The following is a 72,089-nucleotide window of genomic DNA, read 5'->3' on the forward strand; positions in this document are numbered from 1 at the left end:
AAACTGGGTGGTTCAAGCAGCGAATGCTGATTGGCTGACAGTCGTAGTATATCAGACCGTATACCACAGGTATGACAACAGTTATTTTTAGAGACAGATCGAAACCTACTGGGGTGGAGTGGTGGTCCAAAGTAGAAGAGGGTTGTTAAACTTGTAAAAAAAAAAAAAAAAAAAATGTGGTTGGGGGGTGCACAGAAGGAGGGTGGTGCATAAATATTTGGATAGAAAATGTACAAATTACCCTCTTTCTATACGTCTATCTGTATTGCTGAAGCAGTAGCCATCTGACAAAGAAATGCATGTCGGTGTCGTAGCATGACACCGACAAGTATAAGCTTCTCTTTCTTGGTAAAGACCATATTTTTTACCTATTTGGTAAAAGACCATATTATGGCAAGAAAAGGCTCAAATAAGCAAAGAGAAATGTCAGTCCATCATTACTTTAAGACATGAATGTCAGTCTGGAAAATTAAGAACTTTTAACATTTCTTTAATTGCAGTTGCAAAAAAACTTCACGCGCTATTATGAAACTGGCTCTCATTAGGATCACCACAGGAAACAAATACCCAGAGTTACCTCTGCTGCAGAGGCTAAGTTCATTAGACTTCAGAAATTGCAGCCCAATTAAATGCTTCAGAGTTCAAGTAACAGACACATCAACTGTTCAGAGCAGGCTGCATGAATCAGGCCTTCATTGTCAAATTGCTGCACAGAAATCACTACTAAAGGACACCAATAAGAAGAGACTTGCTTAAGCCAAGAAACACGAGCAATGGACATTAGAACACTGGAAATCTGTCCTTTGGGCTGATGAGTCCAAATTTGAGATGTTTGGTTCCAACTGCTGTGTCTTTGTGAGACACAGAGTAGGTTAAAGGATGATCTCCGCATGTGCAGTTCCCACCGTGAAGCATGGAGGAATGATGTGTGATGGTGTGGGAGTGCTTTGCTGGTGACACTGATTTATTTAGAATTGAAGGCACAGTTAACCAGCATGGCTACCACAGCATTCTGAGTGATACACCATTCCATCTGGTTTGCACTGTTACACACGCCTCTATGAAGAGGGAACGCAACACCCGGCTACAACTCAACTCTCCGTGAAGAGAAATAGGTATGGACTGTAGGTGTGAGTAAGGATGACAAAAGGCAGAGAAGTTACCGTTTACTAGGAATTTATTCCTTCACACGGTAATATGGGGAAAAGGGGCTGGACGGAACCAAAACAAAGAAAGTACATCTCAAAGCCCCCTCCTACCTTACCTGCCTACCCACTACTTACCTAATTTATCACCACCTGGTGCCCCTAACCAAAATACAGGGGGTGGTCCCCCAGTTCGTACCTAGTGTGCCTAGACAGTGAATATACTACGGGTATATGTATGCCTGCGGGCCTCTTGCCTAAGCACTCCCTAGGTGCCTTCCCCTTCCCCACTGGGAACAAATTAAATAGAATATTAAACAATCCACTTCACAACAAAACTGAGAAAACTAACTCAGGCCATTCAAGAAGCTCTGACAAAGCAACAAACAGAACATACCAAAGCTGCTACCAACAACATCTAACACAATACATACCAACGACCAACATGCTATACCCCTCAGCCATCAACCTCCTATCTCAGCAATGATCTATATCACAATCAATCTCTCCCCTGAACAACAGAACACTGGTTTTATAGCTTCAGAAGGCATTGGAAATTGGAGACAGCTGCGTCCTGACGAGGGGGCAGGGTCAGCTCTCCAATTAATTGTGGAGTCGACCAATCAGCTGCTGGGGGATTTCAGGAAGCCATCTCCTGAAACACTCAAATACACAAACTTCAACACAGCAACTGGGGAAAGTGACATGCACTTAGTGGGACTATCATTTGTTTTTCAACAGGACAATGACCCAACACACCTCCAGGCTGTGTAAGGGCTTTTTGACCAAGAAGGAGTGTGATGGAGTGCTGCATCAGATAACCTGGCCTCCACAATCACCTGACCTCAACCCAATTGAGATGGTTTGGGATGAGTTGGACCGCAGAGTGAAGGAAAAGCAGCCAACTGGTGCTCAGCAAATGTGGGAACTCCTTCAAGACTGTTGGAAAAGCATTCCAGGTGAAGCTGGTTGAGAGAATACCAATATATATATATATATATATATATAATTAAAATATGAACATCATACAGTGGACACCTTAGACATTCTAATGTACTTGTCCTCTTGCTCAGTTGTGCACCGGGGCCTCCCACTCCTCTTTCTATTCTGGTTAGAGCCAGTTTGTGCTGTTCTTTGAAGGGAGTAGTACACAGCGTTGTACCTGATCTTCAGTTTCTTGGCAATTTCTCGCATGGAATAGCCTTAATATCTTAGAACAAGAATAGACTGACGTGTTTCAGAAGAAAGTGCTTTGTTTCTGGCCATTTTGAACCTGTAATCGAACACACATGCTGATGCTCCAGATACTCAACTAGTCTAAAGAAGGACAGTTTTATTGCTTCTTTAATTAATAAGCACAACCGTTTTCAGCTGTGCTAATGTAACAGGTTAAAGAAAATATTCATAGCCTGTTATACATTAAAAAGTATTAGTAAGTTCATAGTATGTGAGGATCTTAAAACATCTAAGGTTAAGAAGATGCATTCAGTATTAGTTGATAGAGATTGATAACATTCATATAATTGTGTTAAAGTTAAAATCTGTCAAAGGGTACGAATTGTGAGAGTAATGTGTAAACGTTATATTGATTACTTTATTTTGTGGTGCCTAAAAGTGTTCATCTGTCATCTACGAAATGCTCTTAGTCTTTGAGCCGGAGATTGATTGCTCTGGTCTCCACCCATATTCCTGGGGAAAATCGCGGTCTTTTCTCATTGAACTAAACGTTGAATTGAGAATACAACACCGTATCACTCTCGTGATTATTTCTCCCCTGTTTTCAGGTACTTTATTGATGATAAAAATAGTAATTTAAATGTTATAACTCACTAACATGTCAAGAGTGTTTAAGGTGTGTCTTAGTAACGTCTTTAGGAAGTTAGAGTTAAGTTTGAAGAGAGTAATAATTAGCCCTGCTCGGTTGAAGTGAAGAATAGCATCGTACTGAGAGTAGCTGCCATTTTATGTCGATTGTGAATGAACATGTACGTTGTTAATAAGATATTTTGCTGCGTTAGTTGTATAATGGGTTTTCTGTTGTTTTGTAATGTGTTACTTTTGTGAAATGATTACACTAAACGTTGAATTGAGAATACAAAACTGTATCACTCTCGTGATTATGTATCCCCTGTTTTCAGGGGCGTAACATAATTGCAAAAGGGTTTGCTAATGATCAATTAGCCTTTTGAAATTATAAACTTGGATTAGCTAACACAACACCGATAATGGGCCTCTGTACCCCTATGTAGATATTCCATAAAGAATCTGCTGTTTCCAGCTACAATAGTCATTTACAACATTAACAATGTCTACACTGTATTTCTGATCAATTTTATGTAATTTTAATGGACAAAAAAATGTGCTTTTCTTTCAAAAACAAGGACTTTTCTAAAGTGACCCCAAACTTTTGAATAGTCGTGTGCATGGATGTCCATTAAATTTCTCAAATGTCCAGTAAATTAAAATCTTCCCTGTCGTGGGAAGATTCCCTGAAATGGCATATTTTTTTAAAATGAGGATTTTAGAATATTCACATGAAATTCTGTTGCGAATTTTATGGAAACATAGCTATGAACAACACAAAGACACTGGCAAGTTCCCTAGTCTAGTGTCACTTTGATTATGCCTGCACATCATGGTTCAGCAGCAGCCCCAAACATCTAAATAATAAGCTACCAGCCAAACTCATACTCATCTGGAGGTTTTCATCTCTATCTATGTAATTGTTTATGTACTTCTGTAAAAAAAAAAAAAAAAAAAAAAAAGATAGGGACATCAATGGAAATTTGTCCCCATAAGACAGTCATATCTTCTTTCTTCCCATCCTGACTCTGATTTATATTTGCATTTCAGTAATTTTCCAGATGCACTTATCCAGAGCGACTTAAATGTGCAATTAGGGTTACGTGCCTTGCTCAAGGGCACGTTGACAGATTTTTCACATTGTCAGCTCAGGGTTTCGAACCAGTGACCTTTCAATTACTGGCCCAACTCTCTAACCGCTGATGTAATATACCTGCCTTTTAATATCCTTCCCATCTTCTATAACATAGTAGAGGTTAGGTTAGTCAGATAAATGATTGATGTGACTGAGGGGGAGTAGAGATTATTTACCTTGTCTGAAGTATTTCCCATGAGTAGTAAGAAGGCATGGCAAGAATAAAACGGATTACTAATATATTAATCCAATATTGTTCCTATATCTTCATGTCACTTTCTATTCTTCTCAGGCTAAGCTGAACATGTGATCTTGTATAAAACCACGGTGGCACATTTCCTAATGACACAGATGGCTCTATAACAATATCTCTGAGTCCATATTCATCAACTATTTTTCCAATCTCTGGGCCAAAACCCCTCTTGATATCGTTCATTTTCCCAGCAGTCAGTGTAGGATAATTGACCGTACTACCCTTCAATCTTGCCCTGTATGCCAGCGCTAGCTTAATTCTAAGGGACAGTGGCATTTCCCCAGTATCTACAGTTGAAGTCGGAAGTTTACCTATACCTTAGCCAAGTACATTTCAACTCAGTTTTCACAATTCCTGACATTTAGGTCAGTTAGGGTCACCAATTTATTTTAAGACAGTGAAATGTCAGAATAATAGCAGAGAAAAGTATTTTCTTCATTATTAATGTTCTGAATGTAAACTGACCCACTGGAATTGTGATACAGTGAATTATAAGTGAAATAATCTGTCTGTAAACAATTGTTGGAAAAATTACTTGTGTCATGCACAAAGTAGTTGTCCTAACCAACTTGCCAACACTATAGTTTGTTAACAAGAAATTTATGGAGTGGTTGAAAAACAAGTTAAAGTAATGATGGACTGTCGTTACTCTTTGCTTATTTGAGCTGTTCTTGCCATAATATGGGCTTGGTCTTTTACCAAATAGGGCTATCTTCTGTATACCATGCCTACCTTGTCAGAACACAACTGATTGGCTTAAACTCATTAAGAAGGAAAGAAATTCCACAAATTAACTTTTAACATGGCACACCTGTTAATTGAAATGCATGAATGAGTAGGTGTGTCCAAACTTTTGACTGGTACTGTAAGTACTTTACACAACTGATATTGGTAAATATTTATGGTTATAACATACGGTCAAAAACAGTCTCCAGCTAACATCTATTAGTAAAGGCATAACTGAGTTGAGAAACAAATATTCCACAGATAACATTATTGTTGGAGGTGATTATAATGTTGCTCCTGATGACTGGATGGATAGGTATCCCACCAGGCATTCACCCCATTGTTTTAATAACTTAATTCTACATTTATGCTCCAACTTTCAACTTTCCGATGTTTGGCGTTCTCAGAATCAAACTAAAAACATTTATTTGTTTAACTCTTCATCTAGCGACACACAATTCAAATCTAAAATTGATTATTGGTCGGTATCTTCCAATCTTATGAATCTTGTCAGTGAATGTATTCTTTCCTTTTGTTTTGATAATGACAACAGATTTTCTAAAGCATACTTGAAATGTAACTCTTTTCTTTTAAAGAATGAGTAATTTTGTTTACAGCCTAAAGATCTTATCAGTGAGACCTGTCCTGATTCTGCTCTTTCTTCTACTAACAAATGAGAAATGATTAATGTCAGATTTCCGATGTCTTGCCATCACTACTGGTAAAAAGCAGATGGATATTATTGTTGATATTAACCCCCCCAATTTGTCGAACCTCCTTCTTTGAGACAGAGACTAATATGTCTTATGCCCAAACCAAAGGACTCTCTTTACCTGGACAATTGGCGACCAATCACATTGTTGGCAACTGACTAGAAGTTACTAGCCCATGTCTATGCCAATAGGCTGAAAAAATGCCTTTATGATACAATCCGTGAAACTCAATTAGTATTCATAACCATATATGATTGGTATTAAATATTTTAGATTACAGTGAGTTCATAGAAGATGATGGCTTTATCTTCTTTTTACATGTTTGACACTAGAGCACAACGTTTATTTAGAACTCTCTCTACTTTTGGGTTTGGGGAGAATTTATGTAAAGTGATGAGGATGATATACACTGCTCAAAAAAATAAAGGAAGCACTTAAACAACACAATGTAACTCCAAGTCAATCACACTTCTGTGAAATCAAACTGTCCACTTAGGAAGCAACACTGATTGACAATAAATTTCACATAGTGTTGTGCAAATGTCAAATCAAATCAAATCAAATCAAATTTTATTTGTCACATACACATGGTTAGCAGATGTTAATGCGAGTGTAGCGAAATGCTTGTGCTTCTAGTTCCGACAATGCAGTAATAAAAAGCAAGTAATCTAACAATTCCCCAAAAAAACTACTGTCTTATACACAGTGTAAGGGGATAAAGAATATGTACATAAGGATATATGAATGAGTGATGGTACAGAGCAGCATAGGCAAGATACAGTAGATGATATCGAGTACAGTATATACATATGAGATAAGTATGTAAACCAAGTGGCATAGTTAAAGTGGATAGTGATACATGTATTACATAAGGATGCAGTCGATGATATAGAGTACAGTATCAACGTATGCATATGAGATGAACAATGTAGGGTAAGTAACATTATATAAGGTAGCATTGTTTAAAGTGGCTAGTGATATATTTACATAATTTCCCATCAATTCCCATGATTAAAGTGGCTGGAGTAGAGTCAGTGTCATTGACAGTGTGTTGGCAGTAGCCACTCAATGTTAGTTGTGGCTGTTTAACAGTCTGATGGCCTTGAGATAGAAGCTGTTTTTCAGTCTCTCGGTCCCAGCTTTGATGCACCTGTACTGACCTCGCCTTCTGGATGACAGCGGGGTGAACAGGCAGTGGCTCGGGTGGTTGATGTCCTTGATGATCTTTATGGCCTTCCTGTAGCATCGGGTGGTGTAGGTGTCCTGGAGGGCAGGTAGTTTGCCCCCGGTGATGCGTTGTGCAGACCTCACTACCCTCTGGAGAGCCTTACGGTTGAGGGCGGTGCAGTTGCCATACCAGGCGGTGATACAGCCCGCCAGGATGCTCTCGATTGTGCATCTGTAGAAGTTTGTGAGTGCTTTTGGTGACAAGCCGAATTTCTTCAGCCTCCTGAGGTTGAAGAGGCGCTGCTGCGCCTTCCTCACGATGCTGTCTGTGTGAGTGGACCAATTCAGTTTGTCTGTGATGTGTATGCCGAGGAACTTAAAACTTGCTACCCTCTCCACTACTGTTCCATCGATGTGGATAGGGGGTGTTCCCTCTGCTGTTTCCTGAAGTCCACAATCATCTCCTTAGTTTTGTTGACGTTGAGTGTGAGGTTGTTTTCCTGACACCACACTCCGAGGGCCCTCACCTCCTCCCTGTAGGCCGTCTCGTCGTTGTTGGTAATCAAGCCTACCACTGTTGTATCATCCGCAAACTTGATGATTGAGTTGGAGGCGTGCATGGCCACGCAGTCATGGGTGAACAGGGAGTACAGGAGAGGGCTCAGAACGCACCCTTGTGGGGCCCCAGTGTTGAGGATCAGCGGGGAGGAGATGTTGTTGCCTACCCTCACCACCTGGGGGCGGCCCGTCAGGAAGTCCAGTACCCAGTTGCACAGGGCGGGGTCGAGACCCAGGGTCTCGATCAGCTTGGAGGGTACTATGGTGTTGAATGCCGAGCTGTAGTCGATGAACAGCATTCTCACATAGGTATTCCTCTTGTCCAGATGGGTTAGGGCAGTGTGCAGTGTGGTTGAGATTGCATCGTCTGTGGACCTATTTGGGCGGTAAGCAAATTGGAGTGGGTCAAGGGTGTCAGGTAGGGTGGAGGTGATATGGTCCTTGACTAGTCTCTCAAAGCACTTCATGATGACGGATGTGAGTGCTACGGGCGGTAGTCGTTTAGCTCAGTTACCTTAGCTTTCTTGGGAACAGGAACAATGGTGGCCCTCTTGAAGCATGTGGGAACAGCAGACTGGTATAGGGATTGATTGAATATGTCCGTAAACACACCGGCCAGCTGGTCTGCGCATGCTCTGAGGGCGCGGCTGGGGATGCCGTCTGGGCCTGCAGCCTTGCGAGGGTTAACACGTTTAAATGTCTTACTCACTTCGGCTGCAGTGAAGGAGAGACCGCATGTTTCCGTTGCAAGCCGTGTCAGTGGCACGGCCACAGAGAAATGGAATAGACAACAGGTGGAAATGATAGGCAATTAGCAAGACACCCCCAATAAAGGAGTGGTTCTGCAGGTGATAACCACAGACCACTTCTCAGTTCCTATGCTTCCTGGCTGATGTTTTGGTCACTTTTAAATGCTGGTGGTGCTTTCACTCTAGTGGTAGCATGAGACGGAGTCTACAACCCACACAAGTGGCTCAGGTAGTTCAGCTCAACCAGGATGGCACATCAATGCTTGCTGTGGCAAGAAGGTTTGCTGTGTCTGTCACCGTAGTGTCCAGAGCATGGAGGCACTACCAGGAGACAGGTCAGTACATCAGGAGACGTGGAGAAGGCCGTAGGAGGGCAAAAATCCAGCAGCAGGACCGCTACCTCCGCCTTTGTGCAAGGAGGAGCAGGAGGAGCACTGCCAGAGCCCTGCAAAATGACCTCCAGCAGGCCACAAATGTGCAAATGTGCATGTGCAGCCCAACACCGTGCAGGCGGTTTGGCATTTGCCAGAGAACACCAAGATTGGCAAATTCGCCACTGGCGCCCTGTGCTCTTCACAGATGAAAGCAAGTTCACACTGAGCACATGTGACAGATGTGACAGTGTGGAGACGCCGTGGAGAACGTTCTGCTGCCTGCAACATCCTCCAGCATGACCGGATTGGTGGTGGGTCAGTCATGGTGTGGGGTGGCATTTCTTTGGGGGGCCGCACAGCCCTCCATGTGCTCACCAGAGGTAGCCTGACTGCCATTAGGTACCGAGATGAGATCCTCAGACCCCTTGTGAGACCATATGCTGGTGCGGTTGGCCCTGGGTTCCTCCTAATGCAAGACCATGCTAGACCTCATGTGGCTCGAGTGTGTCAACAGTTCCTGCAAGAGGAAGGCATTGATGCTATGGACTGGCCCGCCCGTTCCCCAGACCTGAATCCAATTGAGCACATCTGGGACATCATGTCTCGCTCCATTCACCAACGCCACGTTGCACCACAGACTGTCCAGGAGTTGGCGGATGCTTTAGTCCAGGTCTGGGAGGAGATCCCTCAGGAGACCATCCGCCACCTCATCAGGAGCATGCCCAGGCGTTGTAGGGAGGTCATACAGGCACTTGGAGGCCACAAACACTACTGAGCCTCATTTTGACTTGTTTTAAGGACATTACATCAAAGTTGGATCAGCCTGTAGTGTGGTTTTCCACTTTAAATTTGAGTGTGACTCCAAATCCAGACCTCCATGGGTTGATAAATTTGATTTCCATTGATATTTTTTGTGTGATTTTGTTGTCAGCATATTCAACTATGTAAAGAAAAAAGTATTTAATAAGAATATTTCATTCATTCAGATCTAGGATGTGTTATTTTAGTGTTCCCTTTATTTTTTTGAGCAGTGTATAATGATATTAGCAGTTCAATGGCTATGAGTAATGGAACATCCCTCGTTTCTTTATTTTTTAGAGGAATTAGAAAGGGTTGTCCAATCTCCCGTCTTTTATTTATTTTAGCCACTAGCCGTATTTCTTATTTCTTAAATCTGAGAATTTAAAAGGGATCTGTATTTTTGGTAAAGATAAATATATAAATGTCAGTCAAAGTTATAAATATCAGTCCATTTGCAGATGATACTGCCCTTTTCCTAAAGGATAGGGTCAACATTACCTCCATATCTGCTAAAAAGAAAGTTAAATATTTTGAAATTGTTATCACTAAAACTAATTCAGATAAAGAATCTTTAAACATTGATAATAGGATTAATTCCATGAGAGTTTTGTTAAATTGGGGTCTGCAACGAGATATCTCAATTTTGGGTTGTAATTCTTTCGTCCAAGACTGATGGTTTATCTAGAATAATTTACCCAAGTCAGTGCCTTTTTTCTTTCAAAAAAGTCCATTATGTTATATTTAGATTTATTTGGAGGAATGAAACGCATTATATTCGGAAATATCAATTAGGGAATGACTATGATCGTGAAGTTTTACAGGCGATTGATTTTGAGGCGTTAGTGGGTATAGTGGAAATTTCCTGTATTAACAAATCATGAGAGAGCAAACCACACACAAGTCAGAGTTATCATAAAGTCCATCTTTAATTATATGAGCTCCATCACAACCCTGTGCCTCTCAGATCAATTCAGTGTCTATAAATGAATTCTCTGAGAGTTCTTACAAAACAGTTCTTAGTATCATCTTTAGCCAAGACACACCCATCTCAACTCACATGACGAATAACAGATCTTAGGAACATTTACAAAGGAAGACTTTACTTGAGAGAGGAGTATCCCATAGCCAGACAGCATTGGCTATAAATTATCGTTCAGCTTTGTCTAAACTATGTTCTTATCTCACTCTTAGTACCACTCAGGACCAAAAACAAAACCTCATTCACTAGCATATATCAAATACACCCCTCCTGGACAAGATCACAGAGACACAGTGACTGGCACACAGACATTGTGGAGCCAAGAGATAATTGGTTCCCCCTCAATCATCCCTTCACATGGTTTGAAAGATATGTTTACATATGAAGACAAGCTTGACCTCTCCCCTCTCTGCGGCCCAAGTAACTGAACCCAGGACAGAGAAAGGATAACTGCAAATGTCCACCACTATAGTACAACAAGATTCTAAACATTCTAAATGAGTAGTAACTCACAAGCATATAATGAAAATAAAACATCTTATCTATGTAACCCAACTATTCTGATTAATCCCCAACATGGGTCATTTTAGAATTAAATGGTTGAAATGTTTATCTTATCCTACCTCTATGTGGTATCATATCCCTAACAGTCTGTTTAATAAACTTGGACTTGAATTCCTAATGAAATGTGATTTAATTACCTGTGAAATTGTCTAAGTTTCACCAGAAAATTGTATTTTTCTGGAAAATGATATTCAAACACATTTTTTTCCCCCATAAAACATTGATTTGGAATAATAGAGTTATCAAAATTAATAAGAAATCCATTTTTAAAAGCCTTTGGTTTGACAAGGGTATTCATTTTGTATGTGATTTGTTAGACAACACTGGGGAGTTTCTGACGTTTAATGAGTTCATTGATACATTTCAGGTTTGCAAAGCAATTCCACTTCCTTTACTTTGACTTAAGAAATTGTCCAGTTATCCCAAAAGTTAAACTCATTTAAAAATATTTTCCTCCATCCGTTAATTTCTTGCACAAAAGGTTCCATTTTGACAAAATGTATTTTTTTGTTCCTCTGATTCAGAATCTATAGAACATCTTTCATGCCGCCATTCTAGTAAACTATGAATTGAAATTCATGACTGGTTGTGTAGAAGATCTCAAAATTTACCAAAGTTTACCTTTGATGTTAAATGGCATTATGCTTATCCTTGTAATTCCGATCATAACTATTTTATTAACGTTATTCTCTTGGCCAAATATTAGATTCACAAATGTAAACGGGGTGGGGAAAATTCCTTTTTAACTTTTCATTGAACTGTTGCAATTTTATAAATCCCTCAAACGTGTGAAACTTAAACGGCCAGTTTATTTTAGCATTGTATTCACAGGAATGTCCCTGTATTAAAGTGTAATATTGGTATTGTCATAAAATAAAAATGTAAAAAATGTGCAAATCTGTTGGGAGCGTAAACGTTAAAAAAAACACCATCTGGTTTGCTTAATGAAGAACTTGAAATTATTTATACTTATTTAAAACCAAATAATTTTACTCAAGTAGAATCTTACTGGACGATTTTCATTTGAGTAATTCTGTTCAAGGCGACTTTACTTTTACCAAAGTAAAATTTACCACCGCACATTGTGCACATTTACATCCATTTGAGCATTTCACCTTTGCCAAGACAAGCCATCCACCTGACAGGTGTGGCATATCAATAAGCTGATTGAATAGCTTGATCATGGCACCTTGTGCTGGGGACAGTAAGGCCACAGATGTCAAATTGAGGGAGCCTGCATTGGCACGCTGACTGATGGAATGTCCATCAGAGCGGTTGCCAGATTATTTGTCAATTTCGCTACCATAACCCACCTGTCGTTTTTACAAAGTGGCAATACGTCCAATTGACCTAACCACCACAGACCAGGTGTTAACGCTCCAGCCCAGGACCGCCAGGCTGGGCCTGGCTCTCTATTGGGTGGACCAGCACCCTCCCATGGCTGCACCCCTTCAGTCATGTGACATCTATAGGGCTTAATTATTTCAATTGACATGTAACTCTAAAATTGTTGCATTTATGCAAGTAAAGTTTTCCTGCTAAATGTAGTTTATAGCCTGCTGTGTTAACTAGTCAAGCATTGTACCTTTGCCACAAGCCTAAATATTGTGAAGGGCTAGGTTAAGAAACAAGGACATAGTGGTCGTTTGAATGGGAATCTGACAAGATCATTCGAGGTCCATTTCATCAACCTCCAGTTTAATGTTAGGAAGAACAAACTAATAGTCCAGACAAATTAGAAAATGTAAGGTCTTAAGTCTTTTAATTTTTGCAAAACAGAAAAGACAATACAGACAGTCTGGATTCAGGCAAAGGAATCTTGCAGTCCACTCTCCAAGCAGCACATCAGAAGAACCACCCCCCAGTGTCAGTCTAATGGAATGTTCCATTTCCCCTACATAGCTACCGGTCCAAAGTTTAAAACTCAGTGCAAAAGGGTACTGTTTTTTTATTATTTTTTTAACAGTACCCACCGTTAACTAGAACAAAATCAACGGCTTTTCTAGAATTTTAACTTAAGGCTCAAGACAAGAGCAACACTGGTCCACTGGCAGCAGGAGTTAAGATAATTATTTTGTTATACCATAAGGACACCGACCAGGTTTCTCCAGTAAAAAAAAGGCAACTGAACAGATTGGGGAAAAAAAGTGAGGCTATACAGGTGTGTAGGTTTGAGACAGCATTTAATCCACTTCCTCCATGCGTGAAGCATCCTCATCTCCCTCTAGAGGTGGGATCTCATCTGGGGCGGGTGCAGAGGTGGGTTCCTCGGGGATCACTTCGTCATCATCGATTCCTGAAAGGGGAAGAGAAATTAGACCTAGCCTACAACCCCATTTTCCATTATAGTCAACCATGTTACCCTTTAGAGCCGTTTCCTTCCCCCTAACAGTTCCGAGTGTGCATCCTTACCCAGACCCAGCTTGATCATCCTGTAGATGCGGTTGGAGTGAGTCTGGGGGTCATCCAGGCTGAAGCCCGAAGAGAGCAATGCAGTCTCGAATAATAGGATAACTAAGTCCTTCACCGCCTTGTCGTTTTTGTCCAGGTCAGCCTTCTGCCTTAGGGTCTCCACAATGGGGTGGTCTGGGTTAATCTCCAGGTGCTTCTTGGCCATCATGTAGCCCATTGTGGAGTTGTCCCTCAGGGCCTGTGCCTTCATGATGCGCTCCATGTTGGCCGTCCAGCCATACGTGCTGGTCACGATGCAGCAGGGCGACGACACCAGCCTGTTTGACACAGTCACCTGAAGGGGCAGAGAGGCGAATGTTATGTCAAACTAACAGCATACAATGTGCAGGTGAGACAAGACTGTGCAGGCAAGTTGACCCTATATTGAATAGTCAAAAGATCAGCGTTAAAATGGGAAGAAAATCCTAAATGAAATATTGTGCAGGAAAGTTGTTAAATTTCACACAAAACACCATCCAAAATGTAATCAGAAACAGGCAAATTCTCAGCTCTGGAAAAGGTTGGTGTCAATGTTAGAATGTCATAATTGCAAGCAATCACCACTAAAAAACGCTGCATCAAACTCACAAGGTCTTCTAGTCTCTAGGTAATGGCATAACCTCCTGGGGACAAAACTACATGGACACACTGGGCATTCCCAGTCAATCCAATGGCAAAGCCGGGAGATAGAGGCACAACAACCACGCGAGCCTAACAGGACACTTCAATCTACATGGTCAGAGGACTCACCAGGGTCAATATTAGCTTATGATGAACTATGGCACCTGTTTGCAACCAGAAATAAAAAAGTCAAATGATCAATCACCAAAATTCAGAGCACAGAAAGAGATTAGTCATGGGCATTTTTTTTTGCAGAAAGCACAGGTTGGTTCCCGTCATTTACCTTCTCTACTTTCTTGTCCAGGATCTCCTTCATGAGCTTGCAGAGGTTCTCAAACCTCGTCTTGTCCTCCTCCATCTTCTTCTTCTCCTCCTCATCCTCAGGCAGCTCCAAGCCCTCCTTGGTTACAGAGACCAGGGTTTTACCGTCAAACTCCTTCAGCTGCTGGACGCAGTATTCATCGATGGGCTCCGTCATGTACAGGACCTCGAAGCCACGCTTACGCACGCGTTCTACAAAGGCTGAGTTGGCCACCTGGTCCTTGCTCTCACCTTAAGAAAAATGTGATGTCAGTCAACTTCTATGTCTAAGTGATTAAAGTCAATGACTGCCATTTGGCTTAGGGCTCAAAGTTATGTTGATTGAATGTGTAACTAGACCCACCGGTTATGTAGTAGATGGATTTTTGGTTGTCCTTCATGCGGGTGAGGTACTCTGTGAGGGAGGTCAGCTCATCTCCAGACTGGGAGCTGTGGTAGCGAAGCAGCTCGGACAGCTTCTTGCGGTTTTGGGAGTCCTCGTGGATCCCCAGCTGCAGAGAAACAATTACCATTAGTATAACCTGGTAGTCAATAGGAGTTACTACACAGTAGCTAAATATAATCATGAAGTTTAAGGTTGGGGCTCTTGAAGCCAGTCTAAATATATAGTCAATAGTTCTTCAAACACTAAATAGGGATAGATACTGGTTTGGAACAGCACAATAACTAGCCCCACTGGGTATGTGGAAAGCGCTTATAATATTTAAGAAATTGGGCAAACTACTAGGGATTACTCGATTAGTCGGGGAACATGTCAGCCGATATTAGCTAAAAATGCCCAGTTTAACACCAACGTGCAAAACCGATGTCAAAGCTGACGCGCATAGACAATGCCACAAATTTATTTTTTAATACAGAAAAAGCAGAAATACAAGCTCACACTTCCAACTAAACAAGTTCAAGTCAAGCAGTCATTTGAAAGAATCTTTACATTCCACTGAAAAACGCCAAGACAATGGAATTCATTGCCCTTGACAAGCAACCGTCCTGTTGTGGATGTTGGCTTTTGTCGACTGGTCGAGCACCTGGTACACAATTTCTCAGATGCTCTCAGAGTTACAGTATTGTCGAAACGTACATCTATGAGCGTCACGACTGATATTTGGCCCAGTGATGTCAACCCCATGAGCATGCCGAGTCTGACAGCAAAGTGGGTCGATGAAGATTTAGTACTGAGGAAGCCGTATTGCATGCTCAAGAATGTGCTGGTTCTCATACCGCTGCTGCCATTTGAGAACAGGAACACGCCTATCACCAGCCGAACTACTGACTAAACAATCGAATCAACTGTCTGCAGCAGACGTCATACCCTCTGACATGGCATTGAAACGCCTGCGCAACACTGCCGACAGACCGTGGGGTTAAAATGTAGTTGAGGCTGTGAACAAGCGAGTAGGTGGCATTCTGAGCCCCTTTACTGTGTCGCCGCTAGGTACAAGGATCACTACGTCAATGCAGACAAGAAACAGGGTTTATGTGAAATGTTGCATACACTGGAAACGGACAGTGACAGTGCGCACCGAGGAAGATGCCACAGAGCTGAAACTTCACTACAAAACATGCATGATGAAATCCTGGTCGAGAATGAAACCACTGAAGGAAACAGCACAGCAAGTGAAAGAAATATGTTTTGATTATGTTTTACTGGTAGTGGGAACATACGGCAATGCCAACAAAATAACTTTGGTCAGTGTGATGTGTGTGTGTGTAACAGTTAGGAACAAATTCTTATTTACAATGAACGCCTACCCCAGCCAAACCCGGACGACGCTGGGCCAACTGTGCATCGCCCTATGGGACTCCCAATCACGGCCAGATGTGATACAGCCTGGATTCGAACCAGGGACTGCAGTGACACCTCTTACACTGAGATGCAGTGTCTTTGACCGCTGCGTCCGTGTGTGTTGACTATTTAACTGTACTAGAATGCTTAAAAAGGCCGCAAAAACATGTTAAGTATAGTTCTTTGGCAAGGAAAATATCAGTATGGACAAATACGTCATATCCGTGCATCCCTACGAACTACATTGCTAGACTTTCCTACAAAAATTAAAAGGCATCTAGGTCCATGATCCACTTTAGGTAAACCTTGGTTTAATCACATTTAAACATTGAAGATTACCAGATGACAGCAAATGTGGCAGAGGACAAGTTTGATTACTAGTAGCAAAACAATCTCTGCTCAAGAAATTCTGATCAAGATCCTACCCATCTCCCAAAGTTACCTTGAGGTTCTTGGAGAAGCCATCGTAGAACTTCTTGTAGTTCTCCTTGTCCTCTGCCAGCTCACCGAACAGCTCCATACACTTCTTGACGATGTTCTTGCGGATGACCTTGAGGATCTTGCTCTGTTGCAGCATCTCTCGGGAGATGTTCAGGGGGAGATCCTCAGAGTCCACCACACCACGCACAAAGTCTGCAGGGGGAGAAGGAAGACATTTAACTTCTTTAGCGATTTCCATTACAGAAATTGCTGGATATAAACACAGTTACAGAGAAGACAAGCAGCCAACCATTTCAGAGGGGCATTATCTGCGCTTGCCATTAGCCTACATGTGAAGAAACAATGCTGTATTTGTAGTCGGTGGCATTGAAATTACACAGCCAGGGGACAAAGTGGTAGCAACTTTGGACCTCCAGACTATCTGGAGACTAGGCTACTTACTCAGGTACTCTGGGATAAGCTCTTCGCAGCTGTCCATGATGAAGACCCTCCTGACATACAGCTTGATGTTATTCTTCTTCTTCTTGTTCTCAAAGAGGTCAAAGGGTGCGCGGCGGGGGATAAAGAGCAGGGCACGGAACTCCAGCTGGCCCTCCACTGAGAAGTGCTGCAAAAGGGAAGAAGCAGGTGAGGGTTACTACACACCCATCTTATCCTGCACTTAGATCCGTTTGTGCTATGTAGCCAAGTCCCACAATCATAGGAGTCACCCAAATACCCCCCCCCCAAAAAAAATTGTCACATGCACCAAATAACCGTTGTAGACTACCATGAAATGCGTACAACAATGGAGTTTAAAATGTAAATAGTAACAAGAGGAATACAATACACAAGAATGAAGTATTATACAGGGAGTACGTGACCAATGTGACCAGAGGTAAGAGGTATTTGAGGTAGATATGTACATGAGGGCAGGGTGAAGTGACTAGGCATCAGGATAGTAAAATAAAACAGTAGCACCAGAAAATGTGTAAAAATGTGAGTGCATATGTAATGTGTATGCATGATTGTTAGGTCAATACGAGTGTTACTCGAGTGCATATGTAGTGAACACGTAAATAGTACATTTCTGGAACCAAGCCACCTAGGAATACCTTCTGGGCATACCATTTTGACATTGTAATTTATGTATATTTTAGTGATAGTACCTTGACTGCAAGGTGGTCCTCCCAGTCATTGGTCAGGCTCTTGTAGAACTCCCCATACTCCTCCATGGTGATGTCATCAGGGTTCCTGGTCCAGATGGGCTTGGTCTTATTCAGCTCCTCCTGGTCAATGTACTTCTCCTTTATCTTCTTAGTCTTCTTCTTGTCCTTGTCTTTGGAATCCTCCTCGTCATCCGAGCCCACATCCTCAATTTTGGGCTTGTCCTCAGCCTCCGCCTTTTCCTCCGCCTTTTCCTCCTTCTCCTCAGCCTCATCATCACTGATCTCCTTTTCACGCTCCTTTTCAACCTGCACACACAAAAAAGCAATTTAGCTTATTTAAAGCCTACAATAAAAAGGGAAAACTTCCCCTTACTTTTAGGGCCCTCAACCAGTCCTACATAAATGTCACTAATCACACTAGTTATAAATACTCCCATAATTCTATACTCACGAAAAGTGTGATGGGATATCCAATGAACTGAGAGTGCTTCTTGACCACCTCCTTGACCCTCTTCTCCTCAACATACTCAGTCTGGTCCTCCTTCATGTGCAGAATTACCTTAGTTCCACGCAACATGGGCTCCCCTGGAAATTAAGTCAACAGAAAAGAAAACACCCACCACTGCCCATTTCAGCATCACTACAATAGACAGTTTAATAGCATCTATTATTAGGGCTGACACAATAACTATAACAGACAAGTATATATTTTTGCATCACTGTCAGATATTTTTGGGGTGGAACAAACAGCTGACTGAAGCCGGGGCGGCCAGGCATTCGTGCGGTTGCGTTAGTTTCTGTTGTAACATGGACTTCACATGATGAAACTTAATCCTTGCTGAAACACAAGGTGATAGAATGGTCCTGGAACCTCTAACCCTGGCAATTTGACACACGGGTACACTCGCAATGGCTGCCTGGTATTTAGAGGCAATCATTTCCATGGTAAATGTAGAACATTTCCTCAAATGATGTTATCTGATGGGGCTCATGCAGCAATGTATTTTGTCATGTCAGTTGAATCAAGTCACAGCACCTATTGATGGGTAAATGTTGTGCTTTTCTCCTATGGGTACACTCACAACGGCAGCCAGTCCACCCATTATGCCATCATTGACTTGCATGGGGAAACCCATTCTATTTCTAGGGAAGCGCATGCATTCTGGAGGAGAAATGTGTGAGACATGTGACTGTGGTCATTTGGATTAGTCAGCCGAAATTACATAACCGTCACAGCCCTACCTGTGATCCAATCGCAAAACAATGCAGAGGCAATTTATGTTTTTCATGGTTTTGTACATTTTACAAACCCACCCGCATAGCCTTCATTGGGCAAGACACATACCACTGTCGACCTTGACTGTGAATGAGCCTCCGGCTGAAGACTCCCAGATGTACTGCTCGTCATCATTGTGCTTAGTGATGACAGTCACTCTTTCTGCCACCAGGTAGGCGGAGTAGAATCCCACACCGAACTGCCCAATCATGGAGATGTCAGCTCCAGCCTAGCAAAGATGGGAAAAAAATTAATCACTCTCAATGTTCAACTGAATAGTATTTGAGGCATATTATTGAATATTGCTGTAATGCCATGGACATACTTGCAGGGCCTCCATGAAGGCCTTGGTGCCAGACTTGGCAATAGTTCCCAGGTTGTTGATGAGGTCAGCTTTGGTCATGCCAATTCCAGTGTCGATGAGGGTCAGGGTGCGTTCCTCCACATTGGGGATGATGTCAATCTTCAATTCCTTGCCATTGTCCAGCTTGGTGGGGTCCGTCAGACTTTCGTAGCGGATTTTGTCCAAAGCCTGAAAGATATTGAACAAAGCAGACAACAGTATCAAAGTAGCTGGAAAAGTCCAAAGGGGTCATTTATTACATACACAACCTCCACACATCCTTTTCAGGTTGTAATCATCCTTATGCACTGAAGTTTGTTTATTGTATAGATGAACATGCTGGATGCTAAAGCATTACAAAGTCACTGTACAGTAGTGCCAACAATTAGACTTTGAACAGCATGATACACCCCTAACAAAAAAAAAAAAAAAACTTACATCAGAGGCATTGGAGATCAACTCCCTGAGGAAGATCTCCTTGTTGGAATAAAAGGTGTTGATGATCAGGGACATGAGCTGAGCAATCTCTGCCTGGAAGGCAAAGGTCTCAGCCTCCTCCTCTTGGCGCATTTCTTCAGGCATCTGGGAGCAAAAGCAGCAATGTTATGAAATTGCCCAAATGACCTGTATATCACAAGTACAGAATTAAATGAAGCACATGCATTCTAGTGATTGCTGTTAGCAACAAGTTGAGTGTTGCTTTAGTTGAAATGTACCCCATAGTTTAGTCATCACAACCCAACAGTTAATTGTCATGCCAATCTGGCCACAATGTACTATAAAATTAGGCATCAACACAAGTAAATCCATTTTGGGTACTTTGAACAAGTGTCCCACAATCAGTTGCATTTCCCCCTGATAAAGACCAACTACCGGATGTTGAGGAAGCATCCAACAACATGGCGACATCCTGGAGACAATGGACGTAGCCAGCACGTGGTTGACAAACTCTGAAAGGTTCTGGAAATCCATAAAGAACTCTCCTCCAAATTGACTTCCAGCACGTTAATTGAATTGAAACGTTATATCCCACGTAGTTATCAAGCCGCTAAATCCATGGAAAGGCGACGACGATTCAGCAATGCAAGACAAGCAGCTAGTTAGCGTGTCGTGGCGCAAAGTCATGCTGCCGACGTCCAGACGGTACAATTAACTTTATTGGAGTCGAAAGGGGACCAGGTCACCCATTGTAGCAGATGTAACGTAATTCGTTACCTACACTGTTGCACAATCAATTGCAAATTCATGTCAGCTCCAATGGCCACTAAAATGACACTTCATCAATTTAAAAGTGTCAGAAGCCATGTAAGTGCAGCAAGAAGTGTTGACGTTAGCTGCATTAGCCAACCGGACAATGAAAGCTAGTAGCATTATGTCGACGAAGTCGTTGACAGTTTAACAGCCAATCCAGCCAATACATTATGTCATCTAAACGTAGTAGTTAACTAATTCACATGAACCTTAATTTGCCTTATTAGAAAGTTAATTAGCCAACGTTAGATTGCCTAGTTAGCTAATACACAGCAAGGCAGAATCAGTTGTCACAGTGGATGTGGTGAATGACATTACCGAGAAAGGCTAACTAGATAATTTAGTGTACAAATAAAATAAACAAAAGCATTCTGTACTTAAAATGTAGCAGACGTTTGTAAACTAGTTAGCGCGCCTGCTAACTACCGAATCGAACATTCTCGAAGACTGATGCTGGACAAACCAGAGATGATAGGCTAAAGTTATCCAACTAGCAAGAGGTGACTTTTGAGCGCTGATTATAAAGGCAACAATATCTGAGTACGCAGACGAGCTTTAGGGTTAAGAGAGTATGTACACACCTTTATTTGTTCCGTTCACGTTTCTTGAATAAAATGCTACCAATATCACCAGTCCCCTCGGATCTATGACGCAGGAAACTAGAAAGGGATTTGCTTTTATAAGACCGATATCTTTCTACCCTCTTGTGTGTTTGACTGTGCGGGGGTATCCATCCGCAGCACTTTGTGGCTGTGTTGCGTCAAGAGTGGGTGCGGCATCTCCTTGACGAATCCCTTACATTCAAGTTAAAATGCATGTAAATTCTTGTCACGTTAAAAATAAATATGAATATCTAATCGAAGTGATTGTCATTTTCCCACGTTCTATCATGGATGATCTTCATCCATTTTCATCAGCAATTTCCTCAATGGGTGCTTTACTCAGGTAAATTATCAGAAACATCTTTGGAAAAGGCTATTGACAGTTGTTTGAACTGCCGACTTTTGATTACATTGCAGGATAGACTACAGATTTATTTAAAGAAAATATTCACATTTAGTAGTGGATAGACTGCATAGAGAAGCATATGATTTAATACCGCAATGTCACATTTTGTATCAATCGGACTGTATAGTCAAATTGCCACATATTACAAAAGATATACACAACTGGAAATTATCGTTTTAATCTCGCGGAAGAATATCAATCAACTCTAGTGGCTGTACTTCGTTTTTTCCAGCACTTTCCATGAAAAACCCGCCTAAAAACTGACGTCACGTGCTTGTCAAACGCAGTCCTAGCTAGTTACCACAGCCACAAAGGGTTCGTAAATTGTCTCCAATGTGTCAGAGAGCGCTCTGGGTAAATTAGTTCGTAAATTCAGAGCCTTTCGCTCTGGGAGCTTACACTGGACGCTCTGGTCAAGGAGAAGGATAGATCCGAGAGTTCTGACATCACAACGGCAATGAAGCACTCAAGCTAACTGGCTAAAGTTGGCAAGCTTGCTAGCTACTTCCAGACACAAACGAGAGAACACCTCACTCTGACCATTTTACTCGCCCAAGCAGAGTTGGTTAGGCTGTTTTCATGTTAAATACAATAAAGCCTGAGGGGGTGTGGTATATGGCCAATATACCACGACTAAGTGGTGTTCTTATGCAACATGGAGTGCCTGGACACAGCTCTTAGCCATGGTATATTGGCCATATATCACATACCCCTGAGGTCCCTTACTGCTATTAACTGGTTACCAACGTAATTAGAGCAATTAAAAGTAATGTTTTGTCATCCCCGTGATATATGGGTACAACAAATCAGTATTCAGGGCTCAAAACACCCAGTTTATAAAGAGTGTTGGTAACTAAATCTGCTGCTGGCAACAATGAACGTTTTTTTTTTTTGCTGAAGTTTACTGATAACAGTCATATTCAACAGGTGTTGCGTGTTTGTAAATTAATCAGTTATTCTGCACTCTGGCACAATCAGATGAGAGTGCTCTGAAATCGGAGTAGATAGAGTGAATTTACAAAGAAAAGTATATCATAAAATTGTATGAAAACAAAAATGAAGGTTAGTTACAGGGTTAGCATTGTGGTTAAAGTTAGGGTTAAAGCCAGACTCAGTAAATCCCAAATAGAATGTTACTTTTTTTTCTGGTTTAATACATCCCGAAATGTATCTATGAAAGATTAATTTGCCATTTGGGTCACTTCAAAGTGATTTAACAAATTATAAGTACAGCAGCTTTGTTTACAAATAGGTTGTTATCAATATGTCTGAAACCTATCATCTTCACTCCTTTGAGTGCAGGGCTCCGGTTGCTTGAATGGGTAGTCACGCTGTGGAGCATGACTATTCTAGATTTCCTCCAGATGGTACCTAAGGGTGGTATTCTGCTGCATTGCAGAGTCCACTTGAGTGCTTAGAGTACTGATTTTGGACTATTTTCTTTCAAAGTTTGGGTTTGGAGTTCATCGGAAACTGCAAAGACAAGTTTAATCAACTTATAGATGTTGACGAACCATCAGTACTGTACCAGTAATGTGGAAGTTGGACGTGAATGAATTTGCAAATTGAATTAATTAATCAATGCCAATGATTAATCCTACCTGGGTAGGCTTTCTGGGTATTAAACTTTAACCAGAGAAGTTGCTTCATCTAATATGAGAAGTTTAAAAGTGTCTCATTTGATTGGAAGAACAGTTATGTTCAACAATTAAATTGAATGAGACGATAATCCATACAATCTCCATTGATTGGATATCATAAATGTAAACAGTTGATCAAATGTTGGGCACATTCAACACTGTGGCACTTCTCCCTAAGGCCAAAACCACATGGGATTCCCGCTGGGCGGGGCTTCTGTCAGTACTGGATTACTGAATGGTTTTACAAAAAACAAATTTGACTGATTTATCAATTTAATGATAAATCAGACCTGTATAGGCTCTTTGGGAATTAAACTTTAATTAACCTGAGAAGTTGCTTCATCTAGGTTAGTTTGGAAAAAGTTTACAATCTTATTTAGAAAACTCATCAATTTGGATATTATTTAAAATATCTATTTCAGAATGTAAACTGCCAGATTTACACTTATTAGTTCAATTGGATAAGACATTGATATCCGTCTGGATATCATAAGTAATGACTTGAGTGTGACCTGAATAATTCTTCATGAACGAATATACTGGTCACATGTCAGTGGTCAATGATTTCACGCGCTGAAATCAAACGGAACTACCCGGGGCGGGATTTCCGTTTCGCAAGGCGGAGCAATTTCAACGTAGCACAAGAAAACCAACTGGGTATTTTCCCTTGTTAGCTTTAGCATGCAAGCTAAACCCTCCTTTGTGCCTGAAAATGCAGCACATAGGATTCTCTTGGCAAGGGAAAGGTTTTACTTATAACTTATTATGTTCAAACCCTTTTCGGCATTTTTTTGACTATGTTTTAACCGGAACGCGCGGCAAACCATGAAATGCGCCCTGGTCTACTCGCGAGAGAGACAGAGATATATATCGCTGGTCAAGCGATATATATCGCTGGTCAAGCGCTGGTCAATCTCCTGAATATCAATCGGCTGGCCCTTTGTCCTCGCTCGAGAAATTAATAATGACCGAGCCTACCCGCATCTGAAACGCGCCAGGCAGAAATAGTCCTGTGTTTGGCCCAACACTCTATTTCTCAGATTTCTATAAGTAGCTTTCTCGGCCCTCCTTACAGAAATGTATTCGCTTACGTTACCCACTGACAACATCAGAGAACAACACGGAGGCAGGGAATATTCAGCGCACACACACCCAGTGCTTGTCTACCACTCCAAAAAATGTGTACAATAACTTGGTATATTATGTCATCTGTTTTTCAATTTTATATAGGCTGAATCAAAATGAAAGCCTCGTTCTATTTTAGATTCCTCACAGGGGGCACCAATATGTTGTGTCTTTGGCTGTGCCGGATTATGTGAAATGACTTGCTATTCTATAAAATAATTTCTCCGTAATTAATATCACCTGATTGAGCTAATCATGTAAATGTAATTAACTAGAGAGTCGGGCACCACAAAATAATATTTATAGAGCTGTTATCTTCCGAATAAACTCTTAAAGACCTAGTAATATTTTACATCAATAGCAGTCAATATCAATTGTTATCTTAATTCAGTCTTATCTGAAAGTTGTAAATTCTTTTATCTGCACATCCCTGGCTAACAAGTTGAATCAGCAATACAAAATTGGGTTTAAATATTTATTTACTAAATACCTAACTAATTACACACAATTAATCATAACTTGATTACAAATTACGTCATAAAGGAAAACGTCCCTAGCGGGCGGAACAGATATGACAGCTTGTTACACAAAGGAAAAGGGGCTGGGTTGAGTGAAAGAGCGGGAGACTGAGGAACAAAGGGAAAAAGCTGTTCTATCGTAAATACAGTATCTTATGCATTCTAAATTACCGCCCATTTGGAAAAGGAAAATGCAATAAATATTTACTCTGAGCTGCACTTCAGTAGGTTGGTGGTAGATGGAAGACTGTGTTGCCAAACCGAGTCCTCTGTCCTTTGAAGAATGTCTCTGGTTGTCAATTGAATACATTGTAGTAACGTTGTTGTGTGGTAGACGGAATACTCTGTCTGTACCTTCCTAACCTGCGTTTGCAGCTGCTGTTGCTAACTCAACGGCTAGGAGGTATCACTTCTGTAATGAAATTAGTTCAAAGTTCATACTATTTGCAACCAAAGCTCATGCTGATGTTGGCTTCATTTTGTAGTTATTATCTGAACCATTCTGACATAGGACCGTCGTCCTCACATCATCGGAACAGAAAGTTATGTTGTTGTCAAGGCTTCATATAGGAAGGGAGAAAAGGGGTGTGTTTCATAGTTTACAACCTCTGTCTCTTCACGTGGGCGGGCCACTGAGTGAGCAGCCCTAACTTATGAAAACCCACATCTCATATTTTAGAAGCTAAAATCACATTTCATCCCGTCACAAATAATTTCATATTCAAACATTTAAATTGAACAACAATTCCATGTGAAACCGATAACTCTGATGTGTAGATTTTCCACTGTAGAGTTTATGTCATCTTTTCATTGATGAGAATGTCTCAGATGACAACCAAACTGACATCATATTCATTAAGTACCACTGCATATGTTCAATTGTTCGGATTACCGGAATATAGTTAATTTCCCCCCACCTACTGATGTTCCCAGAATCTCTATGTTAACCAAGTTTTTTTTAAAGGTAACCTCAGTAGGGTAGAGAGAGGAAAAAGGGGGAAAGAGGTATTTATGAATGTCATAAACCTATACCCCAGGCCAACGTCAAAATCCGGGGGGAAAGCCGTAGGAATCAAAGAAAGTTGAGATTTTTCCTCCTCCTTCATCTTCTAATGTCACAGCTAGCCAATGTATCGACAATAAACATGGCCAGTCGCTCCTTCCATTTCTCAATAGATAGTTCATCACAAGCCCATACTCCACACAATTGTTTTCCAATCAAGCAGCTCATGAGACCATCTAGCTCTCAGGTGATAAATTGAATGCATACAATGTGTAACCCTCTGCAAAATAATTTCTGTCAATAGGTAAAGAGAGATCTTTTAGATGCCTCCCGGTAGCCAGGAATAGATTGTAAAATTCTCGCACTGATATGTTGTTATTCATTTGTGGTTGGAAAGCCTTAGCAGGGACCTGATGACCGTCCTGACAGCCTATAACGATATAGCAGTGTAAAGGGCCTAGAAAAAGGTTTTCTTGACTACAGATTCTACTTCCCACCGGTATGCTAAATGTTTTCATGGTAATTCTTTGGAGAGGGTAAGGGGCATTTCCTTTCATCAAAGCCTGTGAATGACCCAGATGAACGGCCGGAGATACAGACACTTTTTTAATAAAAAAGCGTAGCCCCCAAACTTTTAAACTAAAGTTACCATCTTGGGCAGACATCAGACAAAACTCATCCTTGGCCCTTGTTAATTTTAGCCTTTAAATCAACCGAATTTAAGAGTAGACGTTCTTGAAAGAAAATGTCAGAGTGTATAGGTTGAAACTCTCGAGATTCAGCACAGTAGCGAGCACGTCCCTCCAGTCCTTTGTTATCACCGGTGGTGGGATCTATGTCTTCCATAGATGCTCCTGCAGTATCCTTGCTAAACAGCCCGGCACTGAATTGTGTCTTCAGAGTAGTTTAGTAAACATTCTAGGATAGCCCTATAAGGATATGTGGCACTGCTTTGACTGATAAGACGTTCACCCAAAGTCACATCCACTTGGGAGAAGATGGTCGACAAGGGGTAATTAATGAGACTCACTTTAGCATCATTTGCAATATTAGTACCATCTCTTTTGGTCACTTTGAGACGTAAATGTAATAAGGTGTTGTTGAGGTCCAGGTAGTTGTCACCATAGCCTAGTATGAAAAATTCTATAGAACTGTAATGGCAGAGAGTGGGGCTATCTATTGAAAATTGTTTTAAGGGGGCCATGAAAAGATCGATCTCTGTGTAAAAGAGACATGTTGCTTGTTCTTTTAGAAAATACTTCTGAGTATTCTTTTTGCCGTTTTTGGTCCAGACCTCCTCACTTTATGTCGTCTTTGACTTACTGAGTTTCTTTTAACGGTTAACCTCAGCTTTTTAGGGGCTGGCCTGCGCCTTTTACCCGGAGGTCTCTTTTTTGGTTTTCGAGACAACAGCATAAGACCCGAGCCTTCTTGATGCTTGGGATCTGATGAAGCCCGTCTGGTCATAGCATTGGCTGCAACCTCACTTACAATATTTTTGGCCGCTGATTTTAAATGTGGTTTGGCTATGCTGGTCCTCCTCCTTGATATTATACCAACTATGGGGGTATGTATGTATTATCGCTGAGACCTACTTCCCAGGCCTCTGATAACTCGATAGGCTTTGGAAAACTGGTTGTATAATTCAAACTTTGGTTCATAAATATATTTGCAGACACATTACTGTGGAGAGTCAGATAGAACCATTGTGCTCCATGATGCACTCCTGTGTACACTCGAATTATGGTGTTTTTATCATGCATGAGGGTTTAAGTTAATCCCCACTGCCTCCACAACCTCGTCCTCTAATACCCAACTGTTGAACTTTTGGGGACAGTTTTTCCAATGGACCAACACCCATTTTTTACCCATTTCTCTCTTTTGATCCAGAATGTCCTCCACGTGAAAGACTTTGTCTTTACCCAATGTACCTTCTGGAGTTCCTTCTCATAAAAGGAACCCTCTATAAGCTCCCCATCATAATCTTTTAACTTGTAGACAGGGGGTATACGTGGTAGACATTCAGTAACTGTGAACAACTCATGACTGTAACCTTGCTCATATTTTTTTGTCGAAAACCCCCCTCAACTTGGATATACAGTGGGGCAAAAAAAATATTTAGTCAGCCACCAATTGTGCAAGTTCTCCCATTTAAAAAGATGAGAGAGAAAAAAAATCCAGAAAATCACATTGTAGGATTTTTAATGAATTTATTTGCATATTATGGTGGAAAATAAGTATTTGGTCAATAACAAAAGTTTATCTCAATACTTTGTTATATACCTTTTGTTGGCAATGACAGAGGTCAAACATTTTCTGTAAGTCTTCACAAGGTTTTCACACACTGTTGCTGGTATTTTGTCCCATTCCTCCATGCAGATCTCCTCTAGAGCAGTGATGTTTTGTGGCTGTTGCTGGGCAACACGGACATTCAACTCCCTCCAAAGATTTTCTATGGGGTTGAGATCTGGAGACTGGCTAGGCCACTCCAGGGCCTTGAAATGCTTCTTACGAAGCCACTCCTTCATTGCCCGGGCGGTGTGTTTGGGATCATTGTCATGCTGAAAGATCCAGCCACGTTTCATCTTCAATGCCCTTGCTGATGGAAGGAGGTTTTCACTCAAAATCTCACGATACATGGCCCCATTCATTCTTTCCTTTACACGGATCAGTCGTCCTGGTCCCTTTGCAGAAAAACAGCCCCAAAGCATGATGTTTCCACCCCCATGCTTCACAGTAGGTATGGTGTTCTTTGGATGCAACTCAGCATTCTTTGTCCTCCAAACACGACGAGTTGAGTTTTTACCAAAAAGTTCTATTTTGGTTTCATCTGACCATATGACATTCTCCCAATCTTCTTCTGGATCATCCAAATTCTCTCTAGAAAACTTCAGACGGGCCTGGACATGTACTGGCTTAAGCAGGGGGACACTTCTGGCACTGCAGGATTTGAGTCCCTGGCGGCGTAGTGTGTTACTGATGGTAGGCTTTGTTACGTTGGTCCCAGCTCTCTGCAGGTCATCTCACTAGGGGTGAGATCTTGCGTGGAGCCCCAGATCGAGGGAGATTATCAGTGGTCCTGTATGTTTTCCATTTCCTAATAATTGCTCCCACAGTTGATATCTTCAAACCAAGCTGCTTACCTATTGCAGATTCAGTCTTCCCAGCCTGGTGCAGGTCTACAATTTAGTTTCTGGTGTCCTTTGACAGCTCTTTGGTCTTGGCCATAGTGGAGTTTGGAGTGTGACTGTTTGAGGTTGTGGACAGGTGTCTTTTATACTGATAACAAGTTCAAACAGATGCCATTAATACAGGTAACGAGTAGAGGACAGAGGAGCCTCTTAAAGAAGAAGTTACAGGTCTGTGAGAGCCCATAAATCTTGCTTGTTTGTAGGTGACCAAATACTTATTTTCCACCATAATTTAAAATAAATTCATTAAAAATCCTACAATGTGATTTTCTGGATTTTTTTCTCATTTTGTCTGTCATAGTTGAAGTGTACCTATGATGAAAATTACAGGCCTCTCTCATCTTTTTAAGTGGGAGAACTTGCACAATTGGTGGCTGACTAAATACCTTTTTGCCCCACTGTACGTACCAAGTCCCCCAGAATGAATTTAAAATTTAAAAAATCTTACGGCGAAGGGGAACAAACCATATAGATTTTGACTTGAAGAGTTTTCAGAAGAGACCTCGGAGGACTTCATCAGTATACTCTTATGGTAGCTGTAGTTGTAACCCTTTACTAAATCTTGAACTATATCTACATATCTCTGGTTGTTGTGAGCCGTAAAATATTTCCACATCCTCTCCTTCAAAGTTCTGTTAAAGCGTTCAACAACAGCAGACCAGGATGTCTTGCTCCCAGACAGACTAAATCACTTTTTTTGCCCGCTTTGAGGACAATACAGTGCCACTGACACGGCCTGCAACGAAAACCTGCGGACTCTCCTTCACTGCAGCCGACGTGATTAAAATATTTAAACGTGTTAACCCTCGCAAGGCTGCAGGCCCAGATGGCATCCCCAGCCGCGTCCTCAGAGCATGCGCAGACGAAACTGGCTGGTGCGTTTACGGACATATTCAATCAATCCTTATCCCAGTCTGCTATTCCCACATGCTTCAAGAGGGCCACCATTGTCCCTGTTCCCAAGAAAGCTAAGCTAAACGACTACCGCCCTGTAGCACTCACTTCCGACATCATGAAGTGCTTTGAGAGACTAGTCAGGGACCATATCACCTCCACCCTACCTGACACCCTAGACCCACTCCAATTTGCTTACCGCCCCAATAGGTCCACAGACGACGCAATCGCAACCACACTGCCCTAACCCATCTGGACAAGAGGAATACCTATGTGAGAATGCTGTTCATCGACTACAGCTCAGCATTTAACACCATAGTACCCTCCAAACTCATCATCAAATCAAATCAAATTTATTTGTCACATACACATGGTTAGCAGATGTTAATGCGAGTGTAGCAAAATGCTTGTGCTTCTAGTTCCGACAATGCAGTAATAACCAACGAGTAATCTAACCTAACAATTCCAAAATGACTACCTTATACACACAAGTGTAAAGGGATAAAGAATATGTACATAAAGATATGAATGAGTGATGGTACAGAACGGCATAGGCAAGATGCAGTAGATGGTATTGAGTACAGTATATACATATGAGATGAGTAATGTAGGGTATGTAAAGAAAGTGGCATAGTTTAAAGTGGCTAGTGATACATGTATTACATAAAGATGCAGTAGATGATATAGAGTACAGTATATACATATGAGATTAATAATGTAGGGTATGTAAACATTATATTAAGTAGCATTGTTTAAAGTGGCTAGTGATATATTTTACATCAATTTCCATCAATTCCCATTATTAAAGTGGCTGGAGTTGAGTCAGTGTGTTGGCAGCAGCCACTCAATGTTAGCGGTGGCTGTTTAACAGTCGGATGGCCTTGAGATAGAAGCTGTTTTTCAGTCTCTCGGTCCCTGCTTTGATGCACCTGTACTGACCTCGCCTTCTGGATGATAGCGGGGTGAACAGGCAGTGGCTCAGGTGGTTGTTGTCCTTGATGATCTTTATGGCCTTCCTGTGACATCGGGTGGTGTAGGTGTCCTGGAGGGCAGGTAGTTTGCCCCCGGTGATGCGTTGTGCAGACCTCACTACCCTCTGGAGAGCCTTGCGGTTGTGGGTGGAGCAGTTGCCGTACCAGGCGGTGATACAGCCCGACAGAATGCTCTCGATTGTGCATCTGTAGAAGTTTGTGAGTGCTTTTGGTTACAAGCCAAATTTCTTCAACCTCCTGAGATTGAAGAGGCGCTGCTGCGCCTTCTTGACGATGCTGTCTGTGTGGGTGGACCAATTCAGTTTGTCTGTGATGTGTACGCCGAGGAACTTAAAACTTACTACCCTCTCCACTACTGTCCCATCGATGTTGATAGGGGGGTGCTCCCTCTGCTGTTTCCTGAAGTCCACAATCATCTCCTTGGTTTTGTTGATGTTGAGTGTGAGGTTATTTTCCTGACACCACACTCTGAGGGCCCTCACCTCCTCCCTGTAGGCCGTCTCGTCGTTGTTGGTAATCAAGCCTACCACGGTAGTGTCGTCCGCAAACTGGGTCTCGACCCCGCCCTGTGCAATTGGGTACTGGACTTCCTGACGGACCGCCCCCAGGTGGTGAGGGTAGGTAGCAACATCTCCACCCCGTTGATCCTCAACACTGGGGCCCCACAATGGTGCGTTCTGAGCCCCCTCCTGTACTCCCTGTTCACCCACGACTGCGTGGCCATGCACGCCTCCAACTCAATCATCAAGTTTGCGGACGACACTACAGTGGTAGGCTTGATTACCAACAACGACAAGACGGCCTACAAACCTCTTGAAGCTAGGGGGCACTATTTTAATTTTTTGAAAAATAACGTTCCCAAAGTAAACTGCCTATTTCTCAGGACCAGATGCTAGAATATGCATATAATTGACAGCTTAGGATAGAAAACAATAAAAAATATTGTCTGTGAGTATAACAGAACTGATATTGCAGCCGAAATCCTGAGAAAAATCCAATCAGGAAGTGACTCTTATTTTGAAACCCCTGTCTTTCTATGCATCCCTATTGCCCATTGAAAGGGATATCAACCAGATTCCTTTTTCTGTGGCTTCCCTAAGGTGTCTACAGCCTTTAGACGTAGTTTCAGGCCTTTATTTTGAAGAATGAGCGTAAACGTCCACATTGCGTAAGTGGTCAGTTGTTGGCTCTCAGTGTGATTTTTGCGCAAAACAGAGAGGTAGCCATTTTTCCTCCCGGTCCTAGTGAAAAGCCAACTGTCCCGGTTGATATATTATCGAATAGATATTTGAAAAACACCTTGAGGATTGATTATAAAAAAACGTTTGCCATGTTTCTGTCGATATTATGTATATAATTTTGAATTTCTGTCTGCGTTGTCGTGACCGCTATTTCCGGTGGATTCCTAGGCATAATGCATCAAACTAACGGAGGTATTTGGATATAAAAAATATATTTATGGAACAAAAGGAACATTTGCTGTCTAACTGGGAGTCTCATGAGTGAAAACATCCGAAGCTCATCAAAGGTAAACGATTCATTTGATTGCTTTTCTGATTTTCGTGACCAAGTTACCTGCCGCTAGGTGTACATAATGTTTTGCTGGTATATCGATAAACTTACACAAACGCTTGTATTGTTTTCGCTGTAAAGCATAATTTCAAAATCTGAGATGACAGGGTGATTAACAAAAGGCTAAGCTGTGTTTCGCTATATTTCACTTGTGATTTCATGAATATGAATATTTTCTAGTAAGATTATTTGACCGTTGTGCTATGCTATTTAGCGTAGTTGATGATAATTATCCCGGATCCGGGATGGGTGGTTCTAAGACTCCAACTGTATATACTGTATTCTATTCTACTGTATTTTAGTCAATGCCACTCAGACATTGCTTGTCCTAATATTTATATATTTCTTAATTCCATTCTTTTAGATTTGTGTATTGTTGTGAATTGTTAGATATTACCGCGCTGTTGGAGCTAGAAACACAATCATTTTGCGACACCTGCAATAACATCTACTAAATATGTGTATTTGAACAATACAATACAATTTGATTTGATTTGAATTACATTTTGCCATAGTTTTCTTAGCTAAAGACAAGTAGCCTATAGTCCCTGATAGGCTGACATTTCATTTCAGATAGTCTACAGTAACATAGACAAGATGTGGGCAAGATGTAAACCGAACGCTTTAGCAGCTTGCTAAGTACAAATGAACAGACTCATTTATTCAACATGAATAGCTGGGTGATTTCGCAATAAGAAGTGCTTGTGTTTTCTAATAGCTTGCTGGAATAGGCTACTGAATATGCTTGTCAACAACAGCCAGTGTTTAAAAAAAAAAAAAAATGTTTTACCTGTAGCCAAATCTGACAATTGTTATCTTCATTCTAATGCATTCATAATAACACAATGCTAAAAGAACAATAAACTGAAGTTATATGCTATTTATTAAATTGGTTTGTCAGCTCTAGGTAGGCTACATAAGTGGCACAAATTGATTTGCCATGACTCCAGTGATATCGTCATTTCAACATATTTATTCTATCAAATGGTAGCCTACAATGGCATATACATTAATATGCTACTTGATGGCCAACAGAGGCAAATTGTATAATTCTCCATATTTAGCATGTCAGTTTCATTGAGGACTTTTAAAAATAAACCAAGTGAGGGAGTTCCATAACTTCCATTTCAAATGTCCACTCTGGCAGTCTCCGAGACCCAAGAACTGAGCATGCATAAAGCACTTCACAGTGTCTCCTGACCCCTCCTGTCTCTGCCTCCAGTATTTATGCTGCAGTAGTTTATGTGTCGGGGGGCTAGGGTCAGTTTGTTATATCTGGAGTACTTCTCCTGTCCTATCCGGTGTCCTGTGTGAATTTAAGTATGCCCTCTCTAATTCTCTCTTTCTCTCTCTCGGAGGACCTGAGCCCTGGGACCATGCCTCAGGACTACCTGACATGATGACTCCTTGCTGTCCCCAGTCCACCTGGCCGTGCTGCTGCTCCAGTTTCAACTGTTCTGCCTGTGATTATTATTATTTGACCATGCTGGTCGTTTATGAACATTTGAACATCTTGGCCATGTTCTGTTATAATCTCCACCCGGCACAGCCAGAAGAGGACTGGCCACCCCACATAGCCTGGTTCCTCTCTAGGTTTCTTCCTAGGTTTTGGCCTTTCTAGGGAGCTTTTCCTAGCCACCATGCTTCTACACCTGCATTGCTTGCTGTTTGGGGTTTTAGGCTGGGTTCCTGTACAGCACTTTGAGATATCAGCTGATGTACGAAGGGCTATATAAATACATTTGAATTGATTTTGATTTGATGATACCGTTTTCTTTAAGCAGTCAACATTAGAATGCAGTTTAAACCACCTCTGAGCAAATTTATGTAATGCGCTCTATTGCGCCCAAAGTCGTTTCTAAGTGCTTTGTCTCCATTATTTATTGATGTGAATCAGTTCTAGCGTATTCATATGTTTTATGGAAAAAGGTTTGGAAATAGGTGTCTCCATAATAACAATCCATATAGCCTACCTACAACTGGTAAGAGGTTGTCACAACTCGCACTGGTGCTGATCTCGCTCCTCTTGCTTACTAACTCAGCCAATAACTGTAGTGTGCTCTCAACACACACATATGGGGGCGGCAGGGTAGCCGAGTGGTTAGAGTGTTGGACTAGTAACCAAAAGGTTGCAAGTTCAAATCCCCGAGCTGACGAGCTGTCGTTCTTCCCCTGAACAGGCAGTTAACCCACTGTTCCTAGGCTGTCATTGAAAATAAGAGTTTGTTCTTAACTGACTTGCCTAGTAAAATAAAGGTAAAAAAATGGGGGGTGATTCAGGACAGAATTAAGCCTTGTGAAGTTACTGATACCTCTTACCAAGTCACCTAACATATTCCTAGCGCCATAAAATATTGACATGGACTGTCAATGGAGACATTTTTTTTCTAAGACGTCAAACTGCTGACATGTACACGTCATGTAGACGAAGTCTTCACTTCATGTAACGTGGCATTGACAGTATAATAATTTTGCACGCCCAATTTTTCAGTTTTTGATTTGTTAAAACAGTTTGAAATGTCCAGTAAATGTTGTTCCACTTCATGATTGTGTCCCACTTGTTGTTGATTCTTCACAAAAAAATACAGTTTTATATCTTTATGTTTGAAGCCTGAAATGTGGCAAAAGGTCGCAAAGTTCAAGGGGGCCGAATACTTTCGCAAGGCACTGTATATCTATTGTAGGTCCTAGGATGAAGGTCCTGTTTCACAATGAATAATGTTGAACTAACAAATACCATCAAGGGATACGTTACAATTTACAATAATGAACACATTGTGAAACAGCTGTGAAAACCAACCTTGCAATATTTAATATTTAAATATATAAACTTTAATATTTTTTTGGTACATGTGTGTCAATTTACTTTCACAGATTTTTTTATACACTCACATGGTAATCATAGACTGGTTGCTAGGCAAAACCCCTAGGACCTGGAGAACAGGAGCAGAGTAAAGGGAACAGGGTATGAGCCAGAGATGTAAACACACAGGTTATAGTTTGATAAGGTATTCAAAAATACAGTTATTACATTTAAATGTTGGTTAGACATGCAATAATGTTAATGGCACACATAGAAATTGACAGGTATCCTTTATTTTCTCTGTCAGTGGGGTTGATGAGGGAGGTAAGGGATGGTCCCTGAAAAAGATAAGAGAGGTGAGTTGTGAGAGAATCTCCAGGGTGGTGTCATGACCGCAGTAGTGATACACCTTAACAGTACCTACCTGGAAGCGGAGGTTACTTAACGTGACCCAATGGTTAGCCTTGAGATGACTATTTGGAGAAACCCCTGGGTCAGTGTTGGTACTGCTGACAGCATGGCGATGCCGCCCCCACAACGAGGAAGCGAATGCAAATAGTTATCATCTGAGATTTTCATATTCACCTTAACGGATGGTGACCCCAGCTAGGAGCGAGTACGTTAAGTACGTTATACAAAAGTAGCAAAAGACAAACACTAAGTCAATAAGAAATGTTTAATACAATATTATATGCAATTGCATTATTTACCTCAGTAAACAGCTGCGGCTCCCGTCCGTACAGCAGGCGATAGGGTGAGTACACTAGAGGCCTGAACGCTGCTGTTATGTGCAAAGAGAATTACCTTCAGGTTGTCCACCCACCATTCCCGGTACCCATCAAGCAACTTGCCCATGTCAATCTTAAGGGTCTGGTTGGTCCGTTCATCCAAACCTTTAGTCACCATACATCTATACATTCACATTATATATAACTCACTGTACTATCAGTGTCAATTTCTAAAAAGCTATAAATGACTGGAGGCCTATGTGAAACAATGCCACAACCATTACATTATTAACCACTAACATGTAAGCTCACATTTACTGAAACCAACTAGCCTAGAGCTAGCTAGTGCTTGACCACGCTAAATTTGGTTAGCATCAAGCTAGGAAACTATTAAACGCTATTATTGTACAAACACTTAAACACATTTTATCATGACATCATAAATGTACATATTACCTGAACTAAACTGAGCCTTTGTTCATAGAAAATAAAACAAATAGGATTTAAAACATTGAAGAAAAAAAGTAATCCCTTCTCTTACATGCAACCTAGCCAACCTCCATTACTTACAATGGGAAAAATACCAACCAGTTTTTCACTTTGTTTAAAACGCTCTTCAGTTGCCTTCAAACATCACCAGACTCATGGACTATGTAGTTAACCATGTAGCCGCAATATTTTGAGAGTCATATTGCACTTTTGCACATTACATACCTGAATTAATAGGGGAAAATTATGAGATGGAGAAATGTTCATTTTCAGTAGTAGTAATTCTCCAAGACCTCACGATATCACTAATGCACTCCATTGACGTCACAGCTCTCCTAGTGGCAGTAATCATGTACATACATTAAATGACAGAGAAAGGAGAGAGAAAATGTGGCCAGCTGTGAAAAATGCACAAAAAAGAAGGGAAAGCGGCTTACTTCATCAGAGGGCGTGCTTTCATCAACGGAGCCGAAATCATTTAACCTTCGTTCTTAACTGCACAGGACTACTGGAGTAATGAATATTTACTATTTTATTTGTTCTCTCACTTCTGATATTTTTACCTGCAGTATAGGCAGAGAGCAAGCTCTTTGTTGTTTCTTGTTCTGGCAGTTAGCTTTGTTATGCTAAACTATTCTTACTCAATGATTTATATCTATATTGTATGCAACTCTGGTTTCTTTCCATTCTTTTTCGATTTGCGATGGTTGTTTAGCTCATAGTACTTTGTTCTATATTCCACTTTGTCGTTGTCTATAGTTTCACTCAATGGTGGTTAAGAAATAATGTAAAGTGCAAAGAATTATTTTTATTTGCCGAACAGCTTAAAACAGATTTATGTTTTTTTTTTCAAGAGTCTCATTCAGTTGCTACCGACATCAACATCTGGAGATCTGGGGTAATGATGTATGGCTCTATCATGGTTCTGAACGCTCTGCTGGAGTTATCTCTCTAAAGAATCATTTCAATGGAAGTATTTTGCACAGTATTTTGACCCGTTGGGTCACTTTATTTGTCTTGTTATCAACTGTAACAACATCGTCATTATTATTACCAACATTTATGGTTACAATTCCAAACTTAAAAATGATCACCTACTTGAATCTATAGAAAAGCCTATTCTCTATTGGCTAACCAAATTCCCGAATGCTTTACTTATAGTTGACAGATGGCTTCTGGGACAGTCCACTTCTATGAATACAAGTTTGAGGCAGTTTATGGAAAGGTTTTCTATTATAGATATTTGGAGAGTAAAGTTTCCTAATGTTAGAGGAATTCTAAATTCCTATATGTTTTGTAGCCAAAACCAAATTCACACTCTGTTTCATAATAGGTTGTAAATGTATCATTTGCATGAAATAGAAAGGGACCAGTCTTAAAAACAAGTTCAGCATTTATTTATTTATGCAAAAGAACATTTCACTTTAAAGAGAAGATCAAAATGACGTCATCAGTTCTCACACTTTCTCCGATCCACACAATAGCGCAGTGTCTTCAGGTCTGGAGATTGTCTTCTACTCCCCTCATAAAACAAACATTCCAATCTGTCTAAAAGATATACTCTTCTCCACTAATGGAACATCAAATAACATTTTTATCTGTCTAAAGAGATATACTCTCCTTCTCCCTTAAACCCGCAAGGTACAGACAATTCATTTGTTTTACCTACATTTTCAGTCCTAGTTTAACAAAAAACCCATACATTTCATACCACAACATAATAGTATTAAAATCAATGGTTCTAATTTAAATGTATACATAATTAATCATTTCAACTATAATTTCCTCCAACACCTAATGACAAGTCTTTCACATGGAGTAATAAGGCATGCTCCAGACAATCACACAGATTTTTGGCTGGTGTCTAAATGTTTTGATAAACAGGGTATTTCTATTAACATCTTTGCCACTCCCCTTACTGATCATAAAGCTATTTATATTGACATTAAACTTTTAATCTCTGATAATGGCATTGGCAGAGCATCCTAGTGGAAGCTTAATAGCTCTATATTAAAACATGAGTTGGTCAAGATGGAGATAAACAATTTAATTACACACTTTTGGAACAAAGCTATAAGTGACAACTCATACAGTAATAACTGGGAGCTTTTTAAATATGAGGTTGGAAAATATTTAAGAAAATATGGGAGTTTTCTTGCCAAGACAAGGAGAGCTGAAGAAGAAAGTATAATTACAAAGATCCCCTCTCTTGTTCAAAAGCCTGTTGAAAGTCTCTCAGAGGAGGACAAATCTATTCTGATGAGCTACAAAACAAGTTGGATGAAATGTATAAACTGAAAGCAGAGGGAGCCTTTGTCAGATCTAGGAAGAAGTGGCTAGAGGAGGGTGAACAAAATTAATCTTATTTTTTCAAGTTATAAAAATACCACTCTCTGGGGGATGTGAAATCAATTGGGGACGTTGAAAGGGAACAGTGTGATGACCCTATTATATTTGAAGAGATCGTTTATTCTATTGAACACCTTAACAATAATAAGCCTCCTGGGACTGATGGTATATCTGCTGAGTTTTACAAAACTAATTCTCAACAGTTTTTCTGTTGGAGGTCTTTTCTGAAAGCATTACAAATAATGCTCTCCCTCCCAGTTTGACTCAAGGTCTGATTACATTAATCCCTAAACCCAATAAAGACTTGCTTCTACTCAATAATTGGCGTCCAATCTGTCTGCTCAATAATGACTACAAAATATTAGCCTCTATATTTGCAAAAAAGAATGAAGGCAGTATTGGACTCAATTATAGAAGAGATCCAATCTGGCTTCATGAGGAGTAGACATATATCTAATAATATCTGACTGGTGTTAGACCTTATTGACTATTCTGATTTAATCTTAGAATATAGTTTTATTGTCTTCTTAGACTTTTATAAAGCCTTCGATACAGTGGAACATGAGTTTCTATTTCTCTCCCTTGAGAAATGTGGTTTTGGGGAATTATTTTGTAGTACTAAAACTCTTTATGTGAATGGGAACAGTTCAATTAAATTAAAGCATGACACTTTTCCTAGATTTGATTTTTGAAAAGAGGAATTAGGCAAGGTTGCCCAATTTCTCCTTACCTCTTCCTACTTGCAACCCAACGTCTTACAAGTTCTGTTAAATCCAGCAATATAAAAGGGATCTCTATTGCTGACAGAGATATTATCATAAGTCAACTTGCAGATGACACAACCCTCTTTTTGAAAGATGCTGACCAGATTGCTAGAGCAGTTGATTTGATAAATGTATTTTCCAAAGCATCTGGTCTTTGCCTTAATAAGTGTGGATTGTTTGCTGTTAAAGACTGTGTGATACACTCTATATGCAATATTCCAGTCAAGGAAAAAGTAACCTACCTTGGGATTACCATATCTAAGGATCAACAGGAAAGATGCTCATGACATTTTATAACTACTATTGAAAAAAACAAAAAGAAGTTGAACCATTGGTTATAGAGGGATTTATCCTTGAAAGGTTGAGTATTGCTTACTAAAGCTGAAGGTATCTCCAGACTTACTTATGCAGCCCAATCCCTATATCTTGACAACAAAATAGGTAAAGCAGTTGATCAGGTGCTTTTCAACTTCATCTGGAAAAATCGTACACATTATATTAGAAAATCTGTCATTATGAACTCATATGAATATGGTGGTCCCAATTTTTTAGATTTTCCTACTTTGAATAATAATTTTAAGATAAACTGAGCTAAACATTTTTTAAAGAATCCAACTTCAATTTGGAATGTCATCCCTCATTATATCTTCTCCTGTTTTGGTGGCCTCAATTGTATGTTACTTTGTAACTATAACATTGATAAAATTGCTGCAAAATTATCTGCTTTTTATAGACAAGTATTCATAGCGTGGTCGTTAATATACACTGCTCATAAAAGGGAACATTGAAGTAACACATCCTAGATCTGAATGAATGATTCTTATTAAATACTTTTTTAGTTGAATGTGCTGACAAAAAAAATCACACAAAATGATCAATGGTAATCAAATTGATCAACCCATGGAGGTCTGGATTTGGAGTCACACACAAAATTAAAGTGGAAAACCACACTACAGGCTGATCCAAAATTGATGTAATGTCCTTAAAACTAGTCTAAATGAGGCTCAGTAGTGTGTGTGGCCTCCACGTGCCTGTATGACCTCCCTACAACGCCTGGGCATGCTCCTGATGAGGTGGCGGATGGTCTCCTGAGGGATCTCCTCCCAGACCTGGACTAAAGCATCCGCCAACTCCTGGACAGTCTGTGATGCAATGTGGCGTTGGTCGATGGAGCGAGACATGATGTCCCAGATGTGCTCAATTGGATTCAGGTCTGGGGAACAGGCGGGCTAGTCCATAGCATCAATGCCTTCCTCTTGCAGGAACTGCTGACACACTCCAGCCACATGAGGTCTAGCATTGTCTTGCATTAGGAGGAACCCAGGGCCAACCGCACCAGCATATGGTCTCACAAGGGGTCTGAGGATCTCATCTCGGTACCTAATGGCAGTCAGGCTACCTCTGGCGAGCACATGGAGGCACATGGCTGTGCGGCCCCCCCAAAGAAATGCCACCCCACACCATGACTGACCCACCGCCAAACCGGTCATGCTGGAGGATGTTGCAGGCTCTGTCACATCTGTCACATGTGCTCAGTGTGAACCTGCTTTCATCTGTGAAGAGCACAGGGCGCCAGTGGCGAATTTGCCAATCTTGGTGTTCTCTGGCAAATGCCAAACGTCCTGCACGGTGTTGGGCTGTAAGCACAACCCCCACCTGTGGACGTCGGGCCCTCATACCACCCTCATGGAGTCTGTTTCTGACCGTTTGAGCAGACACATGCACATTTGTGGCCTGCTGGAGGTCATTTTGCAGGGCTCTGGCAGTGCTCCTCCTGCTCTTCCTTGCACAAAGACGGAGGTAGCGGTCCTGCTGCTGGGTTGTTGCCCTCCTACGGCCTCCTCCACGTCTCCAGATGTACTGGCCTGTCTCCTGGTAGCGCCTCCATGCTCTGGACACTACGCTGACAGACACAGCACACCTTCTTGCCACAGCTCGCATTGATGTTCCATCCTGGATGAGCTGCACTACCTGAGCCACTTGTGTGGGTTGTAGACTCCGTCTCATGCTACCACTAGAGTGAAAGCACCGCCAGCATTCAAAAGTGACCAAAACATCAGCCAGGAAGCATAGGAACTGAGAAGTGGTCTGTGGTCACCACCTGCAGAACCACTCCTTTATTGGGGGTGTCTTGCTAATTGCCTATATTTTCCACCTGTTGTCCATTCCATTTGCACAACAGCATGTGAAATTTATTGTCAATCAGTGTTGCTTCCTAAGTGGACAGTTTGATTTCACAGAAGTGTGATTGACTTGGAGTTACATTGTGTTGTTTAAGTGTTCCCTTTATTTTTTTGAGCAGTGTATAAACATAATTTTTCCCCACATAGACATTTCATTTGTAACAATAAGGACATTTTGTATAGAAACAAGTCTTTATTTTTTAAAGAACTGGTTCAATAATCATATCCTGCTGGTGAGTCAACTTTTTAATGCAGAAGGATTGTTACTCAATTATGAGGAATTTTTATCTCGTTACAATACACCTACAGAGTTCTCCATAGTCTTCGATGCTATTCCATCTGGAACTCTCATGTTATTTAGAGGTGTAGCCAGACTTCACCTTCTTGACCTACCCTCACTTAATCCAGTTGACTCTCCAATAGGGAAAATATGTTTCTCCTTGCTCCCTCAGAACAACAGATCTATACGTGCTTTATTTCAAAGGGATATTGTATCCATTCCTTATGTCACAAGTTACTGGAATACATTGGTCACTAATATCTGTTGGAGAAAAGTCTGGTTATTACCACACAAATACCTGCTTGTTAACAAGGTTAAAGAGGTCTCTTTCAGAATGATCTATAAGTATTACCCTGTGAATCATTACCTGAAGAAACTCAAAAAAGACATTAACATTGATTGTACTTTTTTGTGTGGAGCATCCAGAAACAGTTTCACATTTATTTTGGCATTGTCTACATGTAAAACAATATAATTGTTAATATTCTTGATGACTTTTGTTTGTTATGGGAGAATGTGCTGCTTGGTTTCCTTAACCATAATAAAGATAAAGAAAAACAATTTTACCTCATAAATCGAATTGTGCTAATGGAAAAATGTCATATTCATAAATGTAAATTCACTAATAAAAAAACATTCTTCCGTGTTTTCTATAAGGAATTCAAGCAGTACATTAAGACCATTCTACATTCTTCTAATAAGAAAGCTGTTAAAACAATCAACATGAGTGTTTCTTTTAAGGTCTTTGTTTAATCTGTAATTTGTTGTACCCCCTAGCATATGTTATCATTGTCTATTTATGTACTTGTTTTATGTATACAGACTTCTCTACATTGGTAATAAAATAAAAAAGTACATACATTAAAAGTAAATACCTGGGAGGCCTAAAAAATGAAATAAAACATCAAAAATATGACCATAAATATTTGTGTGTCACATGGCATATGCTTGGGTACCACCTTAACATCTCTGATCTGCTTGCCTTAATAAATTAATGCAAGAACATTGGAAGCCAGGATTAGCTATTTGTATCTAGTCACTTAAAACCTCTTGGGCAGGGGGCAGTATTTTCACCTCCGGATGAAAAGCGTGCCCAAATTAAACTGCCTGCTACTCAGGCCAATAAGCTAGGATATGCATATAATTAGTAGATTTGGATAGAAAACACTCTAAAGTCTCCACAACTGTTAATATAATGTCTATGAGTGTAACAAAACTGATATGGCAGGCGAAAACCAGAGGAAAATCCAACCAGGAAGTACTCTTATTTTGAAAGGCTGTTTTTCCATTGAAAGCCTATTCACCATACAAGGACTTAGGACACAGTTCACGGGCTCTATGGCTTCCTCTACATGTGGCCAGTCTTTAGGCATTGTTTCAGGCTTTTACTCTGAAAAATGAGGGAGATACACCACTTTCAATCAGTGGACAGTGGAAATTTCCAGACATCAGCCATGCGCCTTTCTTGTTTCTCCTTTTCTATTGACAAAGCTTTTGTCCGGTTGAAATATTACTGATTATTTATGACAAAAACAACCGGAGGATGGATGTTAAACATCGTTTGGCATGTTTCTACAAACTTTTATTGTACTTTTTAAAAACTTTTTGTCTGGACTTAGTGCCCGCGCCTTGTGCATTCGGATTATTGGACAAAACGAGCAAACAAAAATTAAGTTTTTGGTCATAAAGAGGGACATTATCGAACAAAACAAACATTTATTGTCTAACACGGAGACCTGGGAGTGCCACCAGATGAAGATCATCAAAGGTAAGTGATTAATTTAATGCTATTTCTGACTTTTGTGACACCTCTCCTTGTTTGGAAAATGGCTGTATGGGTTTCTGTGGCTAGGCGCTGACCTAACATAATCGCAAAGTGTGCTTTCGTCATAAAGCCTTTTTGAAATCTGACACAGCGGTTGCATTGAGGAGAAGTTTATCTTTATTCATATGTTTAACACTTGTATCTTTTATCAATGTTTATGATGAGTATTTCTGTTATTTGATGAGGTTCTCTGCACTTTCACCAGATATTTGTTTGAGACAATGCATTTCTGAACATAACACACCAATTTCAAATGAGGTTTTTGGACATAAAGATTAACTTTATCAAACAGAACACACATTTATTGTGTAACATGAAGTCCTCTGAGTGCCATCTGATGAAGATCATCAAAGGTTAGTGATTAATTTAATCGGTATTTCTGACTTTTGTGAGCCCTCTCCTTGGCTGGAAAATGGCTGTATTGTTTTCTGTGACTAGGCGCTGATAATCATTTGGTGTGCTTTCGCTGTGAAAGCCTATTTGAAATCGGACACTGTGGTTGGATTTACAAGAAGTCTATCTTTAAAATGGTGTATGATAGTTGTATGTTTGAGGAATTTTAATTATGGGATTTCTGTTGTTTTGAATTTGGCGCCCTGCAATTTCACTGGCTTGTCACGCCCTGGTCTTAGTATTTTGTGTTTTTCTTATTTATTTGGTCAGGCCAGGGTGTGACATGGGTTTATATTGTGTTGTGTTTTCGTATTGGGGTTTTAGTAGGCATTGGGATTGTGGCTGAGTAGGGGTGTCTAGCATAGTCTATGGCTGCCTGAGGCGGTTCTCAATCAGAGTCAGGTGATTCTCGTTGTCTCTGATTTGGAACCATATTTAGGTAGCCTGGGTTTCACTGTGTGTTTTGTGGGTGATTGTTCCTGTCTTAGTGTTTTGTATTTCACCAGATAGGCTGTTTCGGTTTTCATTATTTCATTTCGTTAGTTTTGTAGTTTCTGTATGTATAGGTTTTCCTTCATTAAAATATATCATGAATCATCATCACGCTGCATTTTGGTCCGACTCTCCTTCGACGGAAGAAAGCCATAACAGAATCACCCACCACACCCGGACCAAGTGGCGTGGTAACAGGCAACAGCGGCAGCAGGAGCAGCGCGACAAGAATTTCTGGACTTGGGAGGAAATCTTCGACGGGAGAGGACCCTGGGCTAAACCAGGGGAGTGTAGCCGCACCAAGGTGCAGCGAGAGAGGGACTGGACATGGGAAGACGAACTGGACGGTGAAGGACCCTGGGATCAGCCTGGAGAATATCGCCGCCCCAAAGAAGAACTGGAGGCGGCGAGAGCCGAGAGGCGCTGGTATGAGGAGAAGCAACAGCGGCAGCAGGAGCAACAATATCGGGACTACACTACTTGGGAGGAAATAGACAGGTGGGCTGTCGACCCAGAGAAAGTGCCGGAGCCCACCTGGGATTCGCTGGAGCAGTGTGAAGCAGGCTATAGGAGAATGGAGTTGAAGAGAAAAGCACGGCGGCGCAGAGGGAAACCAGAAAGTCAGCCCCAAAAATGTATTTGGGGGGAGGCTCAGGGAGAGAGTGGCAGAGTCAGGAGTCAGACCTGAGCCAACTCTCCCTGTTTATCGTGAGGAGTCAAGGAGGAGACCAGAACCGGAGCCGGTGTTAAAGGTGAGCGAAGCAGAGACTGTGAAGGAGTTAATGGGGAAATTGGAGGAGAGAGTAATGAGGGAGTTGCTAGTTTGGTGCTTTAGGTACGATATTCGTCCGACGGAGCGAGTCGGGGATTTGATGGCACCTGGGTCAGCGCTCCATACTCGCCCTGAGGTGCGTGTTAGTCGGCTGGTGAAAATTGTGCCAGCCTCACGCACTAGGCATCCTGTGTACCTACCTAGCCTTGCACGTCCTGTGCCAGCCCTGCTCTCAGGCTCTCCAGTACACCTTCACGGTCTAGCCCATCCTGTGCCACCTCCACACTCCAGCCCTCCGGTAGCAGCTCCCCGCACCAGGCTTCCTGTGCGTGTTCTCGGTTCAGTACCACCAGTACCAGCACCACGCATCAGGCCTACAGTGCGCCTCGCCTCTCCAGCGCTGCCGGAGCCTCTCTCCTCTCCTGCGCTGCCGGAGTCTCCCGCCTGTTCAGCGCAGCCAGAGCTTTTCTCCTCTCCTGCGCTGCCGGAGTCTCCCGTCTGTTCAGCGCTGCCAGAGCCTTTCTCCTCTACAGCGCTGCTGGAGTCTCCTGCATGTTCAGCGCAGCCAGAGCCTTCCTCCTCTGCCAGCGCTGCAGTCTCCTGGTTCAGCGCAGCCAGAGCTGCCAGTCTGCATGGAGCAGCCAGAGCTGCCAGTCTGCATGGAGCAGCCAGAGCTGCCAGTCTGCATGGAGCAGCCAGAGCTGCCAGTCTGCATGGAGCAGCCAGAGCTGCCAGTCTGCATGGAGCAGCCAGAGCTGCCAGTCTGCATGGAGCAGCCAGAGCTGCCAGTCTGCATGGAGCAGCCAGATCCGCCAGTCAGCCAGGATCCACCAGTCAGCCAGGATCTTCCAGATCCGCCAGTCAGCCAGGATCCGCCAGTCAGCCAGGATCTGCCAGAACCACCAGCTAGCCAGGATCTGCCAGAGCCTACTACCTGCCTGAGTTTCCTCTCGGTACTAGGCATCCTCTCAGTGCTGAGCTTCCCCTCTATGCTGAGCTTCCCCTCAGTCCCGAGCTACCCCTCAGTCCCGAGCTACCCCTTAGTCCCGAGCTTCCCCTCAGTCCCGAGCTTCCCCTCAGTCCCGAGCTTCCACCTCAGTCCCGAGCTGCCCCTCAGTCCAGTGGGGTCCTTGGTGAGGGTTATTAGGCCAAGGTCGGCGGCGAGGGTCGCCAATCAAAGGACGCGTTACAGGGGGACTAAGACTTGGTTGGAGTGGGGTCCACGTCCCGAGCCGGAGCCGCCACCGTGGACAGATGCCCACCCGGACCCTCCCCTATGGGTTTTAGTGTGCGGCCGGGAGTCCGCACCTTGGGGGGGGGGTTCTGTCACGCCCTGGTCTTAGTATTTTGTGTTTTTCTTATTTATTTGGTCAGGCCAGGGTGTGACATGGGTTTATATTGTGTTGTGTTTTCGTATTGGGGTTTTAGTAGGCACTGGGATTGTGGCTGAGTAGGGGTGTCTAGCATAGTCTATGGCTGCCCGAGGCGGTTCTCAATCAGAGTCAGGTGATTCTCGTTGTCTCTGATTGGGAACCATATTTAGGTAGCCTGGGTTTCACTGTGTGTTTTGTGGGTGATTGTACCTGTCTTAGTGTTTTGTATTTCACCAGATAGGCTGTTTCGGTTTTCATTATTTAATTTCGTTAGTTTTGTAGTTTCTATATGTATAGGTTTTCCTTCATTAAAATATATCATGAATCATCATCACGCTGCATTTTGGTCCGACTCTCCTTCGATGGAAGAAAGCCGTAACATGGCTGTTGTCGAGGTGGGACGCTAGCGTTAATCAGAAATACTATAAAACATCTCCACCTTTAGCACACATTTGAAAGCAGGCAAAGTAACCTTTTATGCGTGCTGAGACATGTGTAATCACTCAACATTGACAGGACCAACAAAAAAAGACATGCTCACATACAAACAAAAGATAACGTGTCTGACTTGCACCGTTTCGCAATTATTATCTCACCAACCTTTTAAGTGTACAGCATTTAATTCTGTACTCAAACTTCTGCCTGGTATTCAAGATAACACACAACTTTTAAGCTCAGACTTAAATAGCAGTGTTCAAAGAACCTCCACCAGAGGTGACTGTAGTATCCTCAAACTGACAAAAAGGAGACACCCCACACTCATTTTAGATCCCAATGTGTCTTTATTTTCATACTATGCTCTCACTCTCATCACTATCTCCTTTGCCATCTTCTATTTATGGCATTTCAACATTGACACAGAGGGGCACATCACACTCATGTCTTTTCTTGGAACTCCATCCATCCACATACACACTACTGTAGCATCTTGTTTACATTTCTCACAATTTAAGCTTCCAGCTGAGACCTTGGACTGATCATGTGAGATGGGCACAGGGATATGTATGTACAGTCCTTTTCAGTGTGGAGGCAAATTAGTTGAATAGGAGAAGAGGATGCGGTTGCTTGTGAATGGAGAGCAGTGACGCTGTGCTCTGGCTCATCACTTCTTGACTAAAAGAAAGATAGATTTAGAATTTAGTTCAACATTGCCATAGTTCAACAGCTGAAAATCCTATATTCACTGAATGAAGTAGCCTACCTATCCCCATTTACAATTTCATTCATCAATTAAACAAATGATACTATAGCACAGTCAATGACGTTATTATTGTGCTTCTAGTTCCGACAGTGCTGCAATATCTAATAAGTATTCTAACAATTCTCAACAACTACCTAATACACACAAATCTAAGTAAAGGAATGGAATAAGAATGAACAATGACCGAGCGGCATAGCCAAGATGCAATAGATGGTATAATTATTTTTATTTTTTTACACACAATACTACACACAATACTCCATGATGACAAAGCAAAAACAGGTTTTTAGAAATGCATGCAACTTCATTAAAATAAAAAACAAAATATCACATTTTTACATAAGTATTCAGACCCTTTACTCAGTACTTTGCTGTAGCACCGTTGGCAGCGTTTTTACACCCTAGAGTCTTCCTGGGTATGACGCTACAAGTTTGGCAAACCTGTATTTTTCTCTCCAGCTCTTTCAGGTTGGGTGGGGAGCGTCGCTTCACAGCTATTTTCAGGTCTCTCCACAGATGTTTGATCAGGTTCAATCCGGGCTCTGGCTGGGCCACTCAAGGACATTCAAAGACTTGTCCCAAAGCCACTCCTGCGTTGTCTTGGCTGTGTGCTTAGGGTTGTTGTCCTGTTGCAAGGTGAACCTTCACCCCAGTCTGAGGTCCTGAGTGCTCTGGAGCAGGTTTTCATCAAGGATCTCTCTGTACTTTGCTCCGTTCATTATTTCATTTAATCCTGATTAGGCTCCCGGTCCCTGCCGCTGAAAAACATCCCCACAGAATGATGCTGCCACCATCATGCTTTACCATAGGGATGATTCCATGTTTTCTACAGATGTGATGCTTGGCATTCAGGCTAAAGTGATTTAATCAGACCAGAGAGTCTTGTTTCTTATGGTCTGAGAGTACTTTAGGTGCCTTTTGGCAAACTACAAGCGGACTGTCATGTGCCTTTTAATGAGGGGTAGCTTCCATCTGGCCACTCTACCATAAAGACCTGATTGGTGGAGCGCTGCAGAGATGGTTGTCCTTCTAGAAGGTTCTCCCATCTCCACAGAGGAACTCTGGAGCTCTTTTAGAGTGACCATCGGCTTCTTGGTAACCTTCCTGACCAAGGTCCTTCTACCCCGATTGCTCAGTTTGGCCAGGCAGCCAGCTCAAGGAGGAGCTTTGGTAGTTCCAAACTTCTTCCATTAAGAATGATGGAGGTCAAAGTGTTCTTGGGGAACCTCAATGCTGCAGAATTGTTTTGGTACCCTTCCCCAGATCTTAGTCTTGACACAATCCTGTCTCTGCACTCTATGGACAAATCCTTCGACCTCATGGCATGGTATTTGCTCTGACATGCGCTGTCAACTGTGGGACCTTATGTGTAGACAGGTGTGTGCCTTTCCAAATCATGTCCAATCAATTGGATTTACCACAGCTTGACTCAATGATGTAAAGACATCTCAAGGATGATCAATGGAAACAGGATGCACATGAGATTAATTTCGATTCGCATAGCAAGGGTCTGAATACTTATGTAAATAAGGTATTTCTGTTTGTTTGTTATTTTAATACATTTGCTAAAATTAAAATAAAACTAAAATTAAAATAAAACAGTATTCACCTTGTAATTATGGGGTATTGTGTAAAGACTGATGAAGATTAATTTTTTTAAATCCATTTTAGAATAAGGCTGTAACGAAACTAAATGTGGAAAAATTCAAGGGGTCTGAATACTTTCCAAATGCACTGTATGCTTCACCGAGTTGTGGCTGAACGACAACAGGGATAATATACAGTCGGCTGGGTTTTCCGTGCATCGGCAGTACAGAACAGCTACGTCCGGTAAGACGATGGGTGCGGGCGTGTGTCTATTTGTTAATAACAGCTGGTGAATGATATCTCAAGGTATTGCTCACCTGAGGTAGCTTATCATGAAGTACTTTGTCGACCACGCTAGCTACATAGAGAGTTTTCATCTATATTTTTCGTAGCCGTCTATTTACCACCTCAAACCGACGCTGGCAGTAAGAACAACTCAACGAGCTGTATAAGGCCATAAGCAAACAAGAAAATGCACATCCTCCCGGGTGGGGCAGTGGTTAAGGGCGCTGTACTGCAGCGCCAGCTGTGCCACCAGACTCTGGGTTCGCGCCCAGGCTCTGTCGTAACCGGCCGAGACCGGGAGGTCCGTTGGGCGACGCACAATTGGCCTAGTGTCGTCCGGGTTAGGGAGGGGTTGGCTGGTAGGGATATCCTTGTCTCATTGTGCACCAGCGACTCCTGTGGCGGGCCGGGCGCAGTGCTCACTAACCAAGGTTGCCAGGGGCACAGTGTTTCCTCTGACACATTGGTGCGGCTGGCTTCCGGGTTGGATGCGCGCTGTGTTAAGAAGCAGTGCGGCTTGGTTGGGTTGTGTATCGGAGGACGCATGACTTTCAACCTTCGTCTCTCCCGAGCCCGTACGGGAGTTGTAGCGATGAGACAAGATAGTAGCTACTAAAAACAATTAGATACCACGAAATTGGGGGAGAAAAAGGGGTAAAAATTTAAAAAAAGAAAATGCACATCCAGAAGCTGTGCTCCTAGTGGCCGGGGACTTTAATGCAGGCAAACTTAAATCAGTTTTACCTCATTTCTACCAGTATGTCACATGTGCAACCAGAGGGAAAAACACTCTACACTTTACGCCACACACAGAGATGCAAACAAGGCTCTCCCTCGCCCTCCATTTGGCAAATCTGACCATAACTCTATCCTCCTGATTCCTGCTTACAAGCAAGAACTAAAGCAGGAAGAACCAGAATTCGCTCAATACAGAAGTAGTCAGATGACTTGGATGCTACGCTACATTACTGTTTTGCTAGCACAGACTGGAATATGTTCTGGGATTCATCCAATGGCTTTCAGGAGTATACCATCTCAGTCACCGGCTTCATCCATATCCCAAACAAAATCCAAGGACTACATCCGCACCGAGCTAAAGGCTAGAGCTGCCGCTTTCAAGGAGCTTAATTCGGACGCTTCTAAGAAATCCTGCTATGCCCCCAGACGAACCATCAAACAGGCAAAGCGTCACTTCAGGACTAAGATTGAATCCTACTGCACCGACTCTGACGCTCATCGGATATGGTAGGGCTTGCAAACTATTGCAGACTACAAAGGGAAACCCAGCTGTGAGCTGCCCAGAGACGCAAGCCTACCAGACGGGCTAAATGCCCTTTTAGGCTCGCTTTAGGCAAGCATGCACGAGAGCACCAACTGTTCCAGACGACTGTGGGATGACGCTCCCCATAGCCGATGTGAGCAAGAACTTTAAACAGGTCAACATTCACAAGGCCGCGGGGCCAGATGGATTACCAGGATGTGTACTCAGAGCATGATGGCAAGTGTCTATACAACATTTTCAACCTCTCCCTGACCGATTCTGTAATACCTACACAAACATTCAAAGGTTTGGGGTCACTTAGAAATGTCCTTGTTTTTGAAAGAAAAACACATTTTTTGTCCATTAAAAAACATACAATTGATCAGAAATGCAGTGTAGACATTGTTAATGTTGCAAATGACTATTTTGTTAGGTGTACAGAGGTCCATTATCAGCTACCATCAGCCCTGTGTTCCAATGGCACGTTGTGTTAGCTAATCCAAGTTTAGCATTTTAAAAGGCTAATTGATCAATAGAAAACCCTTTTGCAATTATGTTAGGACAGCTGAAAACTGTTGTTCTGATTAAAGAAGCAATAAAACTGGTCTTCTTTAGACTAGTTGGGTATCTGGAGCATCAGCATTTGTGGGTTTGATTACAGGCTCAAAATGGCCACAAACAAAGCACTTTCTTCTGAAACTCGTCAGTCTATTCTTGTTCTGAGAAATGAAGACTATTCCATGCGAGAAATTGCCAAGAAACTGAAGATCTGGTACAACGCTGTGTACTACTCCCTTCAAATAACAGCACAAACTGGCTCTAACCTGAATAGAAAGTAGAGTGGGAGGCCCCGGTGCACAACTGAGCAAGACGACAAGTATCTAGTTTGAGAAACAGACATCTCACAAGTGTTCAACTGGCAACTTCATTAAATAGTACCCGCAAAACACTAGTCTCAACATCAACAGTGAAGAGGCGACCCCTGTAAGGTTACTCCGGTAACCTGCCTAAATGACTACCAACCCCTAGCACTCATGTCGGTAGCCATGAAGTGCTTTGAAAGTCTGGTCATGGCTGACATCAACACATTCATCCCATAAATCCTAGACCCACTCCAATTCGCATACTGCCCCAACAAATCCACAGATGACACAATATCAGTAGGACTCCACACTGCCCTTTCCCACCTGGACAAAAGGAACACCTATGTGAGAATGCTGTTCACTGACTACAGCTCAGCGTTCAACGCCATTGTGCCCACAAAGCTCGTCAGTAAGCTAAGGAACCTGGGACTAAACACCTCCCTCTGCAACTGGTACCTGGACTTCCTGACGGGCCGCCCCCAGGTGGTAAGGGTAGGCAACAACACATCTGCCAATGGTGGTAGGCCTGATCACGACAATGGTAAGACAGTCTATAGGAAGGAGGTTAGAAACCTGGCAGTGTGGTGCCAGGACAACAACCTCTCCCTTAACATGAGTAAGACAAATAAGATGATTGTGGACGGCAGGAAAAGGAGGGCTGAACACGCCCCCGTTCACATCTACAGGGGCTGTAGTGGAGCGGGTTGAGAGTTTCAAGTTCCTTGGTGTCTACATCACCAACAAACTATCATTGCACCTAAATCAACCATTTATCGGATCATCAAGAACTTCAAGGACAGAGGTTCAATTGTTGTGAAGAAGGATTCAGGGCGCCCAAGAAAGTCCAGCAAGCGCCAGGACCGTCTCCTAAAGTTGACTCAGCTGCGGGATTGGGGCACCACCAGTACAGAGCTTGCTCAGGAATGGCAGCAGGCAGGTGTTAGTGCATCTGCACGTACAGTGAGGCAAAGACTTTTGGCGGATGGCCTGGTGTCAAGGGCAGTAAAAGAAGCCACTTCTCTCCATGAAAAACATCAGGGACAGACTGATATTCTGCAAAAGGTACAGGGATTGGACTGCTGAGGACTGGGGTAAAGTCATTTTCTCTGATGAATCCCCTTTCCAATTGTTTGGAGCATCTGGAAAAAAGCTTGTCCGGAGAAGACAAGGTGAGCGCTACCATCAGTCCTGTGTCATGCCACCAGTAAAGCATCCTGAGACCATTCATGTGTGGGGTTGCTTCTCAGCCCAGGGCGTGGGCTCACTCACAATTTTGCCTAAGAACACAGCCATGAATAAAGAATGGTACCAACACATCCTTCGAGAGCAACTTCTCCCAACCATCCAGGAACAGTTTGATGACGAACAATGCCTTTTCCAGCATGATGGAGCACCTTGCCAAAAGGCAAAAGTGATAACTAAGTGGCTCGGGGAACAAAACATTGATATTTTGGGTCCTTGGCCAGGAAACTCCCAGATCTTAATCCCATTGAGAACTTGTTGTCACGACTTCTACCAAAGGTAACTCCTCTAGCTGTTCGGGCGGTGCTCGGCGGTCGGCGGTTTACTAGCCGCCACCGATCCCTTTTTCCTCATCTGTTTGTTTTGTCTGTGATTCCTTTTCACACCTGGTTTCATTTGTGTTTAATTCTGTGTGTATAAGGGTAACCTGCTGCCTGCCTTAGTTCGTGCGGGATTATACTTGTGGTTGTTGTGCTCGTTTGTATTTGATGTTTGTTGTTTTCACGGCTATGCACGTGTATTTAAAGTGTCGGAACTGTGTTTGTTCCTCCATGCAGTTGCACGAGTTCGGAGTATCTAGAGCGTAAGTTTTGGATTTTTCGTCTGTGCCATTTTTGTATTGGTGGACTACATTATTAAACACGCTTCTCAGACATCCCTGCTCTCCTGCGCCTGACTCCTACACCTCTCACGAGACGCACGTTATCACACTTGTGGTTAATCCTCAAGAGGTAGGTGGACAAACAAAAACCCACAAATTCTGACAAACTCCTCCTGTCTCAGCCTCCAGTATTTATGCTGCAGTAGTTTATGTGTCGGGGGGCTAGGGTCAGTTTGTTATATCTGGAGTACTTCTCCTGTCCTATCCGGTGTGAATTTAAGTATGCTCTCTCTAATTCTCTCTTTCTCTCTTTCTTTCTCTCTCTCGGAGGACCTGAGCCCTAGGACCATGCCTCAGGACTACCTGACATGATGACTGTCCCCAGTCCACCTGGCCGTGCTGCTGCTCCAGTTTCAACTGTTCTGCCTATGATTATTATTATTTGACCATGCTGGTCATTTATGGACATTTGAACATCTTGGCAATATTCTGTTATAATCTCCACCCGGCACAGCCAGAAGAGGACTGGCCACCCCACATAGCCTGGTTCCTCTCTAGGTTTCTTCCTAGATTTTGGCCTTTCTAGGGAGTTTTTCCTAGCAACCGTGCTTCTACACCTGCATTGCTTGCTGTCTGGGGTTTTAGGATGGGTTTCTGTACAGCTGATGTACGAAGGGCTATATAAATACATTTGATTTGATTTGATTATGCAAGAATGGGCTGCCATCAGTCAGGATGTGGCCCAGAAGTTAATTGACAGCATGCCAGGGTGGATTGCAGAGGACTTGAAAAAGAAGGGTCAACACTGCAAATATTTACTCTTTGCATCAACTTCATGTAATTGTCAATAAACGCCTTTGACACTTATGAAATGCTTGTAGTTATACTTCAGTATTCCATAGTAACATCTGACAAAAATATCTAAAGACACTGAAACAGCAAACTTTGTGGAAATTAATATTTGTGTCATTCTCAAAACTTTTGGCCACGACTGTACATAACCTGAAAGGCCGCTCAACAAGGAAGAAGCCACTGCTCCAAAACCACCATATTTTGGAGATATGTCCTCTGGTCTGATGAAACAAAAATAGAACTGTTTGGCCATAATGACCGTTGTTATGTTTTGAGTAAAAAGGGGGAGATTTGCAAGCCGAAGAAGACCATCCCAACCGTGAGGGTACGGGGGTGGCAGCATCATGTTGTGGAGGTGCTTTGCTGCAGGAGGGACTGGTGCACTTCACAAAATAGATGGCTTCATGAGGGAGGAAAATTATGTGGATATATTGAAGCAACATCTCAAGACATCTGTCAGGAAGTTAAAGCTTGGTTGCAAATTGGTCTTCCAAATGGACAATGACCCCAGCATACTTCCAAAGTTGTGGCAAAATGGCTTAAGGACAACAAAGTCAAGGTATTGGAGTGGCCATCACAATGCCCTGACCTCAATCCCATAGAACATTTGTGGGCAGAACTGAAAAAGCGTGTGCGAGCAAGGAGGCCTACAAACCTGACTCAGTTACACCAGCTCTGTCAGGAGGAATGGGCCAAAATTCAACCAACTTATTGTGGGAAGCTTCCCAAAACATTTGACCTAAGATAAAGAATTTTAAGGCAATGCTACCAAATACTAATTGAGTGTATGTAAACTTCTGACCCACTGGGAAGGTGATGAAAGAAGCTGAAATAATAAATAATTCTCTCTACTATTATTCTGACATTGTCACGATCGTTTTGAGAGACGGACCAAGGCGCAGCGTGAGTATAGTTCCACATATTTTTAATCTCCGTGAAACAAACAAAGCAATAAAGAAACAACGAAACGTGAAGTCATGACGTGCACACAGGCAACTAAACGCAAACAATATCCCACAAAATACAGGTGGGGAAAATGCTACCTAAATATGATCCCCAATCAGAGGCAACGATAAACAGCTGCCTCTAATTGGGAACCATATTAGCTCAAACATAAAAATAGACATACTAGACCACCCCCTAGTCACGCCCTGACCTTCTACACCATAGAGAACCAAGGGCTCTCTATGGTCAGGGCGTGACAGACATTTCACATTCTTAAAATAAAGTGGTGATCCTAACTGACCTAAAACAGGGAATTTTTACTTGGATTAAATGTCAGGAATTGTGAAAAACTGAGTTTAAATGTATTTGTCTAAGGTGTATGTAAACGTCCGACTTCAGCTGTACGTATGTGGCTGTGCTCAGTAGCCAGACTAGTGACAGGTTCACACACACAGTGAGATCAGGAAGATACTGGAGATACCAGACTGACAATCACAGGCTCACAGCAGCATTATATCCTGTGTGGGATGTATTCTAGGTCAACTCAAAGGCTTCAAAATTAGTGGTGAGTCAAAAATCTTTGAGTTGGAACTAAAAGTAAAGGAGATTCAGGGGATACCTTTTTTGTTGTTGTTGCTTAGACTAATGCTATTCATTCCTATGCTGTCATGCATTCATTATGCAGTAGATGCAATTACAGTCAGGACACAAGAGGGCGCTCTTACTATTGTCTTGGACTAATGATCAAGGGACTTCTGAGCTGGCTTGATTATTTAAATAGAGTCATTTGATAAAATGTTATCATTCTCATGTTCTTCCTTTTCCCACTGCATTTCAGATTACTGTTCTGCTGCTCTCAGATCTACCTTCTGAGGGTAGCAACCACTGCTAGTCTAGCGTATTACCAAAAATGAAGCAATGTATTAGATGTGTGCAGTGGCGATTTTATCATGTAAATCTTGGTGGGGAATCAAAAAAAAAAAAAGAAGTGGGATGCATGCCAGCAAAGCCACTACACTACACAACACAAAACTAAACAATACATTAATTGCACTATAATGGTGACAAACGGTGCCCACAAACAGTTAGGGCCTACATAAAGCTCTCCCAACAGCAGAATCCCAAACAGCAGATTCCCAACACCTTACCACTGCTACACCTGGCTATCAGTGGAGCCTTGTCTGGCAGAGAAACAATTCATTCAGCCTCATTTACTGCCTTTTAAAAAACATAGCTGATATGGCTGGCTTGCTTAAACAAATGTGGTTTCTACTGATAATTGAGATGTACAAACTATGGCGTAAGGGGACGACAAGCGAATAAGAGGCAATCTGTAGTTTCGATTAAGACATTAATGAGCAAGCGACGATGGACGTAGTCAATGTAACTATTTGTTCAGCACTTTTGAAATGTACAGCGACAGAATTCAGAACATCGGCCATTCTTACAGTGTTATCCCTGTACAAGTCAGAACCATAGGATAAATATTGGTGTCATATAAACAAACAATGAAAGCTCCTACAATATTCGATGACTACGTTTCGCTAAAACAGGTTATAGGCTATATGTGCACCACAAAGTTAGAACAGTAGGTGAAATTAGGAGGTGAAAAATAGACCAGATTATTAGGGTGATGTCAAATAACACAATTCTATTATAGAATGTGTGTGCTGAATTTGCACGTGCAAGCCAAGCGCCACCACTATTATCAATAGCACTGTCAAAACTGTACAAAAAAGTTGCAAACAAGCACACACTGGGCCACGAACGATGTGTTTACAATACTGTGTTGGTGAAAATAGGCCAAATTATTAGGATGGGGCACATGGGCTACTAACAGCTTACTAAATCAAATCAACTTTTTTGGGTCACATACACATGGTTAGCAGATGTAATTGCGAGTGTTGCGAAATGCTTGTGTTTCTAGTTCCGACAGTGCAGCAATATCTAACAATTATTATCTAACAATTCCAGAACCATACCTAATCGAATAAGGAATGGAATGGAATAAGAATATATAAATATAAATATATGGATGAGCATAGACAGAGCGGCATAGGCTACTACGCAATAGATGGTATAGAATACAATATATACATTTGAGATGAGTAATGCAAGATATAAACATTATTAAAGTACACAACATACACTTAGAATTACTTTCTTCTACATATCTCCATTGCATATTACATCATTTATGCAGCGGCATACAATACATTTTTGGACTCACCTCATGAAGGTGGTGCAGCAGTACTTTGTGGGTAAATTTTGTCATCAAACTTTGTCATCAAAATCTGGTATTCTATGGATTTATGGTGGGAACTCTGGAGAAAAAAAACACACCGCCACTCCATTGAATAACAGGCTAACGTTAGTGGTTTCTTTGCAACGCTTGCGGTTAGCCACTGATTCCTTCCAAACGACTCATTGTTGAATTTGCGATTTCCAACTTGTTGTGTAATCTTTATGTCCAATGGCCGATGAGCACCGATAGGTTTCATCTATGATTTCTCTTCATTATTTCTCTTCATATGACAAGAAAAGGATTTGCCAGTAGATTGTCAACTTGATTCATGATGATGACTGCTATAGTAGCTAAGACTTTGAAAGTCAGTCCAATCAAAGATACTGTAAATATAACGTGATTTGATATCATTTTATCTGTGGCCAATGACCTTGATCCTTCTTGGAAGGGCACCTGTAATATAGCTCTATGGCAGGATCCAAAGGGCAGAAATTTTGGATGTCTACCTTTACTAAGCACTTAAACTGGTGATGACATACTGTCCGCATGAGTGACAGAACACTGAGCCAATCATTGCGCAACACTCCGTATTTTCTGCTGGCTCGCCCCACCACAGAAAGCACTGAGCTAGGCATTTTGGAGCTGCCTTACTCAAAAAAAGAGACCATGTGTGTATGCAGATTTATTAAAACTTTTTAAGGTATAGGAAAATGCAGCGCGGCAAATTCAAATAAAATTATATAAAAATCAAACTTTCATTAAATGAAATCCTTACCTTTGACGAGCTTCTTTTGTTGGCACTCCAATACGTTCCATAAACATCACAATTGGTCCTTTTGTTTGATTAATTCCGTCCATATATATCCAAAATGTCAATTTATTTGGCGCATTTGATCCAGAAGAAAAACAGCTTCCAATTTGCGCAACGTCACTACAAAATATCTCAAAAGTTGCCTATAAACTTTGCCAAAACATTTCAAACTACTTTTGTAATACAACTTGAGGTATTTTTAAACGTTAATAATCGATCAAATTGAAGACGGGTCAATCTGTGTTCAATACAGGAAGACAACAAACCAACGCTACTTTTCAAGTCTTGCGCAACTCTCAACAGTGTTACCCAGTTCCTAGATGGCCGTACTTCTTCATTGCACAAAGGAATAACATATATAGAGATATATATATAGAGATAGATACATATACAAATATACATTATATTTATATTATTATGAATTTATTTTTGCTAAAATGTGGCTCTGCCCCACCTGCCCTGACTGACGGATCACCACTGGATGTGTGTATGTGTAAAAAAAAAAAATGATAAAAGGGGGGTATGCCTGTATTGACATTGAAATAGAGACCTTTGGGGCTTATATTCACCTTAGACCCTTAACAGCTAAGATAAGATATGAAGACATGGGACACTTCACAGAGTTTGACCATTAAGTGATTGAACTCTTTGGGGGATTCGGTAGCCTGGAAGTGATATAGGCCTAAACTGTGAGAAGTTAAGCTCCAGAAAAAATATATGTAAACTGAAAAAGGAACCTAGTTACTTGCACATCTAAATGCATTCAACCATATCATTGGAGCAGTGGATCAGACAGGGAGAGGAACGCCCTCATGACACCCAGAACTCAGGTCTGTCATTATCTGACCATGGGAATGCTTGAGTGTAAACGGTATTACCCCTACTCTGAAATTCACCCACGTTTCCTCGAAAATGTGCACCACACAGGAGCACCACACACTCAGCATGAAACCCTGAGAAAGACGAGGGGAGAGGCATGATCTGAGGGCTGATTTTGTTTTAGTTTCGGTGAATCTACAGTGCCGTGAAAAAGTATTTGGCAAGTCCTTAGAATAGACCATAGAAAAATATTAGAATGGCATGCTAATTCTTGGACAGCTGAAGTTGTTCCAAAGATTTGTATGCTACTTTTTCTACAGCGCCGTGGAAAAATATTTGCCCCCTTTCTAATTTTCACCTCTTTTGCATATTTTTGATACTGAATGTTATCAGATCTTCAAGTAAAACCTAATATTAGATAGAGGGAACCTTAGTGATCAAATATCACAACAATTACTTATTTCATTTATTTCATAAACAATTTTATGCAACACCCAATGCCCCTATGTGAAAAACTAATTCTTCCCTTACACTCAACTGGTTGTGCCACATTTAGCTGCAATGACTCCAACCAACGTTTCCTTGTTGATCAGTCTCTCAAGTTGTGGAGGAATTTTGGCCCACTCTTCCATGCATATCTGCTTTAACTCAGAAACAATTGTGGGTTTTCAAGTATTAACTGCTCATTTCAAGTCCTGCCACAACATCTCAATTGGGATTAGGTCTGGACTTTGACTAGGCCATTCCAAAACTTAAAATATGTTGCTTCTAGCTATTTTTATGTAGAATTGATTGTGTGTTTTGGGTCATTGTCTTTCTATATGAACAATCTGTTCATTTAGGAGGTATACATTTTTCTAGGTAACAAGACTTGTAACCACATCTTTGCTTGTTTTGAGGAATGTATTTTCTTGTCCAAACATACCTTCATTATTCTAGTTGTAGTAAGGATGGGTTCAGCTAAAACTTGCATCATACCTTTCCTATTAGAAACATACACAAGATTACCAAAAGTATGTGGACACCTACTTGTTGAACATATCATTCCAAAATCATGGGCATTAATATGGAGTTGTTCCCCCCCTTCTGGGGACTCCCGAAAAGTACAGCGGTCTAATGCACTGCATCACAGTGCTTGAGGCATCACTACAGACCCTAGTTCGATCTCCGGGCTGTATCACAACCGGCCGTGATCAGGAGTCCCATAGGGCTGCGCACAATTGGCCCAGTGTCGTCTTGGTTAGGGTTTGGCTGTTTTAGGCCATCATTGTAAATAAGAATATGTTCTTAATTGGCTTGCCTAGCTAAATTAAGGTTAAAAAAAAGACAGACAATTTGCTGCTATACCAGCCTCCACTCTTCTGAGAAGGTTTTTCACTGAACATTGCTGTGGTGACTTGCACTTATGTTTCCACTGACCTAATGATTTTAGCATTTAGTCCTACTCCAATTTATAACTTTAGTTATAAAGTTATAACGGGCACTGATGTTGGGCGATTAGGCTTGGCTCGCAGTCGGTGTTCCAATTCATCCCAAAGGTGTTCGATGGGGTTGAAGTCAGGGCTCTGTGCAGGCCAGTCAAGTTCTTCCACACCGATCTCGGCAAACCATTTCTGTATGGACCTCGCTTTGTGCACGGGGGCATTGTCATGATGAAACAGGAAAGGGCCTTCCCCAAACTGTTTCCACAAAGTTGGAATCACAGAATCGTCTAAAATGTCATTGTATGCGGTAGTGTTAAGATGTCCCTTCACTGGAGCTAAGGGGCCTACCCCAAACCATGAAAAACAGCCCCAGACCATTATTCCTCCTCCCCCAAACTTTACAGTTGGTACTACGCATTCAGGAAGGATTCGTTCACCAGGCATCCGCCAAACCCAGATTGGTCCGTCGGACTGCCAGATGGTGAAGTGTGATTCATCACTCCAGAGAACGGATTTAGACCATCGGACTCCAGAGTCCAATGGTGGTGAGCTTTACACCACTATAGCCGACACTTGGCATTGCGCATGGTGATCTTAGGCTTCTGTGTGTCTGCTCGGCCATGGAAACCCATTTCATGATGCACCAGACTAACAGTTCTTGTGCTGATGTTGCTTCCAGACTCAGTTTGGAACTCGGTAGTGAGTGTTGCAACTGAGGACAGACGATTTTTACACACTACATGCTTCAACAGTCGGAGGTCCCGTTCTGTGAGCTTGTGTTGCCAGCCACTTTGCAGCTGAATCATTGCTTCTCCTAGACGTTTCCAATTCACAATAACAGCACTTACCGGGGCAGCTCCTAGCAGGGCAGAAATTTGACGAACTGACTTGTTGGAAATGTGGCATCCTATGACACTGCCACGTTGAACGTCACTGAGCTCTTCAGTAAGGCCATTCTACTGCCAATGTTTTGTCTATGGAGATTGCATGGCTGTATGCTCGATTTTATACACCTGTCAGCAACAGGGGTGGCTGAAATAGCTGAATTCACTAATTTGAAGGGGTTTCCACATACTTTTGTATATATAGTTTATCTTATTATGTCCTCATTGTCACCTCACTCTAACTGAAACCCTGTTGTAATCTGTGTCTGACAATAACTCATCAGACATCCACTATTATGTCAAATTACATCAGTCCAATTTACGTTATAAATATATTTATGTGGATAAGGGAAGGGTGAAGTCCCTTAGCCTCTCTGGGATCGTCCGGGACGCTAGCGTCCCACCTCGCCAACAGCCAGTGAAATTGCAGGGTGCCAAATTCAAAACAACAGAAATCTCATAATTAAAATTCCTCAACCACACAAGTATTTGACACCATTTTAAAGATACACTTCTCGTTAATCCATCCACAGTGTCTGATTTCAAAAAGGCTTTTCGGCGAAAGCAGAACATATCATTATGTTACGTCAGCAGCTAGTCACAGAAAGCATTCAGCCATTTTCCAACCAAAGAGAGGTGTCACAAAAAGCAGAAATATAGATAGAATTAATCACTAACCTTTGATGATCTTCATCAGATGACACTCCCAGGACTCAATGTTACACAATACATGTATGTTTTGTTCGATCAAGTTCATATTTATATCCAAAAACCTCAGTTTACATTGGCGCCATGTTCAGAAATGCCTCCAAAACATCCGGAGAAATTGCAGAGAGCCACATCAAATAACAGAAATACTCATCATAAACTTTGATGAAAGATACATGTTTTACATAGAATTAAAGGTAAACTTGTTCTTAATGCAACCGCTGTGTCAGATTTCAAAAAAGCTTTACCGCAAAAGCACAATATTCAATCATCTGAGAACAGCGTTCAGCAAATAAAAGCAAGCCATAAAACCCGCCATATTGTGGAGTCAACAAAAGTCATAAATAGCATTATAAATCTTCACTTACCTTTGCTGATCTTCGTCGGAATGCACTCCCAGGACTCCCACTTCCACAAGAAATGTTCGTTTTGTTCGATTACGTCCATATTTATGTCCAAATACCTCAGTTTTGTTCATGCGTTTAGTTCACACTCCAAAGGCATGATGCGCGAGCGCAAAATCCAGACGAAAAGTCAAAAGAGTTCCATTACAGTTTGTAGAAACATGTCAAATAATGTTTACAATCAATAATAATATTCCAACCGGACAATAGCGTATTCATTACAGAGGAAAAAGAAGGAACGGCGCGTCCGCGTGACCGCGCAGTCAACAACTGATTGGCCTCACCCTAGTCCACTTGTTGAAACAGCTCTTATTCGACACCCTTCCACAATAGAAGCCTCAAACAACTTTCTGAAGACTGTTGATATCTGATGGAAGCCTTGGGAAGTGCAATCTGGCCCCACAGACACAGCATATTGGATAGGCAATCACTTAAATGAAACTACAAACCTCAGATTTCCCACTTCCAGGTTGGATTTGTCTCAGGTTTTCGCCTGCCATATGAGTTATGTTATACTCACAGACATCATTCAAACAGTTTTAGAAACTTCAGAGTGTTTTCTATTCAATACTACTAATAATTTGCATATATTAGCATCTGGGACAGAGTAGCAGGTACCTTATTCATCCAAGCTACCCAATACTGCCCCCCTGTCACCAAGAAGCTTTAGACATGTTAGCCATAGGATGAGTCAGATGTGAGTCACTACCCTGTCAATTCAGGGGCAGAAAGGTTGACTATTTAATACTATTCAGACAGTGGAACATAAATGGTGCCATCTGATTGACATATTAAAGTGCCCTCTCATTTTCACATTGGCTCAATTCAGTAAGAACTGTGGGTGGGTGCTGTGTCCACAGATTAAAGTCCTAGAACAGAAAGTAGAAGGCATTATTTTAAACTAAATCAATCTGCGTGGTATTGTAACTGTGTCCACTCACACACACATGCATTCTCACACACACACACACACACACACACACACACACACACACACACACACACACACACACACACACACACACACACACACACACACACACACACACACACACCTGACCCCTGACATACAGTATATGGAACAGTGTAGGAAGTTATACATGCTGTGTCATTGTGTGATTCTATTTTTAGACTGGAATATCAAATTGTTCCTAGAAAGGGGAACTTGCCTTGCAGTATTATTGGAAAACAGACAGGAAATTACTGTACAAAGTTAACATATGAATTGTTTTTAATTGGTCATAGCAAGGATCAGGTAGCTTTGATTTAGAATTTTAGGAACCCTCATATTTAACCCCTTTTTTAGGCACTAAACTACTTCCTTAAATGTTTTTAACTGGTACCGGCCTACCTTCAGACAAGTCTTGTGAGGCTTGTGGTCATGCTACAGAGCTACGTGTTCGTGAGAGAGTCTCGTCTTTCCATAGAGGGGTGATAATAGTTTTGTAGGCCAAACCGTTCAGGTGCTACAGACACTTTCGTGATAAGACCGATTTTCAGCATGTCTCCTGGTCTGTAGCTCTCCCACCTTTCACGCAGATGCGGAAGGATGACATTGGCAGATGCAGTGGATTGAGACGCCACCCATACAAACAGATAGCTTAACTGGACTGATTTTTATGGGGATTTCTGATTATGCTCATTAGATTTCCACGGGGGCACGGACATCAACTCTAGGGCTTTTTAATAAGACTGAACAGCAAAATGAGGCAGTAACACAAAACTGACTGGAAAAACGAATGTGACTAATGTAACAATTAATGACTACTAAAACTACCAAAATAGTTGAATATAAGATGTGATCCCACAAATGACGTCCCATAAATAGATAGTTGAAGTCTGAATCCAGACTAAAGTTATACGTTGGAGTAAGCCTAAATGTTAAAATCTTTAGGTCAGTGGAAACATCATAAGGGCACTATCTTTGCAAACAAGTGTATGTGGTGCCTTGAACAATGCATATGCTTGTGTAATAGGAAGTAGCTGTTACAACTGCAAACCGATAGAGGGCAATGTAGAGAGATTAAGGCGTCTAAGGTGATAGAAATGGTGCGCATGGAAACCATAGTAAACTCAGAACAAATTGGCTGAAGGAAGGATGTTACAACATTTTACTATAGCAAATTAGCAAGGACTTCCTATATTTTTGGCATGGGGGGGGTCCTTATAAAAATCTAATCAAAACTCATGATAACATTATGAAATATGACTCAAATCCCCTCCAGAAAAAGCATATTATGTCCTTAGCCTAGTTTCAGTATTGTGGCACTTTACTTACTTGTCAGAGAGATGTTCTGTTACACAGATAGAGGAGTGTGCCTGTTGCCTGTTGTCATGACTCCTGACGGTGTGACGCACACCCTCACTTTACATCAGACAGCAGGGTGTGTGTGTGTGTACAGTGTCATCACACCCAGTATCGCCCCACAGATGTGTGAATGCTTACTGTTAGTGGTTACGGTTGCTATGTTGTTAAAATCATCTGTCCCTGAGCAAACATTACATTTTCAGTTGATATGTTAGGGTGCGGCTATCCCAGGTAGACAGTATAGAGTTTATAAACGCTGTCACGCAAGGTAAGGCCAGCAGAGATGTTATGCAAGTTGAGAAGTTTCCCTCTGTGGTGATATCCCCCTCACACATTCACATCCTTAGACTGGGTCAAACATCAAGCATGATGTAAATACCAAAGATGTTTGCATAACCTACAGCTTCACATCTCTCAATAGTGTTGTTTTAGGGAAACCCTTTTGATTTCCAAGGGAATGTCATGTAATATTACATTAGGTATTTGCAGCACATCAAGGGTAACTCCAGTAGGCTATATCCCATGAAGGAACATGCAGCAGTGTCAGTTTAATTGTGGGGTTATGTACACCATGCCCCCTGTTTTTTAAATTCTGCAGTCAGAGAGTCCCTGTGGAATCATCTGTCTCCCAACTCTATCTGATTCACCAAAGACATGTGAACCATGCAACTAGAGGGAATATTTTGGTTTTGTTTTCCCCACACTGGACTTGTGTTCTGTATTTCTACATGAAGGCTGCAAACATCCCTCCAACATGGTATCCCAACCTGGATAAAACCTGGCCATATGGAGAATACATTTGCATTGTATTATCTGTTTCTGCTTGCTGATACGCATTTTATCCATGTATGATAGCATATGAGATCAGGTGAGGTGCAGAACTGTAATAGTACAATAATAAATAGGGTAAACTAATATGATATTTCACACACTGGTTGACCTTCAATTTACATTCCATGGAACACCTGCATGCATAGTTATCAAAATACTGGTCTGTCCTGTATATAGTCAAAATCTGCTAAATGTGCTGAACAATTATGTAATTTCCCTCAATTACCTCGTTATGACACATTAATTCCCCAAGTGAAAAGGGATTTATTCTAGAACCTGTCAAAGGCACCCGTTTGTCTCTCATTCATTTATCTCATTCATTGAAGTTATTTCTGTCTGCATCACAGGTAGATTTCGATGTCTAATAGGAAACTACAAGTTTTCATTATTACTCTGAGTCTGTGGGGCTAATTCGAGGGGGAATTTTTCTCATAAAAGCCCAGTCTATGAGTTTCCCTGCTAGTTGTGTCGAGATAACTCAACGTGGAAATCCCCCATTCTTTGTCTCCTCCCCGTAGAGCATTAAACCCACTGGCGCCTCCCTCCAACACACACTCCAATTCCAAACTTGAGAGAGAACAGAGAAGTGAGTCGACTTATCAGTCTGTTAGTCTATTCACTATGGATGTTGCAGTTTCAAACCACAAACAAATGGATTATAACTATGATGATATGGAATCGAAGCACGGGAAAATGGTACCTTGCCAAGAAGACCGTTTTGATAGCGGTCTGGATTCTCTAAAAGAGGATGAATATGGTAACCTTGTGAAGGAGCTGGAGGAATTGAGAGTGGCCAATGTGGAAGTCTTGGCAAACCCCTGCAGTAATGAACCCTGGAGGAAAACAGTGACCGAGGACGGCGACACGTAAGTTCACTTTTATCTTTGGGTAATGTTGCATTTAAAAGGGATGTAGGCCTATAGGCCTCCTACAAGTGCAAAAATTCAAATTGAAATATTCTATTATAATCTAAAGCAATGTTATAAGAATACAGCATTTTATGCAAAATCGTATGCTTTCATAAAGTATACAAAACTTACAGATATGCTCATGTTATCAAGATGTTGTAAAATTAAGCAGCTGATAGTCATAATGTGCAAGTAAACTGATAGTCATTTTGTTAACTTGCAAATTATGACTATTGGACTCAGTTGTATGATGAGTATGTACTTTGCCTCAGAGCTGCGCCTAAGGCGGTGCTAAAGTCAGCTCTGCGCAATTAGGAAAGTCCCTGACGAGATGCCAGGAATGATAATGCATCAGATGTGTCAAGCCGCAACTGGTGGAAATAACCCTAAAAAATCCTTTATTGTGCAAGGCTCTAGTGTTCGCGCTTTATTCAACCACTTCCTATGCGCCATGCATATCTGAATCACAGCCTTTTTAAAACTTTTATTTTCCCCTCCTCCACACAGGTTTCTCCACCTGGCCATTATTCATGAAGCCACAGAACAAGCCGAGCATATGATCAAACTGTCACACAATGATAATATATTACTGGACGCACAAAACAACCAGAGACAGGTAATTATTGATGACCAATGGGGAAATAGATAATTGATCAATTAAAAAACATACCTCCTTCGTTAATTAAAACAATTAATTGGTTGATAAACAACTGTCTTATTGAACAAGTGGTCATCACGACACATATAGTTAATAACTGTTATAAACAAGCCATCTAAATAGTGGTACTTACACCTGAAAACGATATCTAACCATCTAATTCTTCTCTCAGACTGCGCTCCACCTGGCAGTAATCACAGAACAGCCCCATCTTGTAGAGAGGCTACTGAAGGCCGGGTGTGACCCGCGGTTAGTAGACGACAGTGGGAACACCGCCCTCCACATCGCCTGTAAGAAGGGCTCTCTCACCTCCTTCAGTGTGATCACCCAAAACTGCCTCCGCCACCTCAGTTACATCCTCACCTTCCCCAACTACAGCGGACACAACTGCCTCCACCTTGCCTCCATTAATGGATACCTCTCCATGGTGGAGAGTCTGGTTCAGCTTGGTGCCGACATCAATGCACAGGTATGTTCATCACACAGGTATTCTGTTGCCAATAATCAAGTATCCCCATTGATGATTGAACACCTAAATGTATTCTCAAAGCAAAAAAAAAACTAACGTTTGGGGTATTTTTGTTTCCCCTCAGGAACAATGTAGCGGTCGTACAGCTCTCCACCTGGCTGTAGACCTCCAGAACCTATCCCTGGTCCACCGGCTCCTCTCCCTGGGGGCAGACGTCAACAGTGTGACATACGGGGGCTACACGCCGTACCACCTGACCTACGGGCGTCAGAACACTGAGATCTGCCACCAGTTGTATGAGAAGACAGACCAGGAGCTCAGAGAGCTGCCTGAGAGCGAATCAGAAGAGAGCGAGGAGGAGTGCATGTCTGATGATGAACAGGTGAGAAGCTAACAACAGCTAACAACAGTCTCACTTGTAAAAGAGATTTGATCTCTATATAAACAAAGGTTAAATTAATTAAAAACTGCAGTACTAGAGAGGGGGGAAAGGCTCTATCTGTTCAAGTGGATTGACTAACAAATACATTTTTTTTTTCTATTTAAATGAGTTGAGTTTACAGATTCGTTGTTTCTTTTTTTCTACACAGATGTACGATGACATTACATTCAGGCAGAATTGAAGTGGTCGCATCACATGGTGACGTGAAGTCAAGTCGATGAAGCTGCTACGGGCCAGTCCAGTCAAAGCACAGTGGGAACTCCAGGTCCCAGAAGCCTTCGGGAGAGCCGCCTAGAGCCGGCAGACAGAAAAGGCGACAGAGAGACAAGACTGAAGATGCCGTTCGGTCGGGATGGAAGTCTGGTGTTCTGTGAAGATCAAAAGCACCGGAACACATATGACCCCTGACCTCAGAGAATTCTCCTATTTTCATGTATATATCAGTAATATATTGTAAATACACAGAGATATTTTTATACTTGTGAATGTTTTTATTAAATGTGAGTGAAACACTATTGAAAATAATGAATAAAATATGCATCTATAAATGGATTTTCACTGCTTTATTTCCTACTCGTACGCACTGTGGTTTTGGTTCATTTCCTGTGACACAATGATTATTTCAGCAAACTGTCTCACAGTACAGTCCTGAATTTCCTGTCACACTCTAGTAATTCTCCATGGCCATTTTTACACAGTAATATACAGTATCAAACCATCTCAATAAACTGCCTCACTTAGCCAACATCACTCACATAGAAAATCCCACACAAGGCCAGTGGTGTAAAGCACTTATGTAGAAATACTTGAAAGTTGTTTTTTTGGCGTATCAGTACTTTACTATTTATTTATATTTTTGACAACTTTCACTAAAGAAAATAATGTACTTTTTACAACACATTTTCCCTGACACCCAAAAGTGCTAGTTACATTTTGAATGCTTAGTAGGACAGGAAAACGGGTCAAAGGAACATTCCAAAATGCAACTGCCTCTGATCTGGCGGACTCACTAAACACAAATGCTTCGTTTGTAAATTATGTGTGAGTGTTGGAATGTGACCCTGGCTATCCACACATTTAAAAAAAAAACAAGAACAGGGTGTCGTCTAGTTTGCTTAATATAAGGAATTTAAAATTATTTATACTTTTACTTTTGATACTTATGTTTTAGCAATTACATTTACTTTTGATACTTAGGTATATGTAACACCAAATACGTTTGAACTTTTACTCAAGTAGTATTTTACTGGTTGACTTTCACTTGAGTCATTTTCAATTAAGATATCTTTACTTTTTCTCAAGTATGAAAACATGGTACTTTTTCCCACCACTTGCAAGACAAGTGAATTCCCCTTCCCCCACATAACGCACACAGGACTTGTAATAAATAAATAATATATGCCATTTATATCCAAAGCACCAGTCATGCGTGCACACTTTTTACATATGGCTAGTCCTGGGAATCAAACCCACTATCCTGGTGTTGCAAATGCCATGCTCTACCAACTGAGCTACAGAGGACCAGTCCGGGGTTTCTTGGTTGGGGTGGGGTCATCAGATCTGTGAGTCACATTTTTAAAAGTCCCTCCTGGATTGGATGTGTAAGAGGAGCTCCTGCTCTGTACTGTTTTATACAAAACATTACACCTCAGAAGCACCACTGAATCAGTCTGGGTAGGCATAGGAAGAGCCGACTCATTCTGTAGAAAACCTACTGGTCACCAATCTGGGAATTATTGAAATTTACCAGACTGGACTACCCATGCTTATTATTTGTATTACCAGAAGCAGTAATGACTACTGGGAAACCCTGAGAGCTAAAAGTATAACACAGGACAAGGCTGAATTTCAGCTGACTTAACATACCCCAGGTTTCCAATTGGCGACAGATTTTCATACGAATATTTTAAAATCCTCAGCTCTCCTTCAGCAACCCTTGCTCCCAGTTGCACATCTGAAAAACACGATTATAGTCCGCCAGTGGTAGAAAAATACATGATCTTTGGACTACTGGCAGTGTAAAATGGACCCTATAATTGCTGTGGGTCATAAGGACGCAACAGTACCTCTGCATGTGATCTGTTCATACCCTCTGGACTTAGAACTAACATGACGAGTTAACAAAACACTAATCCTGAGACTTTGGATTAGTCTTTTGCCTCTGTAATCTAAACGGCATTCGATATGTGACGTTTTCCAATAGGCAAATATCCCATCTAGTTCACTTACTGATAATACAGTTATCTGGAAGCCATTCAACCTTTACCCGCTATGCATTCAGGTATGTAAACACCTTTTACTGACATCTCTCATATCACATATAAATACTGCACTCTTTTCTCAAAACGGTTTGCCTTGTGATTGTCGCCTGAGGTGCATTTTCAAACAAATGTATTTTTGACTTTCTGAAAGTGGAGAATGCATAGAAATGATAGGAGCTAAACAGGACACAACCAGTTTTGACTGACTATAGTAAAGAACCTTTACCACAGCTCTGCAGTATGACGTGATTAAATGAGCAGAACCACAACAGGAAGTCAATGTTCTACTCTGCAGAAATGTTCAAAACTTTCCCAGTTTCTAAATCTGTCTCAGTCAGGTCACCTAATTTAAAAGAGAGAATAGGATCTTAAGCACTTACAAACATATTGTAGAAATGCACTTACAAATTTGAAATACATTGTACGAATTGGAATTCGGAACACATCCTACGAATTGCAATTTATTTATATGTTGGATGTAACATACGAAATAGATGATGTAGTACACAACTGTGCAACATTTCCTGAACCCTTGTGTGTACTACTTTCAGAATTACTAGCGAAAACATATACAAAACCTCTGGAACAGACCTTTAACAAGTTAAAAAGTCAAATTTGTACTAGGTCATATAACGAAGGCCTGGTGCACAGAATTCAGTCAAATCTATGGGTCACACATGGAGCACTGATTTAAAAAGAAAAATATTGTCATACTCCTACACAGTCTGTCACTAGTACCTGAGAGAAAATGCCGGGACAGGTTAAGAGATCTAACTGAAAATAAATTAATAAAAAAATAAGAATTTACTAGAAACATTTTTAATGGAACAGGGGGTAAAATACAAGGATAACACCATTCTTCAACAGGGGGACTACAAATCCCATCATTCAGTTACACATCTCTCTCTGGGACTCTGTAGTCTTTCTGGGCTCAGTCTCTCTCCGCTAGGGACACCAGGTGGATGTCCACCTCAGACTCGGTCAGAATCCTGCAGTTAGAAAGAAATACAGATTCAAATTCCTCACTATGAACTTCGCAACAAGACAATTCTGGCAGTACATTAGTGGGACAGACCAATATAAC

General features: G+C 41.6%; 3 protein-coding genes across 5 annotated transcripts in view; 1 reads left to right on the forward strand and 2 right to left on the reverse strand.

Moving 5' to 3' along the window:
• Nucleotides 1-12,712: 12,712 nt before the first annotated feature.
• Nucleotides 12,713-21,338, reverse strand: LOC112217445 (heat shock protein HSP 90-beta). Of its 3 annotated transcripts, none has more exons than XM_024377735.2 (12): nucleotides 21,184-21,338; nucleotides 19,790-19,933; nucleotides 19,334-19,540; nucleotides 19,078-19,237; nucleotides 18,184-18,317; nucleotides 17,733-18,038; nucleotides 17,026-17,191; nucleotides 16,586-16,776; nucleotides 14,704-14,851; nucleotides 14,323-14,591; nucleotides 13,380-13,713; nucleotides 12,713-13,263 (listed from the first exon to the last, which is right to left on the reverse strand). In XM_024377735.2, exons 2-12 carry the CDS (start codon nucleotides 19,931-19,933, stop codon nucleotides 13,151-13,153), a joined length of 2,172 nt encoding a protein of 723 aa, XP_024233503.1. In that variant the 5' UTR covers nucleotides 21,184-21,338; the 3' UTR covers nucleotides 12,713-13,150. The 3 variants fall into 3 exon arrangements, with proteins under 3 accessions (XP_024233503.1, XP_024233504.1, XP_024233505.1); XM_024377736.2 differs by having other exon boundaries at nucleotides 19,790-19,975; nucleotides 21,184-21,324; XM_024377737.2 differs by lacking the exons at nucleotides 12,713-13,263; nucleotides 13,380-13,713 and adding an exon at nucleotides 13,737-14,203.
• Nucleotides 21,339-66,799: 45,461 nt separating this feature from the next.
• LOC112217446 (NF-kappa-B inhibitor alpha) lies at nucleotides 66,800-69,296 on the forward strand. Its single transcript, XM_024377738.2, has 5 exons — nucleotides 66,800-67,133; nucleotides 67,683-67,791; nucleotides 68,006-68,302; nucleotides 68,427-68,684; nucleotides 68,893-69,296. Exons 1-5 carry the CDS (start codon nucleotides 66,889-66,891, stop codon nucleotides 68,923-68,925), a joined length of 942 nt encoding a protein of 313 aa, XP_024233506.1. The 5' UTR covers nucleotides 66,800-66,888; the 3' UTR covers nucleotides 68,926-69,296.
• Nucleotides 69,297-71,453: 2,157 nt separating this feature from the next.
• The window catches only part of LOC112217447 (proteasome subunit alpha type-6), a 3,108-nt gene continuing 2,472 nt past the window's right edge, over nucleotides 71,454-72,089 (reverse strand). The window contains exon 7 of the mRNA XM_024377739.2: nucleotides 71,454-71,994. Within this exon, the coding sequence (XP_024233507.1) occupies nucleotides 71,937-71,994 (58 nt within the window). The 3' untranslated portion in view covers nucleotides 71,454-71,936. The remainder of the gene's footprint in view (nucleotides 71,995-72,089) is intronic.

Source organism: Oncorhynchus tshawytscha, unplaced genomic scaffold (assembly GCF_018296145.1).
Source record: "Oncorhynchus tshawytscha isolate Ot180627B unplaced genomic scaffold, Otsh_v2.0 Un_contig_766_pilon_pilon, whole genome shotgun sequence".
Classification (NCBI taxonomy): Eukaryota; Metazoa; Chordata; class Actinopteri; order Salmoniformes; family Salmonidae; genus Oncorhynchus; species Oncorhynchus tshawytscha.

What these genes read in the sequence shown, in the direction of transcription:
- LOC112217445 (XM_024377735.2), bottom strand. Translation starts at nt 19,933, where the DNA reads ATGCCTGAAGAAATGCGCCAAGAGGAGGAGGCTGAGACCTTTGCCTTC. An exon ending in AGGACCACCTTGCAGTCAAG is followed by an intron (nt 17,192 to 17,732) that starts GTACTATCACTA and finishes TCCCTTTTGCAG; the next exon opens with CACTTCTCAGTGGAGGGCCA. An exon ending in GCTTCTCCAAGAACCTCAAG is followed by an intron (nt 14,852 to 16,585) that starts GTAACTTTGGGA and finishes GTTTCTCTGCAG; the next exon opens with CTGGGGATCCACGAGGACTC.
- LOC112217446 (XM_024377738.2), top strand. Translation starts at nt 66,889, where the DNA reads ATGGATGTTGCAGTTTCAAACCACAAACAAATGGATTATAACTATGAT. An exon ending in GTGACCGAGGACGGCGACAC is followed by an intron (nt 67,134 to 67,682) that starts GTAAGTTCACTT and finishes TCCTCCACACAG; the next exon opens with GTTTCTCCACCTGGCCATTA. An exon ending in GTGCCGACATCAATGCACAG is followed by an intron (nt 68,303 to 68,426) that starts GTATGTTCATCA and finishes GTTTCCCCTCAG; the next exon opens with GAACAATGTAGCGGTCGTAC.